Genomic DNA, 70,416 nt, shown 5'->3' with positions numbered 1-70,416 from the left:
ATTTGACGTTATTTCAGCAGTTTTTCAGCCATGATTTGTCTGATTAGGCTTTTTCACTCTAAAATAGGTGTTGTTGTTTTGATACAGATTCCTTTATACAACTGGCACCGTCCTTGTGGCCACCTCTAGTGCTGGTAAGTGTATAATGCTGTGTCAAATACATTTAAATAGTTAATCATCTATTTGACCTCAAAGTAAATGTAAGATATAAAGAAAATGGTTGTTTTCCTCTTTTCATGAAGCATTTTCAGAGATGCTTTTCCCGGCCATGGCCTGCATCGGTGTGGGAGGGATTCTACTTCTTATAACAAACATGCAGGTGAAAACTCTTTTTAGTAAAGCACAATTCCAAAGCTTGAACTAGGCCACGTGACAGTATTAAATATGACCTTGTGATTATCGTTCAATTTGGAGTGACAATTACATGTTTTTATGTTGGGAGGTGCGAGTTTAATGGTAATCCGTGTGATATTCCAGGCAAAATATCTCCATGAAGAATAGAAAAAACTTGCACTGTTCACCCTTAATGTAGATCTCAGGACAGGGAATATGAAGTGTACCAAGTTCTTGCACAAGTGTGCTTTCTAATGTCACCATTTTATATTCATTAATAGCTTCATGTCATTTTGATAGGCACTTAAGACGTGTTTGTATGATAGTTTGCTGTGCTTGTAGGTGGGTAACCTGTTTGCTGGTCATCGCTCCACTGTCATCACTTTGTACAACGGGGCCTTCGACTCCTCATCTGCTGTTTTTCTTATATTTAAGGTAACATTACACAGAGCTGACATTGCATCATGACCACTCTTTATAGACGTTACTTAAATCAGGATCCACTTTTGTAATTTGGGTTTCCACAAGACACAAGAGCAAATACAAAACATGTGATATGTTGTGTGTGATATTTTTGATCCACTAACGGGTGAAATAATGAAGGTATAATCTGTGACTAGGTTGTGGCCCAAGGTTCTGTAACTGAGCCTGAGCCTGAGCCATTCTGGTTCCACTGGTTCCCAGTGCTTCTAATTAGCTTTTAAATAGTGGGAGCGTTCCATCCACACTGAGCTACAATGCCACATAGTGGTAGGGGGTGTATATGGCGACTACAGTAGGTATGTTACAAAACCAAACTCACAATCCTTTGAATTATTATTCACAATTATTGTCTATTAAATCACCATTCTTCTAATCTGTGACAAGCCTAATTAAATCAAACCTTCTGAAAGATAAAATAAGGTTGACATAAACAGCCAGATAGAAAATAACTTGACTTTGTTGTTATATTTTTGTTTAGATCATACTGTGATTTGAGTAAGGTTTATCAATGATAGCTAGAGGTGTACTGTCATGGTACAACATACAATAAAACTTCAACAGAGCAAAACAGCAGCAACATCTAAAATAGAACAAAGTTATAATGATCCACACATTCTGGCAAAACAATGATTGCATCTCCATCTGTGATGTATCTTACAAAACCAGTTGCTGGTCTTAATATTACGTGTCCTTCATGGAAGGTGCTCATTACTAATGTGCTGTCCAATATGTTTTCCCCCCACAGATATTACATGAACAAGGAGTCTCTTTACGCTCCTCCTTTATCGCTTTGTCTCTGTGTGGCATCATTCACCTCACAAGGACATTTTTACTGATGCCCAGATCTCGTATTCCCTACCCTCTACCAGAGAAGTACAACTATGGGTAAGTCAAAAAGGCTTTTAGTATTTCAATTTCATTATGAACTACTGAATCAAGCTATAATGACGTCTAGAAATGATGTCATTATAGCTTCATCTTAACGGCATTGCATCATTTTTAGGAACTTATCTTGTGGAAAGGCAAATTCTTACAATGTGGAAAAGTTTGAAATTACAGAAGCCGTATCTATAAAGGAATATGAAGATAGCACGTCCCCACAAAAAGGTATTTGAGATTTCAACATAACGTTAACGCTTTCTGCTTTTGAATCTTGAATTTATTTATCACTCTTTTGCAATTTAATTCCAGCTCAGAGTTTCCGAAGCTGCGTTTTATCCTGGGTTTTCGTCTGGCACCTGATGTGGTTATCAGTCATGCAGCTCAGACACTATCTCTTCAGCGGAACTCTTAACCCCACAATAAGCCGACTGGCAAACGATAACCCAGATTTAGGTAACTCATAAAAATCCCCTCATCCTCTCACAAGAACTAATGACATGCAGTTGCCCTACACTTGTCTGTTGGTCCCTTTCAGTGAGTAAATACACCAATGCGTTTGCCATGACGCAGCTCTGTGGCGTGCTCTGTGCTCCTGGAACGGCCTCATCATGGACAGACACAAGGGGAAGCCTCTCGCCTCTGGTAAAACACTGAGAATATCAGAGTGCCCGATGTGTTTGTTTGGAGATTTGATTTGTCTGGTCAAACTGTTGGAACACTGGGTGACTTATGCATCTCACATGTTAACTCATTCATTACCATTGAATGTTCAATGCCGTGTTTAATAATCGTCACTGTGGCTTGTGTTTAACTCTAAAGGCCCTTTTGGCGGACTGGCAGAAACGACTGCTTTTCAGACTGCACCCCATCATCACCATTCAACCTAAAAAAAATAGAAAAATCCTCCTGATATGTAGTCCTGACTGATTGTGCTCAAGATCTGGAGATGGGTCCCCCAGTGTTGGAAAAAGGATAAAATGCAGAGAATAAATTGACAATAACTTCAAGTGTCTTATAAGACAACTTACCATTCAAGCTGCTTTTACTAGACACTTCCATGTATAAATTCTTCCCTGGCTAAACAAAGGTCAAATGGAAAACAATGACATGTACAGATATGTAATAAAAACAGTATATAATTGCTGATAAACTACAACATGGCATACTTCATTTCCCCTTCTAACTTGTGTTGTCCCAGGTGAGACTGAACAGGAGGCGGACCTGCGCTCCTCTGTACTGTCCCTGCTCCTCACGGCTCTTCAGTGTTTCTGTTTCTCGGTGTGCGCCTCGGTCCCCGTCCTCCCACTGCAGTATCTCACCTTCATTCTGCAAGTCATCAACCGCTCCTTCCTCTACGGGGGAAACGCAGCCTTCATCAGTCTGGCGTAAGTAGTCTGCATTAACCTGAGGCATCAGCCATTGTTGGAAAAATGTTCTCCTCATTTTAGAACTCTGTTGTGGGTTAATGCCACATGTCTTGGTAAGCAAGTATCGCTGCCAGTTTCCAGATTATATGCACCATGTCTAACTTCACATCTCTCTGAAACTCAGAAATAGAAGGAAATTAGTATTGTAGTTTCTTATTGTATTTTAAAACTATCGCCATCTTGAAGCTAATTTCTTTCTAGACTAGGCACAGTTCAGCTACATGTAAGTTATTAATTATTTTTAAATTGGTTATGTTGTTTCTTCCTCAAAAACATACCTGCAGTTGTGTTTTGTTCCATTCACACATTCAACACAAGTCCTGCACATTTAGGCAGTGTTCTTCTCTCAAACTGATAACACTGTTCCACTTTGTGGTTAAGTGGTAATGCAGGAAGTGCGTTTTTAAACTCCATATACTTTTGATGGAATCATTTAGATAATTTTTGCCAAGGAATTACAAACCTTTTAAATAATAAACAATCTAGGGTTATTCTAGTGTATGGTAAAGCAGTTCAATTGAGGCAACAGATAAACATCGCAAGGTGAACAGAGTATTTTCAACTCACAGGACTTAATCTTTCATAATATAGGACCTTTAAGAAACAAACTGCACCTATGGTTAGGTTGCTGAGCTAGTTAGTGTTTACTCAAATAACAAATACTTAGTACTCTACTTTGCCAAATTGACCCTAAGTTTTTTAACGCCCTGAGTCAAGGCAAAAACGTTCACACAATTAGAAAGAAATTACAGGAAAATAATGTATTTTGTATGAGTTTTTATTAATACTACAAGTTTAATTTTACTGTATATAAAAGTGGTTAAGAGCAGGTAATGGTTAAGAGCAGGACATTTTCAGTACTAGAACATTGTACACGGTTACTAAACATATAAAACATTGTATATTTAATGGTAGCTATTATAGTGGTTAAGGATAATTGTTAGCATGATTTGATCTATATATAAGTTTGCAATTGTGTTTTTAACAGCATGTTTTTTCCTCTCCAGATTTCCCGCCTGCCACTTTGGGAAGCTGTACGGGCTGATCATGTCTTTGTCCGGAGTCGTGTCCTTACTGCAGTATCCATGTTTCGCTTTGATCAAAGGGGTTTTAGGTGGAGATCCACTTTATGTGAGTGAATGACATAGAATACTATAGATATTCTGGGATATGTTACCTAATACATTTGTTATTTGCAGGTCAACATTGCTCTGACCGTCCTCACTCTACTGGCCTTCATTCACCCAATCAATATCTACATCCATTGCAGAAAGTTGGCACAAAAGAAGGCAGACCAAGCTGTTGTTTCTTAAGACGCATCGTTTTGGATTTTATTGCATTTAGAATTTAATTTAATATTTTTTTATTTTTAACTTATATTTTACATTGTGTTACAACATGTCCCTGGGCAATTTGAACATAAAATGTCTTTGTTACAATATTTTGATATTGATAAATAAAATAGGATAAAAAGAAAGCAAAGACATTTGAAATATCAAATCCAATTTTGTATTATGTGTGACTAATACAAAGTGGCCATCGATCATTGCTTGTCTGATTAATGGAATATACATTCAATCGGATAAAAATCAGAATCTACCATCTAAAAAACAGTTAAAAGAACTTTTAAATACAACATAAAGTGATATAAATCATGAGTAAAAAGATACACGATTGAGGCTATATACAGTAGAAATCTGTGTATAAAGACAAGTACAGACACAGACTAGTACAGTTTGAGTTTAGTTTTGTGTATGTTGTTGTGGTGCAAGAACAAAATTGCATCCAAATTCTCCGGGGGGATGTTGGACCTTTTCCCTCTCGAAGTTCCCGTTCCTTCTTGCAAATATCCTAGTGTCCCGTTCCCGGCCACTGCTGGAGCTGCCAGATAGGTCTTTGCCACCGCAGCCAGTAGGGGGAGCTGCATCGTTTTGCTCCTCCACCACTGCAGAGGTTCTACCCCCGGCAATGCCCCATTATCAGACTGAAACACATTTATTTCCAAATCCACAGACTCCTCCACAGATCTCTGCTGGCTCCTGTTTCCAGTGCTATACAAGTCGCCCAGTAAAAACTCCATCCCTGACAGCCCATCTTCAGGCGGAGGCTCCACCCATTCGCTGTCGTTGGGATCAATATCGCTCCCCTCAGAGTCCTCAAGATCACGGAAGTTGATTGGCAGGCAGTCTTTGAGTCGCTTGCTCCTTCGCTTGGACTCCTCCCCTGTTGAAGGGGAGGGGCTTCTTTTATGCACTTGGTGTGGTTTCTTCACGCGCTTTTTTGTTTGGTTCTCGTTCGAAATCCTGACCGCCTCGTTTTTGAGCCACTGAAATGTGTCTGTCTGTTCCTAAACATAACCAGTACAATAATGTTAACATATGATACATTACATGGATTTCAAATGCCCAGTAGATGGCATTGAACTACAACCAACTATATAAAATGTCAATTATTTTTTTCGTTTCGACTCCATGAGTCCTTCTCAATCTGATTTTTTTTTTCAACAATGGAACACTCCTGGACAAATGTGAGATTACACCGACTTTACATAAAAAGCAGAACCCATTTTGACCAATAAGAAAAAAAATCAAATAATAAACCAAAAAATAGAAAATAGACATTTAACAGTAAAAAAGCTTGAGCTTCATATGGCATTGGGTTGTCCTATGGTTAGAAGTGTCCATTTACTGTTAACTGTAAATCTTTCACTAATTTTAACAAGCAACATATCACCAAATGTAATATTGTACCCATAATATGCAACTAATTGACCTCACCCATTACATTTATTTAGTTTGAGTAATATTTAAATACTACTTTAACCCAACACATTCCTATAGTTATAATAAATCCATAAGTCAAACTAGACCAAAGCATTGGTAATCTAAAACTGTATACACTCACCTTTTCAGACATGAAGCAAAGTCCATGAAACTGTGGGTCCAACGCACAGGCCACATTCAGGACTCTGATGACAGCGGGCGTGTCGTACCAGTGGCTCAGGTTGTACCTCATCATGGTCTTGGCCTCTTTTAGGATTGGCGAATCTCCGGGACGGGTTACGAGATGGCGGCTGAGCAGGCCAGTGAGTATGGGTTTGATCAGCGACAGGCGCGGGAACTCCTCTTTGGCCAAAGTCTGACACGCGACATCTAGAGGTTTTAGGACGAGACACAAATCTTCAACAACTTTCCATTCGGTGCGTAGCGATTGGCTGTTTGCTGTTGTAGTTGAATTGTCAGATGATGATTCAGAACCGGTGTCTTCTTTTAGCTTATTTAAAATATCCCTCAGTAGGGCTTTATGTTTTAGTAACGTGTTGAGCAGTAGATAGAGCTTATTCCATGTTGGTCGGCTGTGGACCCAAATTTTCACCTCCACTTGCTCTTCGCTGGTCATACCTTGCAAAAAATGGTCAGCAAAAGTTTCACTGTTGGCTCCAGTTTGAATTGGCTCCGTAAAAAGTTCCACCAGAATGTTTTGAAATTTGCTCAGGACCTTGGAGACAGCATTCATTGAAATCAAGTCGTCGACACAGCTTTGCACCGCGGTGAAAAAGCATGGGACGGATGGTAGGCCTTCAAATGTTTGGTTTTCCACCCTGTTTTCTTGTTCCACGGGTGAAGTTGAATCATCTCTTTCCAAAAACGTCGTTGAATTGGGATGCGTGGTGCTCCCGGTTGCTTCCCCCACATTATCGCTCATCATTGGGACGGCTCTGATGTCGTTCCACCCTTCTCCCCCCAACACGGTCAAATTCGCTTGGGATATGCCCCAAACTTCTGCCATGGCACGTACTTGGGACTCCACTGCTTTCAGATTCAATCCGGATTTGGAGAGTTTTTGAGACGCCAAGGCCCGATTGTGACACGTGAAGTTTGCATCTATGTAGTGGACCCAGAGAGAGAGGTACATCTCAGTGTTGCCTTGCCACGTATGAAACCACACATCTACGCTGAAGTTGACTAAATGCGGGACGTCTTTCTTGCGCCTGTTCCGTTCGCCCTCTAAAGGAGCTCTGTAGTCTGTGGCATCTTCCTTGGTTCGGAGCATCCGTGCTATGTTAGTTTTTCCTTTTGCGTGCAAGTCATTGAGCAAGTAGTCCAGCTTGGTTTTTGAAGGCAGATCCAGTTTGTGGGGAAGAAGGGTGTTGATTAAATGTTGAAAACCTTTTCCTCGTACTAAAGAAGGGGGGTGAAGATCCATAATCAGGAAGTACAGAATGTTGTCCGTCAAATTGACAGATGTTGCTGTTGTGACTGGTAGGACAGCACGGTGAACTGTAAAACACACAAAAACAACAGTAATTTTTGGGGCTGCAGTATTTAAAAGGTGTACGGTGTAACTTTTCTAGGGGGAGGGCGGTTTTATTTGAACCGCAAGACATTTGTAGGCACTACGGTCCCTCATCTGCCTGAAGAGTGGGTCCAGTTCGCCTCAGTCGGTCCCTCTTCTGCCTGAAGAGTGGGTCCAGCTCCAGTCTCCTTGTGTCCGTCTGTCCGTCTGTGAGAGTCGGATCTCTCCTTCACTGGAACTCCTCCAGGTTTCTACGGTTTTTTCCCAAAGAGGTTTTTTTTTGTAGTTTTTCCTGGCCGAGAAGGAGAGTCTAAGGACAGAGGACCCTGGGACATCGTCCCTCGCCACCACAGACATTGTCTGACTCCATCGCCACCACAGACATTGTTGATTCATTTCTCCCTGTGGCCCTCAGAGGCAACTGTTGTTGTGATTTTGGGCCTTACAAAAATAAATTGATTTGATTTGATTTGACTAAATATTGTTGAATACCGGTATCAAAATAATAATCCCCAAAAATATTGAGATTATATTTTTTGTCAATATTGTCCATCCCTCTGTCCAAACCACTCTTTGATGCTAAAGGCTACAGCAATGAATATATATATATTTTTTTTTATTACAGTGTATTTATATAGTGCTTTTCCACCTTCAAGGCATTCACAGTGTTATAGCAATTGTATAAAACCGCTGATAACTCAGGCATGTATTTTTTCTGTGTTCAGAAGGCCTTTTGCGTTACCGGCCAGTTTCTTTCCCCGAGCTGAAGAATGATTTGAGTCCCCGAATGATTTGAAGTGGCGACGGCGGTACGGTTTATAGCGACAGGGTTTAATATAATACATCAAACCATGTCCGGCAGCCGTGGGGAGTGGCACGACTTAAGATTTATACTGCATTTTCAGCTCAAATGCGCCTTAGGATTGGCTGTGCTGCTGAAATAGTACTTCAGTGGCTTGATACAAACGACAGACTGTGTAAGTCTTGTCCCGTTGCACATCGCCGCTCACTTAAAAACCTGAAGTATTTCCAAACTTTCGGACGATGAGGCTCATCTTTTGGCTCATCTTTCGGCTCAACCTTCGCCATGTTTCTCCCGCAGGATGGACCCCAACAACCTCAAATAAGTAAGGGGGAAAAATCGACTGTGTGCTAAAAGTGTGTTTGTATGTACAACGTGAATGCCTCTGTAGCGACCTTGAGCTCCCTAATATGAAGCAAATTATAATGAGCAAATGTATTTTTATTTATGGTGTTTTATTTATGTTATATTTAAGTGGACATTGTCATACTGTGTTACTGAATATCCCTGCAGGTGACACTTAAAATCTATATGACTGGTTAGACTACACATTTCACTGAAACGTAGTGAACACAATTATATTTCAGATTGGACTAAACATTTTGGCTACTTGTCCCCAGTTTGACGATTTTTGTAAAGTTTATAATGTTACTTCCTTGGACGTATGGTAAATTGTCTGGTTTTCAAAGGCATGTCACATTTTGATGACATCAGAGAAGGATTCAGTTTTAGAACTAAGCTCTTCCTGTAATTTAAAGGTTTCATTTTTCACATTTCTTCACAAACTGCAACTTAACAGAGGTAAATATATGAAAAAATATTCATCACAGGTTCTATACTATCAAACAAAGTAATAATTATAAAAGCAGGAGAACTTGTCATATAGACTTTAAATAAGCGGGATCTACGTTCGCTTGAGTGGAGAGTGAGAGAAAAGTCTCACCGTTAAAATATGCTATAAAGTAAATTGATTTGTGTAAAATGCCCTATGTTCATGTGACCAACAAGTTAACAATGCACCAATTCCTGACGGCCTGAAAACAACTTTTTAGTCTGTGTAGAACTTATTTTCTCACAAGGTCGGCAGCCCTATGTTAACTAATACAACTGGAAGGATTACGACAGATGGCGGCGCCCAGACGGGCTTCCAGAATAAAGTGAAATAAGGTGTAAACATACCCTAGCCAACAGTAGAAAATCTATCAATAGCTGCTACAGTGCATGAGTATTTGTTTGTTTTAAAAATGATTCTGCATTCAACACATCATACTAATCTTGTATCATGGACAAATCCTAATCTGACTCTTGAGGTAAGAAACATGTCCGTACCTGAACTTAGCCGCAGACTGCCTGTACTGGTGCTCTCTCGTGGTTTGATATTATGTTTGATCATCATGTGACTCCTTATTTCATGGACTCCTCCGCTGCCACAGCCAACGAGATCACCACAGAGTTTACATATGGCTGTCGTTCTGTCCAGTGGGCGCCCCGTGTGGTCGGGCTCAAACCCAAAGAAGTACCATAAGCTACCGTCACCAGAGGTGGGTGGGTGGGGATGATCAGGGCTGGCCACTAGTCTTTCTGTACCAGGCAAAAAGTGGTACTTGTTTTCGTAAGGATGTGGAATGGGGCAGAACCCAAGAGAGGATGATGGTACTGCAGGGGAGCTATGGTCAATACTTCCACCAGTATTGATGCTCGTCACTTCACTGATTATTGGCATTGGACTTTGAGATTGGCTGTGATCAGACCAATGAGAGGAGCTGGTGGGTTCGGGGAGTGTAGAGAACTGGATGTCCTGTAGGGGGCGCAAGAAGGACTCCTTGTCTCCAACTTGACACTTCATATTCTCGCCTGTGTGTTCAAGACCCAGCAGAGAGGCGTAATCTCTACCAACCCACACTTTGAGCTCATCCCCTTCTGAGACTGGCTGGGACACTTTATAATAGATTTTACGGTAAAACTGGAAGACTGTAAGATTTTGTTCATCCTCAAAGCTGGTGAATGTTACAAACCTGCAAAATAAGAAAAGTAAGAAGTAATCAAACATAATAAAGCAAATATGATGCTGTAAATGACAATCCCACCTCATCCAGTTGGATTTGTTTGGATCTGAGCCATCTACGTAAGTGAAAGAAGATTCATCCCTGATCTAGAAATGGGAGCAAAAACAATGTGTTCATTATAATGATTACTGGGTCTTGGATTAGCTATGGAAGGTGCGGCAATACATTATCACAATTTTCACAGAGCCTGGCTCACAATTCAGATTCCCATATCTTAGTAGCTTTACCTTATTTTAAGAGATAATTTAATCTTCTTCTGCTAGTTCACACAGTGATTGGTTAAATCTGCCTGTCACTCATTCAAAGTATGATGAAAGTTGGCCAATTGGAGAAATGGTCGGGGAAAAGTAGACAGCATGCATCTGTGTTTGAGCATAGAGCTGCATTCAAAGAAAAGGGTTGAATCATAAATAAGAAGATCTCCAAATTTGCAGCAGATCATCACAGGGTCAAATCACAAAATGTTATATTGGAATATTGCCTACCCCTTTATTGGTTATTATATTATATACTTACAGCCCATGCATATGTGAGATTGTCAGGAACATGCCCTTTGCTCATTTCCCCCACATACGGTCCAAACATTGTTCCAAGTTGTAGCTGGCACCTGGCGTACACCTTCTTGTCTCTGGTGTAGCTTTCAGACGAGGGGCTGGACATGTGAGGTCTCGAGTATTCAGAGAGGCACAGGCAGGACGGCAGGGACAGAACAGCGCGAGGCGGTCCACCGTGGATCCAGGGGTCTCCAGGCGGCAGCACGGCGTCTGGCACATAATTCTGACTTGTATCGGCCTGTGCACTTAAAGACTGAAGTTCGTGGATCAGCTCATCGTGGCTTTGGTCAAGACCTAAAAAAGAATAATAAAAAAAAGTAATAATTATGCTTTATATCAAGTGATTGACATAATGGATCTTACAACTCAAGCCTTTTACAGGAATAATATTGTCACTATTTCTTTATAACCTTTTTTTCTCCCCTATTTCATACAAATACATTTCAAGGGTAAAAAACCTCTTTGCTTTGAGCATGTAATTCTGACTATCTTCTATTGATCCTTTATTATTGATCCAACTCTGCACCCACTGCCTCCATCTTTGTTCCCATTAAATTGCATTACTGAGGCAGCCAATCAGTTGTGTATAAAACAAAATTGGGCACAGACTAACAAGGCTATGGTTGATTTGGGATCCTGTGCATGTTGCCTAATAAATAATTGAAGAGCATGTTGACAAAAGCTTTGAGATATTCATTGAAATACCCTGTGTCTCCGGTCCAATTCCCAGCGAGGCAGAGAAAGGTGTATTGGCGACTTCTGCACGATGGCGACGTTTCAGATGACTTCTCAGGTTAGTTGTGTTTCCCCCTTTTGCGAGCACAATCTTGCGACATAAACGACAAATGACTTCGTCTGATCTGAGAGGAAACCCGTTTTCGTCTGCCCTGAAGCCGAAGTACATCCACACGACGGATTTGCTCCTCGGTTTTCCAATTAGGTCCATCTTTCTGTTTTTGTCGCGAAACTCAAAGCTATGGCTATGCAGAACATGTACATGAACAAGGCTGCAGACTCGCTCTGTCGGGAGCAGAGAGCCCTCGACAGATTGAAAAACGACGATTTTCTTGTTCAATTAGAGTTTAATCCTCACTATGGCCCGTTTAGATGAATTTCATCTACGTTATTGATTGTTAGATTGATTTTGCAACGCATTTCTGTGGGGGCATTGTCGTCATTACACTGCGACCTGATGGTTGCCAGGTTCTAATAATTAAAGTAATTGAATGGAGATTACAGTATAATAAAACGCTGTTTATACGACGGTATTTTCGGACCTTTTCTTGATTACAACATACAGTCAATAGTTACAACACGTTTATAACATGTTGTTGGCTTGTGTAGCTGTACATATGATGTGAGTCAGTTGATGGCCCCGTGGACCCCGGTGGAGGATGTGTCACTACTGTCTGGTGCCTTCCAGATAGATACATTATTATTTCTTAGCAACACACCCATGCGGGCCGACCAGATTTTCTGAGATTTATCCTAGAAGGTTTGGAAAATGGTCATTGAACCCATAAAAGTATGCATATGATATAATGTATGTACTATAGTATCTTGCCGAAACATGTCTATTTTTGCATGCCAATTTAGTCCTCTTTACCCATAACTGTCCAGTTTTGCGGTTATATTGTACTATCTGGCAACCCGGACAACCTTCAGCTCTTGACGCTGCCGCAGCTCGTTTCATGCCTCGTGTTTATGGAGCTCAACTGTATCGGCCCAGCTCAAGCCCTACGACCCCCAAGGGTGAAGACAACCGCGAACAGTCCACAATTCTGGTGGGGAATGTTAAAACTGTTTGCTTTAAAACGTTTTTAACCGTTTCAGAAATGCGTTTTGTAATCTGTTAAGTAACTTGGACACAATGATAGCGTAGGTTTTTGTCGGTTTACAGTTTGTCTTCATGTATGTTCTCATTTCAGCTATACTTTTTTTTTAATTTATGCCTAAATTCACACATATTATATTGCTTTATACATTGTTGCCCTGCGACTTTCCGTAGAACATAACGTGGATGTTGTTGCCATGGTGACAGAACTCCCAAAGTTTACGTTAGCCTGTATGCTACTTTTTGAGCGTTAAAAGTGGCACACTTTGCCCTCGATGCGCGGCACAGATGGCGTCGCGCCTCGTCCCCGACTTCCCCGCGGTGTCGGTCGCGTTGGAGCACGTCCAGGAGCTCGACAAGGAGCTCGCGTTTTCCCCGGACGCCAGCGCTCACCTGGCCGAGATAACGCGCGCCGTCACGGGCCTGGAGGCGGAGAGACACGCGGCCCACGAACACTTGGAGGTGGCCACGATAGAGAACGGCAAGCTCCGGCATGAGATGAACAACACCAGGGACCACATGAGCCAGGTTATTGTGACGGATGTGGCCGCAGCGAGGGCGTCCAACGCGGAGGAGATCGAGCAACTGCGTCAAGACCTCCACAACGTGACCGAGATACAAGAAACCACTGTGAAGAAACACGAAATGGTCAAATCTGAAAGTGAATCGCTGTCTGTGGAAGGAGAGACCGTTAGAGCCCAACACGACAAGGTCATTGCGGCTTTGAACGGTGAAATAATGCAAAAGTACACGTTGCAATCACAGCTGGATACGACAAGAGAAAACGTAGAAGATCTCAAAGCGTCCATAGCGTCGAGCGAGCGCAATACTTTGACATTACAGCGAGATTTGGCTGTGGAGAGAGAGGCTTTTGTCCATTTCAGAGACGACCTATCGAAGGAGTTTGAGGAGAATGAGGAGAGGATTGAACGCCAGAAACGAGCGATATTAAGGAGCAGAAGAGAGCTGGAGCTGCTCAATGAAAGCACAAGAGCTGGCAGTGATGGCCTGGATGAGCTACGATTTCAAACCATACAACTGGAGAGCAGCGTACAACGATTGCAAGCGTCCAAGAGTCAATGTGAGAAGTTTGTTGAAACTGAAAAAGAAAAATACCAAAAACTTGCAGCCCAAAAGGAAGCTCTTGAAAAACAACTGGATGAGATGATCAAAGCGTTCAGTACAGCTTTAGCAGCTTTAAGAGAGAAGCTTGCTACTATTGAAGAACAAATGGTGGGTGCAAGAGCAACCAAGTCTTATTTACAAGACGCCTTTGCTAAAGTTTATGAAGTATTCAAAGTTCACGACGAGGAGGAGACAGAATTGAGGACAGAGTATGACTATGTGTCGGATTTAATGGAAAAATCCAGGAAGCAGCTGCAACAACGCGTCGCCTCCATAGTTCGACATGAGAAGGAGATGAACGAGATGGAAAGACAAACTGAAGAACTTAAAGAAACTGGTTTGATGAACAAGAGAGTGTTTGAGAGGGCTCAAGAGGAGCTGTGTGACAATATTAACATGCAAACACAGACCACATACAGTTTGGAAGATGAGAAAAAGCAGTTGCAGAAGAATTTAAAGGAGATGAATGCAACACAGGAAGAATACGTTAAGAAAATGACTGCTAATATCAAGGCGATTTGGAGAAAAGTGAAGGATCTGCGAACCGAAGAGGCTACGCTGAAGCAAAAACAGCCGTTGGCCCCACATGAAATTAAACAATATATAGAGAAGACTAAGGCAGAATATGTACTAATTGAGTCACTTTGTCGCGACAAAATCACGCAATGCACTACTGAAATTGAAATTGTGATGAAAAAGTGTGAAGATAAGCAAAAAGAACTGACGGAAAAAGAGCAGATTTTGGAAGACGTTGAAGCTGAGTGGAAAGAAGAAGAATCTAGGTTTGAGCAGCTGAAACAACAGGAAGCGGACTTTAAGAAGAAAAGGTGTGATTTGGGGGAGTCCATTGAGATGCTGAGGGATGAAACCGCCAAACTGCTTGAACCTATAGATGAGAAGAAAGCTGAACTTGAGAGTATTCGTGCAGAACATATGAATCAGCTCAGACAACGGGTGACGGAGATGAAGTCTGTGGAAATGTGCATTTACCACAGGAGCATCAAACTCAATAAAGTGCAAGTGGAGAACAGCCGGCTTCACCTGCGCATCAGGCAAATGACAGAAGACACGAACAACGCGAAAGAAGACGAGGGCAGATACAAAGAGCAGACTGAGCGGCTTCAGAAGGAGAGTAAGCTGTTGTTTAGAAGTCTTTGGCAAGTATGGAGCGAGGAGCTGGTGTTGACCCAGGAGAGGCACCGTGTAGACGAAGCGCTGGCGGTGCCGATGGACGCGCTGCAGAGTCACCTCAGGACCAGAGGGCGACAGTTGGGCCACATTCAGGCTCTGCTGCACAAACAGATGCTGGACTTCAGCAGGAGACTGGGAGACAAGATCACTGTGGAGCCCCAGTCTTAAATACAGTACAATAAAATGCTACCAATCAGAGAGTTAAGAGCTGTGTGTTTATAAAAGCTGAAATAAATGATTTTGGATGTAATTTGCTTTATTAATGTCCAACAACTAACATACTTGCCTGAAATGCTGGTTAGTTACATTGTCAATTCTCTACAGCCCAAATATTTTCCTATTACAAAAAAAACAACTAAAAATTCCCCACTGCAAAGAGTCCAAAAAATGCAGTGCCATCTGTCTGTTTTTGAACGATTTCCTGCTAAACTGTATTCATTAACAGTTTCTTAATTGCTTTTTAGACCTTACAAAATGTGTGTACACCGAGTAGACTCGCCTCTCCAAAGATCGGACCTGTAACTTGGACCTGTGCTGTTTCCATAGAGGTAGATGAGCTTAATGCCATACTGTGAAACATTCCAGGTAACGCAATAACATAACAAGCGGACCGTCGATCAGAAAAGTTACATAGTGCACCTTTTAAAATTGTTATTCACAGAAGGTGAATGCATTTTAATGAAAAGACTACGTCCTGCACAAATGACTGTTATGGCCACTATTCTGTTCATGAGTAGTGGAGTAACTCTCAGTAAAAGGCTTGGTTTATTTTTAGTTACCCGTAGTCCTGGGTGATAGTGTTGATTTAGTTTTGTATCACTGATGCGCTCTCATGTGTCACCAGCAGATGGCGGTAGAACACTGTTCCTGTGACCTTGACCCGCAGTGAAGGGTCACAGCAAAAGCAGCTGCTGTCCCTCTGTCCAAACCACAGAAGAAGCACTGGTCCTGTCCTGTTCTTCGCTCTATCAGCACTAACACACAGGAAGCTGAGACAGAAGGACAACTCAGGACAAACAGTGACTGAATGAGGTAAGCCACTTAACACTGTATCGTTTAACCAAAGGCTTGCTTTTTGCTTTAATTAAAGTTCAGTGTGTGATCAGATTATATGTTCATTAGTCGACATATTTGTGGATAACGCATTAGCTGGTTAGAGTACTCAAATTACTTGTTTAGAGACACGAGGAATGTAATGCGTTAGTTTTGTGCACCCATGTAATCTAATACTAGTTACTTTTTCAAATCTGAAACGCTTTAGTTTTGGTTAGGTCATCATCTCTTTGGCCTCTCATCTCCTCACTGCAGTTCCAGAGCCAGGTTTGTGTCCCAGCTGCAGAGTCGAGCGAGAGCACTTGTTTCCACGTGTTGTGAACATGCGCATTGTGCCACTAGTGACTCTTGTCCTCCCGCCAAAGAGAAAGAAACTTCCAGATACACGTTTTGAAAAACTCCTTCTCCATTATAACCACTATTTTGCAGCTGAGGAGTAAGTGTAGGATAACAGCGATGTGGTGAGTTTGATTTGAATAAATTACAGTTTAAAACAAGCGTGTTCTGTTGTTGTGCGTTGCTGCTCTTGATGTTGATGATGTTTTTCATTGCTCGAGGACAGGCCTACACGAGCTTATTGTGTTATGGTAATCTATCAACATAAAATATATATATAAACCTCAGTCGAACGCATTTACTTTGATATTTTAATGATTATGTTACTGTGTTCAGCAGCAATGCAAAGGGATTGTCGGCAAACGATATAGGTTATATAATGATTATTTTAACGCAAGAGTACCCTAACGCGTTACTTTTATAACAAAGTAGCGCAGTGATGTCACAAGTCGGCTTTCCAGGGCAGTAACGAGGTAACTTAATGAGTAACTTTTAAAATGAACCCTACCCAACATTGTTAGTCAATAATAAATTACTTTTGCAATCCCAGTCACACACCTTTTTACAACTCACAAGTGCAAATTACAGATTAGACTACACATTTCACCAAAATGTAGTGAACCTGATTATATTTAAAATTTTACCTTTTCACATTTTGCCTATTATTCCCCAGTTTGACCATTTTTGTCAAGTTTATATTGTTACTTCCTGGTTGGACATGGGCAGCAATCATAGTAGAGATAATTCCACAAATGTTTCCTAGCAACCATACAGAAAACAAACGCCAAAATCTATATAAATTACACTGACAATAAATATTACCTGACGACGCCTCTATTTAGTCGAATTAATGTTTAAACTGTTGTAAAGTTGCGTGCAAATTGTTTCTGCTTTTTGATGACATCACAGAGGGATTCCGTATTAGAATTCAGCAATACTTCCCGTAAACTGCAACTTCAGACTATGAGGCAAGGCAAGTTTATTTGTAGAGCACATTTCATACACAAGGCAATTCAAAGTGCTTCACACAGCAGGAAAAATGCATTCAAATCACAAAGAAATTACAGAAATACAATAAAATTAACTAAATTAAAAATTATCAATCCAACTGATTTTCTAAACTAATAAAATCACAAACAAAAGAGAAGAGTGCAACGATAAAAATTAACTACAATAAAATTAACTAAATTAAAAATTATCAATCCAACTGATTTTCTAAACTAATAAAATCACAAACAAAAGAGAAGAGTGCAAAGAAAAAATCCCTTCAGTCATATGCGCAGCTAAACAAAACTGTTTTTAGCTTAGATTTGAACATTGTCAGAGTAGAAGCCTGTCTCACATCTTCAGGAAGACTGTTCCAGATTTTAGCTGCATAAAACTGAAACGCAGATTCCCCATGTTTTGTCCTGACTCTGGGCACCAGCAGGAGGCCGGTCCCTGAGGTCCTCAGAGTCCGAGATGGTTCATATGGCACTAACATATCCAAGATGTACTTTGGTGCTAGGCCATGGAGAGACTTGTACACAAGCAGAGCTGCTTTAAAGTCTATTCTCTGAGCCACAGGAGCCAGTGCAGAGACCTGAGAACAGGACTAATGTGATCATACTTCCTGGTTCTAGTCAGGACCCGAGCAGCAGCGTTCTGGATGTACTGCAGCTGTTTTACAGCTCGTTTGGAGAGGCCAGTGAGCAGGCCGTTACAGTAGTCTAATCTACTGGAGACAAACGCGTGGATAAGTCTCTCTAAATCTGGTTTTGACACTATATTTTTGATTTTGGCAATGTTTTTTAGATGGTAAAAAGCTGCTGATGTTATTGATTTGACGTGGCTATTAAAGTTCAAGTCTGAGTCCATTATTACCCCCAGATTTCTAATTTGGTTTGTAGGTTTTAGAGCGAGACTCTGGAGGTGACCGCTAACACTTTCTCTTTGTTTCTGTGGGCCAAAAACGATTATTTCAGTCTTGTCTGAGTTCAGCTGGAGAAAGTTGTTTTGCATCCACAAACTGATCTGTTGGATGCAGTGACAGAGTGAATCTACTGGTCCATAGTCACCTGCCGATAGTGAAACATAGATCTTAGTGTCGTCTGCATAATTGTGATAGGACACATTTTCACTGGGTATCAACTGACCTAACGGCAGCATGTAGAGGTTGAACAGAAGGGGACCCAGGACTGACCCTTGGGGCCCTCCACATTGTGGGATTTATAGCATTTTTAATGCCCTGAACTTTGTCATTAAAGAATAATGCAAACTCATTACACTTGGATGTGGAAATGAGTTCAAACGGCAGCTGAGCTGGAGGGTTTGTTAATCTGTTTACTGTGGCAAACAGGACACGCGAGTTGTTACTGCAGCTTCCAATTATTTCAGAAAAATATCTTTCCCTAGTTCTACATAAGATTAGGTTGTACATGTTCAGCTTTTCTTTGTAAATCTCTTTTTGAACCTGGAGCTTTGACTTGCGCCATTTCCGTTCGGCCCTGCGGCACTCCCTTTTCTGTACCCTGACCGAATCATCATTTCTCCACGGCGCCTTCTGCTTATTTTTAACCATTTTAGCCTTTATAGGGGCGATGGTGTCCAGAACATTCAAAACACTAGATGTAACAGAGTTCAACAAATCATTTACATTAGAACATGAGACATTTTCAAAGTTTATCATTTCCATAAACAGTGCACCTGTGCCATCACTTATGTGTCTCCTGCAGTGAACAACTGCAGGACCAACCGGAGGTTTGGGAGAAACAGACAGGTCAAAGAAGACACAGAAATGATCAGACAGAGCAACATCGATCACATTAACATTTGAAATATTTACCCCCTTTGTAATTATGAGATCTAGAGTGTCTCCTTTGCTGTGGGTGGGGCCTCTCACATGCTGAGTAAGACTGAAGGTTTCAAGGACAGCATCAAGCTCTTTAGCGTTTCTGTCACAAATATTATCAACATGCACATTGAAATCACCTGTAATGACCAAACCATCAAAGTCTGTGCATATGACTGAAAGCATCTCAGTAAAATCATCAATAAAACTTTGGCAGTGCTGGGGAGGCTTGTATAAAACAATGAAGAGAATGGATGGAGACCGTTTTAGCTCCATTTTAAAGGATACATACTCAAATGATGAAAACACCCCAAAAGACAACCTGCGGGTAATTATTTCATCTCTAAAGACAGCACAGACTCCACCCCCTTTTTTGTTTTCTCGTGTTTCAGATTCAAACTTAAAGTTGGGTGGAGCAGATTCTATCAGAACTACATTTCCTGTGTTTTTGTCAAGCCATGTTTCAGTTAAAAACATAAAATCAAGATTATAAGAAGAAATAAAATTATTAATTAAGAGAGATTTGTTACATAAGGATCTGACATTTAGCACAGCAAGTTTCAGACTAGTTTCAGTGAGACTGGGCTTTATCTTTTCACAGGGAATATGAATCACATTTCTCAGATTGGGCCTGACTCGCATTTTGTTTTTCCATCTGTGTGACGATGTGGCTACAGAAATAGCACTAGGGGGGGCTCTTTTTACATAGGGCCCCGGGTTGGTTTGATTTTTAATGTGACAATAAGTCCCGGCAACGCTGAGACCCAGTGCATCCTAGCTATGGGAGATACCAGGTGAAAGGCGAGGTTGGATGGGTGGTGGGGCTTTTGTAGCCAAGGAGAGTTTGGGACCAGGTGAGAGGCGAGGGGGGATGGGTGGTGGGGCTTTTGTTGGTGTAGTCGGCATAGCCCTTGCTATATTGGGCGTGAGTGGAGCCATCTTAATGCCTGATTTGATCAGACTTTCAAAATGGCTGGGAAGGCCCATGGGTGAGAGTGGAGATGAGAAGGAGAATGATGAATCTTTAGTGGGAGTAGATGTTGCAGGGGGAACCCAGGGCTGGTGTGAAGGCAGGGGCGATGACAGGGATGTTGTTGGGCTTGTCACAGATGGGTCCAAGGCCTTTGAAGATTGTTCCTTTGCTGGAGGCGGTGGAGGTGAATGTGGAGCAGCTGGAGCTGAATCCTTTGCTGGTGGTGGTGGAGCAGCTGCTGATGAATCCTTTGGTGGAGGCTGAGGTTGTGGTGCTTTTGATGTTGAAACATTGGCTCGGTCTCTGGCTGATGGAGCAGGAATTCTTCTCTCATTCCTCTCTTCTCTAACTATCTGCTCAGGACCCTGTCCAGGCCCAGTCCAATGCCTCAGAGCGTGGAGCAGGTTCTCTGTCAGCACCCTCACTCCACCTCTACATAGGTGGGGGCCATTTCTCTTAAACAGGTCCTCTCGTTTCCAGAATAGATAGAAGTTCTCAATATAGTGTAGTCCTCTCGGGGAGCACTCTTTGGACAGCCATGTGTTCAGCTGAAGAAGCCGGCTAAACTTGTTTATCCTCCTGTCGATGTTTGGAAGAGGTCCACTTATGAATGTTTTGATTTCCATTTTATCAAGCACGTCGAATAACTTCAAGAAGTCTTTTTTCAAAACTTCAGTCTGTTCCCGCCGCATGTCCACTGCACCCACGTGCACAATCAGCTGTTTAGCTCCTCCATGCTTAGCCATAATATTTGGAAGGAGTGACGTTATCTCAGAAACAGTGGCGCTTGGAAGAGAATGTGTGTTTATCTTTTCATGCGTCACGTGACTTATCGCGCCGTCCCCAACTAAAACAATCTCCGTGACCTTGGCTTGTGGCACAGTTCCTCCTTGCTGTATTTTGGCCACGTCATCTTTCCTTTTTTCATTTAATTCCATCTCTGAAAGTGGTAAAAATCTGTTGGTGAGCTGTATTTTAGGTGACTTCACGTTATCTTTGTATCGTTTAGGCTTTGCTCCAAGTTTGTTCCAAGAAACAGCCTGGTCTTTCTGGTTTTTAGACAGTTTTGGAAACGACACAGAGTCACTGCGGTTTAGGTTGAAAGTAGCAGTTTTTCTTGTAAAAAGTGTGCTCTTCTTACCATCGGTTGACACAGGAATGGTATCGTGAAGAACTTTTTCAGATTCCAAAACAAATATCCGTGTTTTCAGCTCATTAATTTCTTGTTGATATTTCCGACAGCGTTCACAGTCTTTCTCCCTTCTTCTCACGGACATGTCGCTGGCGTCAGATATGTCGTTAAAACTGGAAAAATGTTCTTAAAATCCTTGGTTTACTTGAAAAAGTCTAAAGCAAAAATGTTTGGAAGACAAAAACTGATTTAAAAAGCAAAATAAATAAGGAAAGCAGCGATAGCAAGCGGAGCGAGCAAAAAAAGCGTGTGCACTCTTCGGAAGCTGTAATTCTTGAGAAATGTTTACCACAGGCTCTATAACATCAAGCTAAGTAATTATTGGGAAAAAATTAGAACTTGTCATAGACTTACAGCAGATATTCAGCCTAAAGCCTTTTTTGGCCACAGGTTCACATTAATGTCATGTCACAGCACAACAAGTTAGGACTGATCAATGATTCTGATCCTGACCTGCTCGAGACAGGAAATGCGATACCGGTACAATAAAAACTATTTACCTTCTTCATAAAATAAATATGTTTTTGATGATTGAACAAACTACATCCTTTTCCTAACCTAATGACATTGAGGATGAGTACAACAGTTCATAGAGACGATGACTACTTCTTCAAATGCTTTTAGAGACCTGAGGTTTCTGTGTCATGTGGAAGATTTATTTTTTCTATCCTTATGCTACCGTCATTTTTACCATTTAATTTTCACATGCAAACAAAAATATCAAACTTAAAACAAACGCAGGAAAAAATGCTGTGGTTGATCCAGACCCAAAGATAACACGAGGGGTAAACAACAAGAGTTTTCCTGAAAATGTGAGTCATGTTTGCCTGAGATTGTGATTAGTTTTGGACAGTTACTACAACACTGTCTGTTATAGTGAAATCACAGGAAAGTTTGTGAGGATGATGTTAGTTTCAGAGAAGGTGCTAATTGCTCTTAAGTGTAAAGGTGAAGTCATCTGGGTCATTCATCGAGTGTGATAAAGTAGGTCAGTGGTACTCAAACACTTCACTTCAAGGACCATCTAAGTAAATATTTGTCTCTCTGCGTTCCATCAGGTCTAAAAGAGGATAAAACCAGGTCTAATCGAGGACTAAACTAGGTCCTGGATTAGATTAAACCTTGGCTAAAGTAGTTCTAACAACGACTTAGCCCAAAAGAGAACGTAAATGGACATACATTTAAATGAATACTAGAAGTACAGAAGAACCAAAGTACCACCAGAAGCAGTCTACGCAAGAAATGCTGATGTAGGACACAAAAACAGAAAGTGGCTTTATCTTGTGCCCCATTTATCGTTGTCTGAACAGATAGGAGCGTAGTTCAGGTTAAGGGCCGTTCAGACTTTGAGTTTGTTTGTGTTTGGACCGGTTTTTTCTTGTTTTAAAAGTGGGTTAACAGCTTTGAAGACTTGTATCTGCTGATTATGGTGGCGTTTTTATGCTTCTCGTGTTTCTTGCCATGACCAATAGATTGAAAATGTCTTTTATCCCCAAAGCTTTAACGCCCATCGCTTCATCTGTATTAACGCACTCTAGGGCTGGGTTCAGTTCATTAGTATTACTGTGGTGTATTAGAAGAGGGACGGAACACATTTCCCAACAAGATTTGGTCATAATAAATCACAATTTTGTATTTATTTAATTTCATATGTTTGCTGTCGCTGTAACACTGCCTTTTCAAACTGCGGCGTCTCAAAATGTAGTTCACCCGTGCTTGATCTTGCTTTTGTCCTACAAACATGTGTAAAACAAAATCTACAATGTTGCAATGGGGCACGAGGCACGTATACAAATATGAGCCCATGACGCGTGACACAAGTGTTCTGAGCAACAGAAAAACGTCTAGTGCCAACAAAGGATTAGTCTCTAAATACAGAAAGCAACAGAGGAGTCAGCCTGCCTCTGTGCGCCTCACACACGCCTGCCTCTGTCTCTTCTCTGTCTCTTCTCTCTCTCCTCTGTCTCTCCTGTCTCTCCTCTGTCCCTCCTGTCTCTCCTCTGTCCTTCCTCTGTCTCTTCTCTGTCCCTCCTCTGTCCCTCCTCTGTCCCTCCTCTGTCTCTCCTGTGTCCTTCCTCTGTCTCTCCTGTGTCCTTCCTCTTTCTCTCCTCTGTCCTTCCTCTGTCCCTCATCTGTCCCTCCTGTCTCCCCTTCTTTGTCCCTCCTGTCTCTCCTCTGTCCCTCCTATGTCTCTCCTGTGTCCTTCCTCTGTCTCTCCTGTGTCCTTCCTCTTTCTCTCCTCTGTCCCTCATCTGTCCCTCATCTGTCCCTCCTGTCTCTCCTCTGTCCCTCCTCTGTCCCTCCTCTGTCTCTCCTGTGTCCTTCCTCTGTCTCTCCTGTGTCCTTCCTCTGTCTCTCCTGTGTCCTTCCTCTTTCTCTCCTCTGTCCTTCCTCTGTCCCTCATCTGTCCCTCCTCTGTCCCTCCTGTCTCCCCTTCTCTGTCCCTCCTGTCTCTCCTGTGTCCCTCCTATGTCTCTCCTGTGTCCTTCCTCTGTCTCTCCTGTGTCCGTCCTCTTTCTCTCCTCTGTCCCTCATCTGTCCCTCATCTGTCCCTCCTGTCTCTCCTCTGTCCCTCCTGTCTCTCCTCTGTCCCTGTTACTGTGTTGAGCAACGCAAAGGGATTGTGGGCAAACGATGTAGGTCATAATGTTGATTATTGGTAACATAAGAGAACCCTAACGTGTTACTTTTAGAAGTAGCGCAGCAATACTTATACTTCCACGATATATTTTGCAGCCCTAAAATCGGGTACAAAAAACTGAATGGTACCAAACCCAATCACATTTCTCCCTTTTGTGCAGTTTGATGTGTAATTACACTTCACGAGCGGAGTTTGTGATTGTGACCTCATTGACCATCGCTGAAGAACACCTCGCTCATTGAGCTTCTGATTAAATTCAAATGTCAAAAGCCTCCTGAAGTGACAGCCTGCGCGGTCTCCTCTCGTTCATGTCACCGGAATAATTGTGCTTTGAGGACAGGATGTGACTCACACTGTACGCTGCCTCTTCACGGTTCATATAAGCCCATGTTCTTGTTCTGTGATTATTGTACTTGAATACTGCACAAATCTCAATTTCTGAAAACGACACCAAATACACAAGTAAAACCAAAAACTAAACCAGGACTGCGCGAGGACTAAACCAGGACTGCGCGAGGACTAAACCAGGACTGCGCGAGGACTAAACCAGGACTGCGCGAGGACTAAACCAGGACTGCGCGAGGACTAAACCAGGACTGCGCGAGGACTAAACCAGGACTGCGCGAGGACTAAACCAGGACTGCGCGAGGACTAAACCAGGACTGCGCGAGGACTAAACCAGGACTGCGCGAGGACTAAACCAGGACTAAACCAGGACTGCGCCAGGACTGCGCCAGGACTGCGCCAGGACTGCGCCAGGACTGCGCCAGGACTGCGCCAGGACTGCGCCAGGACTAACTTGATCAAAGTAATTCTAATAAACAGTAGTTGTTTTATAATGATTTACCCATTTAAAACTTGGTATTGCTTGTTGTTTGTGGTGTGAGTGACGTCTTTAGTGATGCACTGACATGTTCCTCAGAATGCGCTCTGCGAGAGCCTCGTCGTACGTGAGTCATCCGTCTGAAGGTAGTCAGATCCTAATCCGAGCACGCCGGTGACGTCTGTGAGACTCAAGGGGAAATCAGAGGAAATATCCACAGGGTTTGGGTGGGAAAAGGTCAGATTGTAATTCTTGATTTAACTTTGTTAAATGGCCGTGGCTGCAGAGCCGCGGCGCGGTCAAATGGCCCAGCAGTTTCAGGAACCACGACACTGCCATATAGCCTCATGGCTAACCCTAACCCTGACCCTAACCTTAACCCGGCGCGGTCTAAAACGGTGAGGTCAAATAGCGCAGCAGTTTCAGGACCCGTGGCACAAAATAACATGGCAGGTTCGGCCGCACGCCGCGGCTCTGTAGACACTCCCTTGTTAAATATTTGTCTAATTTCAGCATTTAGTAATAAGAAAAGCATGTCAACATATAACTGAACTCTCAATATCTGATAAATATATGTTCTGTTCCCATCTCCTCGTGGACCTTCACATTTGATGGCTGGGACATTATGGTAACAATTTTAGGTTGTACATAGTCTCATGCTGCAAAAAACGGCATAGTGGATGTAGTAATGGGAAGTTGTGCAATTATGTTTGATCACAGAAGTGAAAAGTGACCAAACTAAAATATGGGTATTTGCTAAAGTAACAATAGTGTAATGCATTTGATCTTGCGGCTAAACTCTTTAGACCGCTGAGGGATGTAGATCCAGAGAGTTGTAAGTGACTCGCTTTTCTTATTTCTGGCATTTAAGTAGACATTTCCAAGGGAGATGATAATTTTCTTAAAATATTTTCTTTATTTCCAACAAACTTAAAAGTTCATCTTGGTATCAAAAGATTAAAATCATACAAAGACGGCAATGATGTCAGTCAACAAACTATGTGCTTTACCGGGATCACAAACACCTGAGGGGCCCAGCAGGGAACCTCTCAAATATAGCCACCCCCCACAGTGGACACAATGGCTCCAACAATCGTAGTGGCATGTTGTAATGATTCAGAAAACGTGAACAAACCCTAAAGCTAACCACAAACGTGTAAAAAATCACTTTATATTCTTGTTTGTAAGACGAGACATTTTTATTTATAACCTGCTCTTTTTGCTGTCATTTTTCATTGTTTTAACTTAAAAACAACACACTTGATATTCCAATTTTCTCTGCGATATTAAACATTTTCAATACATCTTTCACCTCTAATTCACCATCTCCCGGTTGTATGTTTAACTATTCTTTTCTTTATCTTATGGTTTGAACTTGCGTGGTAAATCCCATCACTGTTATCATTCAGCACATGCCTTATCCGCTCAATGCCAGTATTGCTTTGCCCCAGTCCCCGGCCGACGGCACATGACTTGTCCTGATGACGTGTGGACTCTCTCTTCCTCCCTCCCCTCGTTGGTTCACAGGCAGTACACGGAGCAGTAACGTCTCCGATTTCCTCACACTTCTCTCGCCGTCTCTTACAGCAGTAGCAACAAACAGAGCTAATCCACTTATTAGTAGCACACACGACTCAAAACTGCAACGCCGAAAGGAAAGACTGTTTAGACTGGGACACAAGATGGAGACTATGGGTAAGAGACTGCTTTTCTGTCTGTGTGTGTCTTCTTGCAGGGATTTGTGAAGTGTAAGTAAAGGAGAGGATTAGTATCAGTTTACTTTGTCATACCCAAAACATTAAGCTGACATTTACAAGCTGAACATTCCCATTTGTGGCTGACTGAAAGACATTTTAGACACGCAAGACCACAATTTTACCCTGATAGATAGTGTACGGTTGTATTATTTTATTGACCTTTTATTGTTTTGAATTACAATTTTACTGCTACTGTAAGTGTTGTCAGTCCAAGTCGCCCCACGCTGCAGTGTTTTTACAAACCGCACTGACATCGCACTTGCGCCTTTCCATCTGTCGAGGCTGGAGGATCATGTGTAGACCTGAAGGCTTTATATGGTCACAACCATATAAAGCAGACATGATACAGGCTTATCTCTTTCCTTTCTTACTGTGCGGTTGCTTTGTGGGGACTGATAAATATAGTATGGTGATGGCTTGTTTGTCCCTGTGGCTGGACTGTAGCAAAATACACAACCGCAGCTATTTTGAAATGCTTAAACAACATTTACAGCTGGATATAGACTACAATACTACTATTTTTTTTTTTTTTTTTATCAGATTGATAGATGAATTTGTCCTCTTTGAATGGTGGGGTCATATATTCTGGGGAAATGGGATTTTGTTCAGACCACTCAACTAGCAACATTTGTTTAAAAGAATGTGTACACCTGGAACAAAGAAGAACAAAACATTTACGAATTACCCAATTTCAACAAGTATAATCAATATTACGGTATTCTAAGCCAAAAGGACAGAATATACTTTTAGTTTGGTGGAAAACGTGACCCTCTTCATTGCAGTTAAAGACATAGACGGTCAGATAAAGGCAGTTTGCGCCTGGCAGAGGACTGTCAACAAGGTGTGACCTGTGCAAACTCGGCTGTGTTTTTATAAATCAGGGTTATCTGGTGTCAAGAGCATAAGCATCCGGTATGACATGCCAGACTTTGGGCCATATTTTTGGTGAGGTGAAATCAGTAAAAGCTGTTGTGGTGTGCTGGTATAGATTTTAGCAGTAATAATAGAAATAACTGTGGTAGTTTTTGCTGTGCATGTTGACTTAACCTGACGACATTTTTCAATCTAAAAAATATACAATCTAGTGTTTTTGAAATATGGCCGTGCATTTTGTCAAATTAAGATCCGGTTGTTTCAAATAATCGATGATCAGCTTGAGAAGTCTTCAACAAATCCTCCGTCAGTACAAGCCTGAGGTTAGAACTCTGTCTTGTTTATGTTCATGAAGTTTGTTACCTACCGCCTACCGCCCAGTCCTATTCACAAATACTTTTTCAGTGGCAGTTGACTTAGTGACACTTCTTTATAGGTGTAGCTGTTGCTGGAGTGAGGCTGTTATCATTTGGTATTGTTCATAGTATTTACTTAAACATAGTCGTAATAGTTGTTGTTTGTTTGTCATAGTTACCTATTGATTATTTGATTTATGGTAATTTTAACTCCAATAGTAGTGGTGGTGGTGGTGGTAGTAGTGGTAGTAGTAGGTAGGTAGGTAGTAGTAACCAGTAGTAGTAGTTACTAGTAATTACTAGTATTGGTGGTGGTGGTAGTGACCTTATTCTCTCACTGTGGCTCTCTCTGCATTGACAGGACGAGGGCGAAGGAAGGTTAAACGTGTGCTTTAGGTGCTAATACCTCACACTTGTGTCTTTGTTCCCAGTGTGTCCGATGGGTGGAGGAGCGACCAGGCTCTACAGCGCCCTCAACCGCCCCCAGGCCCTGCCAGCGCCACAGAGCAGCACAGCCCTGGACCCTGCCTTCTGCAAGGTGACCACCAGCGGAGAAGCAGTATACGTGTAACCATAGCATCGGCACATAAATATCACCTTTCCAAATCTGGATCTACTCTGGGTTTGCACAAAAACCTGCAAAATGTAATTTCCCTGTGCTAAACGGAGGCGTGGCACTAGCAAAATATTGCAAACCTGTCTCTATGATTCAGCAATTTATTTGGGCCAAAGTGCACTAACAAAAACAAAACAAAAAATTACTTGTAAATTGCACATTTCTGTGTAAAAAAAGGTAGAATAAATGTCCAGCTGATTCTCTCCATGCCGTCTCCTTTCCACTCTTGTCCATATAAATCCTGTATAATCCCAATCCAATTATGTATTGACTAATAATAAAATGGATCAATCACTATTGACCGATCATCGACTGATCAATCTACAGCCCAAGTGAAATTGCATGGTTTCCCTTCATTTGTGTGTCGGTTAAATGTAGTTTCTTCATTCATAAAAACACACTAGAGTATTGGCCATGATGGGGTTTACCGCTGTAAAGGAAGTGGCAGAATCAGAAGATTACATAATAAATACCATGTGCTTCTACGCCAAAGGAAATCAGGATTAAATGAGAACTAAACCAGGGCTAAGTGTCAGTCGCACCACCAAGGTTCAACTCAATCAGGAATCAACAAGGATTAGACTAACAATTAAGTGATTTAATTTTGTATTACTATATTTTCAACTTTCATGGGTTTCAGTGATGAAAAATTAGCAACTCATAACAAAATATTCTGTGTTTTTGATATATTCTGTGTTACCAATATCCAATATTTATTTAGCCACTAAGGCCAATAATCAGTATTTGCGGAAACAATATAAAGATTTTTAAATCGTAGCAAGGGCAACAAATTTATGTTACTATAAGTTGAAATAAAGTTCACAAATTAAATGTTCAGTTTTGTAAAAAACGATTTACACGATTGTGTAAATATACTGCCATACTTTTTAACCAAATTCCTTTTTTATTTAAATGTTTACTCATTGTCTGTTTAAAAAGACTGATGCACTGAGGACAAACTAGGAAGGAATTTTAGAAAATATCTGCAAATAAAATGTACTGAAATCGCCGGTACCGATATTGGAACTGATATATCGCGCATCCCTAAAACAGGAAGCTGAAATCTGTGAATAAATAGGCTTTTCCTTTTGGCATGATTTACTTATCACACAATCAACCATAATGTTATTGCAGGACCATCACTTCTTTGATAGAGTGGAGGCTGGTAAATGCGCTTGTGCTATTAAAATGCTACTAAGCTAAATGCTAACACGTCTTTGCCCGTGGCAGGAGCACAAAGGGGCCGTGGTGAGGAGCTCTGATCCCGACGAGCTGCTGCGACAGTGTGAAGACGCTCTCCGCGACAGACCGCCCAGATTTCACAGGAAACTCATCCACATTAACAAAGATGGAGACAGCGCCTCCAGTGGCCACTTCAGGGTGATGCAGTGGAATATACTGGCACAAGGTAGAGACGCTTGACAAGCATGAAGCTGCATTGAGGGACTGTCTGCAGTGTTTGGGATGTGCTGTGATTTGTTCATATTTAAAGGGCCTGTAGCTAATTTTGAACCATGAGTTTGAACAGTTAGCCCCGCCCACTCAGGTATTGCACCAAGAAGACACAAAATGTGTTTCCCCATGATTCTTGAGCAAACGGTGCCTGATCGGACAAATCGTGCTGTCCCTCTCAGTAGCTTCTATTTACAGATGCATAATTTTGATGCTTGATTACGATTTCTTTCCCTCAATTAAGTGCATTTACTTACTTGCCTTGCAAAAATGTCAAATTTAATTCACACATGGATTGGATTGAATCGTTTACCATTTTGTAGGGTTTTGACACCGACAATATCCAAACGTATGATCCACAAATGTTGAACCTTCATTATCTGTTTGGTATTGGCACCACAAACTTGTCATATTAATTTGATGTCTTAAAAACCTGACAACAATCACATATTTGGAGTTTTTTAGGAAATTGTTTCACTTAAGTTTATTTCTGCTGACAGGAGACGTTGAACTGTGTGCTCAGTAACTACAGCGATATGAACTATAAACCAGGTCGACAAAGCTGCAATCTGACAGTTAAACAGTAAATTTCATCATAGAATTCTGAACTCCAGCTCAACTTTAAACTATGGAGATTGTAAAGCGTTGTGAAGTATATTTCTCTTAAAGTGAAATCTACTAGTTAAACGAATTTCCCCATGTGGGACAATAAAGGATTATCTTATCTTATCTTATCTTAAACCAAAGCTCAGGTGAACACAGTCATTTTAAAAGCCTGAATAACGCCATGAAAACACCAGAACAGTCTCTAATCCCTTTCTCTCGTCTGCTGCAGCACTGGGTGAAGGCATGGACAGTTTCGTACAGTGCCCACTAGAGGCGCTGAGCTGGTCCCAGAGGAAATACTTGATCCTGGAGGAGATCTTGACCCACAGACCTCACATCCTGTGTCTACAAGAGGTAGACCACTACTTCGACACCTTCCAGCCCGTGCTCGCCGGCCTGGGCTACTGCAGCCACTTCTGCCCCAAGCCCTGGTCGCCCTGTTTGGACGTGGAGGGCAACAACGGACCCGACGGCTGCGCGCTTTTCTACGATCAGGCCGAGTTTGAGCTCCTCGACAACGTGAACCTTCGTCTGTCTGCGATGAGGATACCCACCAATCAGGTCAGTCTGCGTCATTGATGTGTGGCTCATGAAAGTCCTTATCAGCAGCTAGCAAATGTACTTTAGTGAGGTGAATTAGTCCAGCCCCAAAGGAGGACTTATAGTTACAGTTTAACTCCTCTTTTTGGGCTGGACTAATTTAGTTCAGGCATGTATAAAATCTAACTCATCAAAGTGATCAAACCATTTCCTTCTGAAACGTTTTGATTTCTAAAACGGTGACGACTGCCTTTGAAACCTTTTCTATGATATATTATAAAAGAGTTACACCTGTGTACCACATACAGCTAATACATTTTGCGGGGGGGGTTGGGAAGTCTTGCAATATAATTATATCCCTTGCCACTGAAAGACTACTTTATTAAAATGGTTGTGTTCATGAACATGGCTTAGAATGAGTTTGACTTTGACACGTGCACATTTTGAGTCTGAACGTGACTGTTTTGAGGCAAACATAATTCAGTGTTGTGTAAACTTCACAGGTGAATGCCCAGTCAGCAGTATCTTGGTCGTATTATTTATACTCAATGCATCAGGCTTGTACAGGCTTCTAAAAACAAAAGGCACAAAGCAACAAAGATTTCTACTTTCTTTATTTCTGTGATTGAGCTGTGTAAATGCAGCTGTAGCAAAGGTTCCTGCGTGAGCTTCTCTTCTGGGCCTAAACTACCTGCTCCGTCTGTCACCGCTCAACCGACACGTTTTAAACTCTGCTGTTCAGCACCCGCAGCACCAGAATTAATCAGTTTTCACCTTTTCAGACCTTTATTTGAACCATCATCAGTGTCCAGACCGCAAGGGGAGGGGCCTTCAGCGTATCGTTTGTCATTCTTTGTCACAATAATTATAGCAGAAGATATGGCTGCTCTCAATATATCGATATCATGTTCTATCGTGATGGACGTCTTGGCAACACGATTATCGATACAGATGTGCTTCTTTGTGATACTTATAAACAACGTAAAGTCATTATAAATTGCAGAGGTCGACAGTTCTGAACCTACAGACTCGAGGCTGAATCTGAGCTGTAAATGTGACTTAATCACAGGGCGGCAGTTTTTTGGTATTGAGGAACAAGAAATTCCAATGCATGTATATTTATTGTTCTACTTAATGAAAACTATGTTTTAAGGAATATCCATGTATCAAGACGCGTATCATTGTGTGCGTGTGCGCGCGCGCGTGCATAGTATATGTGTGTGTGTGTTAAGGTGTCGGCTCCTTGAACCGACACCTTAACGTGGTGGAGGGGTTTGAGTGCCCGAATGATCCCGGGAGCTATGTTGTCGGGGGCTTCATGCCCCTGGTAGGGTCTCCCAAGGCAAACAGGTCCTAGGTGACGGGTCAGACAAAGATCGGTTCAGAAGCCTCTTATGACGACGACACAATCAAGGCAGTTCACGTCGCCCGGATCGGCGTCACCGGGGCCCCATCCTGGAGCCAGGCCTGGGATGGGTGCTCCATGGCGAGCGCCTGGTGGCCGGGTCTTACCCCACGGGGCCCGGCCGGGCACAGCCCGAAAGAGCGACGTGGGGCCGCCCTCCCGTGGGCCCACCACCCGCAGGAGGATCCATAGGGGGCCGGTGCAGAGAGATCTGGGCGGCAGTCGACGGCAGGGGCCTCGGCGACCAGATCTCCGGACACAGAGACTAACTCTGGGGACATGGAATGTCACCCCGCTGGGGGGGAAAGAGCCTGAGCTTGTGCGGGAGGTTGAGCGATACCGACTAGATATAGTCGGCCTCACCTCCACGCACAGTTTGGGCTCTGGAACCCATCTCCTCGAGAGGGGCTGGACGCTCCACTTCTCTGGTGTTGCCCGCGGGGAGAGGCGGCGGGCTGGTGTGGGCTTGCTGATAGCCCCTCAGCTCAGCCGCCACGTGTTGGAGTTTACCCCGGTGAACGAGAGGGTCGCGTCCCTCCGCCTTCGGGTGGGGGACAGGTCTCTCACTGTTGTGGCGGCCTACGGGCCGAACAGCAGTGCAGAGTACCCGGCCTTCTTGGAGTCCTTGGGAGGGGTACTGGACAGTGCACCGACCGGGGACTCCGTTGTTCTACTGGGGGACTTCAACGCCCACGTGGGCAATGACAGTGACACCTGGAGAGGGGTGATCGGGAAGAACGGCTTCCCCGATCTGAACCCGAGCGGTGTTCAGTTATTGGACTTCTGTGCTAGCCACGGATTGTCCATAACGAACACCATGTTCAAGCACAAGGGTGTCCATCAGTGCACGTGGCACCAGGACACCCTAGGCCGGAGGTCAATGATCGACTTAGTTGTCGTGTCATCAGACCTCCGGCCGCGTGTCTTGGACACTCGGGTGAAGAGAGGGGCAGAGTTGTCAACCGATCACCACCTGGTGGTGAGTTGGATCCGCTGGCGGAGGAGGAAGCCGGACAGACTTGGCAGACCCAAGCGCATTGTGAGGGTCTGTTGGGAACGTCTAGTGGAGCCCTCTGTCAGTAGGGTATTCAACTCGCACCTCCGGGAGAGCTTCTCCCATGTCCCGGGGGAGGCTGGGGACATTGAGTCCGAGTGGACCATGTTCTCCGCCTCCATTGTTGATGCGGCTGCTCGGAGCTGTGGTCGCAAGGTCTCCGGTGCCTGTCGTGGCGGCAACCCCCGAACCCGGTGGTGGACACCGGAAGTAAGGGATGCCGTCAGACTAAAGAAGGAGGCCTATCAGGCCACTCTGGCTTGTAGGTCTCCGGAGGTCATCGACGGGTATCGGCAGGCCAAGCGAGCTGCGGCTCGTGCTGTCGCAGAGGCAAAAACCCGGGCCTGGGAGGAGTTCGGGGAGGCCATGGAGGAGGACTATCGGTCGGCACCAAAGAAATTCTGGCAAACCGTCCGGCGCCTCAGGAAGGGGAAGCAGTGTCTCACAAACACCGTTTACGGTGCGGGTGGAGGCCTGCTGACCTCGACTGGGGATGTCGTCGGACGGTGGAAGGAATACTTTGAGGATCTCCTTAATCCCTCAGTCACGTCTTCTGAAGAGGAAGTAGAGACCGGGGACTCGGAGGCTGGCTCATCCATCACCCAAGCTGAAGTCACTGAGGTTGTTCGCAAACTCCTCGGTGGCAGGGCTCCGGGGGTGGATGAGATCCGCCCTGAGTACCTAAAGTATCTGGATGTTGTAGGACTGTCTTGGTTGACACGTCTCTGCAACATCGCGTGGCGTTCGGGGACCGTGCCTCTGGACTGGCAGACCGGGGTGGTGGTCCCTCTATTTAAGAAGGGGGACCGGAGGGTGTGTTCCAACTACAGAGGGATCACACTCCTCAGCCTCCCGGGTAAGGTCTATTCCAAGGTACTGGAGAGGAGAATCCGACCGATAGTCGAACCTCGGATTCAGGAGGAGCAGAGTGGTTTTCGTCCCGGTCGTGGAACACTGGACCAGCTCTATACCCTCCATCGGGTGCTCGAGGGTTCATGGGAGTTTGCCCAACCAGTCCACATGTGCTTTGTGGATCTGGAGAAGGCTTTTGACCGTGTCCCTCGGGGTGTCCTTTGGGGGGTGCTCCGGGAGTACGGGGTCCGGGGCCCTTTGCTCAGGGCTGTCCGGTCCCTGTATGACCGGAGCAGGAGCTGTGTTCGCATTGCCGGCAGTAAGTCAGACCTGTTCCCAGTGCATGTTGGACTCCGCCAGGGCTGCCCTGTGTCACCGGTTCTGTTCATAATTTTTATGGACAGAATTTCTAGGCGCAGTCAGGGGTCGGAGGGGGTCCGGTTTGGGGACCACAGGATCTCATCTCTGCTGTTTGCAGACGATGTTGTCCTGATGGCTCCATCAAACCCGGACCTGCAACATGCACTGGGACGGTTTGCAGCCGAGTGTGAAGCGGCTGGGATGAGAATCAGCACCTCCAAATCCGAGGCCATGGTTCTCGACCGGAAAAAGGTGGCTTGCCCTCTCCAGGTGGGTGGGGTGTCCTTGCCCCAAGTGGAGGAGTTCAAGTATCTCGGGGTCTTGTTCACGAGTGAGGGAAGGATGGAGCGTGAGATCGACAGGCGGATCGGTGCAGCGGCTGCAGTGATGCAGTCGCTGCATCGGACCGTTGTGGTAAAGAGGGAGCTGAGCCGAAAGGCAAAGCTCTCTATTTACCGGTCGGTCTACGTTCCTACCCTCACCTATGGTCATGAGCTTTGGGTAGTGACCGAAAGAACAAGATCGCGGATACAAGCGGTCGAAATGAGTTGCCTCCGCCGGGTGGCTGGGCGCTCCCTTAGAGATAAGGTGAGGAGCTCGGCCACACGGGGGGAGCTCGGAGTAGAGCCGCTGCTCCTCCACGTCGAGAGGAGCCAGCTGAGGTGGCTCGGGCATCTGTTCCGGATGCCTCCTGGGCGCCTCCCTCGGGAGGTGTTTCAGGCATGTCCCACCGGGAAGAGGCCCCGGGGAAGACCCAGGACACGCTGGAGAGACTATGTCTCTCGGCTGGCCTGGGAACGCCTCGGGATCCCCCCGGAGGAGTTAGAGGAAGTGTCTGGGGAGAAGGAAGTCTGGGAGTCCCTGCTCAGACTGCTGCCCCCGCGACCCGGCCCCGGATAAAGCGGCAGAAGATGGATGGATGGATGGATGTGTGTGTGTGTGTGTGTGTGTGTATGTATGTATATAGTGTATGTATATAGTGTGTATATAGATTGTGTGTGTGTGTGTGTGTGTGTGTGTGTGTGTACACACACACACTATATACAGATAGTATGTATATAGTGTGTGTATGTATGTATACACACACACTATATACAGATAGTATGTATATAGTGTGTGTGTGTGTATATGTGTATATATATATATATATATGTATGTATATGTGTGTATATATTTGTATATATATATTTGTATGGTGAGGTACAAGGCAATACTCGCCCTAGAAGAGTCCAAGGTTTACGATGTACTCTTTTTCTTGCGTTTTTTTTTTCAAAAGTCGAATATATTTTAGTGCAATAAAAGTATTATTCTATCCCTTTTTGAGCAAATCTCCTCAAATATACTGTGACTAATAGTATTTGTAAGTTGGAATCAAAAAGAAAAAAAAACTGCAACTGAACTCCTATAATAACAGGTCATGTCACAAAGGCTTTTCAAAGTGTTTTTATTTGTTTTTCCCCCTCTATTCAGGGGTTTCAGCAGTTAACAAAATATGATATCTCAAATGTTTAAAAGTCCTCACCTAAATATCACCTACAAACAGGAAGCAGAAACTGAAACTGTCATTTTCTTCCTGTGCCAGGTTGCCGTGGTGACCATGCTGCGCAGTCGTCGTAACAACAGGTGCGTGTGCGTTGCCGCGACGCACCTGAAGGCCCGGGCCGGTTGGGAGTGGCTGCGCAGCGCTCAGGGTTCAGACCTCCTCCGACACCTCCAGAGCCTGGTGCAGAGACATGGCACCGACCCGAGCCAGGCCCAGGACGTTACGCTGCTCGTGTGCGGAGACTTCAACGCCGTCCCGTCGGAGGAAGTGTACCGACGCTTCAACGATTCGCCGCTCGGTTTGGACTCCGCCTACAAAAAACTGAGCCAGGACGGAACATCGGAGCCGCAGTACACCACGTGGAAGATCAGGCCGAGCGGCGAGTGTTGCAGCACGCTGGACTACATCTGGTACACCAAAGACTCGCTCCGGGTAGAGGCGGTTCTGGACTTGCCCACCGAGGAGCAGATTGGCCCCAACAGGCTTCCGTCCTTCAACTATCCGTCAGATCACCTCTCTTTGGTTTGTGACTTTAGCTTCAAGGAAACGGAGCAGTGACGTGGCCTGAATGCAGCGTCAGAGAATCGTCTCAAACGTGTTTTCAGAGCGAGGACTTTCTGTCCTTAAAGGTGCACGAGGCAACCTTTCTGGTAGAGGGTCCGCAACGTGCTCGTCGCCATGGTGATGTTATAGGTTTGCGAGGAATGTTCCACAGTATGACATTTTAGAAGTGGTAGAGCAGCCAAAAATTGTGTTCAAGTAAGAGAAACTTTACTACAAAATAAAAGTGGTGGAAGAAAAAAACAAAGTGTTTCCAGTAGTACAAAGGACTACTGGAAACAAATACTCAAGTCAGAGTAACTGGAGGACGTAAGAGCTGATTTATAATTTGAAGTTAGTATAAACAAAGGGAAAAAAATTAGATCTAAAAAATTATGACAGCTTTTTTTTTTTTAGGAGTCACAATTGAAAGAAAAATCCTTTCATATCGTCAGAGCTCTTATCACTTGTTTTTTTCTTCCCACTGTGTAAAACTACAAGAGTACCATTACTTCAAACTAAATATTACTCAAGTGAAAATATTCCATGTGAAAAGTACTGTAATAAGTTAAAGTAAATTGTAGAAAAAGGTTCAGTTATCATCTGGACTCAGTTTTAGAAAAAACAAGAAGTTTTGACTTTCATCCAACACCGAGTCCAGATGACAACTGAACCTTTTTCTACAATGTAACACTCCTGGACGACAGACATGTTACTCAAGTAAATGTAACTGCATACTGCCCACCTCCGATTGGTCTTTTCTTATTCCGAGCTGAAACTTGGCCTGGTGTCGCCGCTTGCTTGTTTTCATGGAGATTGCTACGTCTAATGCCCTACTGTGAAACATTCCGGAGAAAGCAATAGGGGACCCTCAAACTGACATTACTGGTGGTACAAACCTTTTTGTGCTCCACGAGGCTGCTCAGAGTTAAGCTTTTCTCAAATGAAAAGCCTGGTTTGAGATCATGAAATTTTGTTCTGGTTGAATCAGACTTGACCTTTGACCTTTTTTACCACAAGAAATAACATTGTGAGAAAGGGTAGTCAGAGTAGTCCCGCTCGACAAAACAAAATGCATTTTTGCACCAGAAGTGTGGTTCAAAATAAAAGGCACAGACTGTAATGTGTTGACAATTTGCACAAGTGTTTTTGTAAATCATGCTCTATAAATTAATCCTTGATAAAGGATTTGTTCAAAAGAATAATTCTGTCTTCAGATGGTTGTGTTCCTGAAAACTGACATTGGAGACATTTCTACTCATCTCTACCATATTCCTCATTACAAAACGACAACTCTGAATCATGTTTCAGTAAAATCTACTTTAATACACTTTGAAACAAAGTACAACAAAATAGAATATACTTCAAATGTTGAATATACAGTTCAGTCTGAACACAAATCTCTTCCCTCGGTAAAAACTGAAATATCTGGGCTGAAATGGCAAGAGCATTTCAGCATTTGACCCTTTGAAAACGTCCGATATTCGATCGTGAGCTCATTTACAGCAGAAATCGTGACATGCACTGGCCTTTTTAATGCATTCACAAAAGTAGCTGCAGCGTCCACTGGGAAAACAAAATAAAAAATACCAAGATAAATTTGACGAGTCAACTCAGAGTTAAAGTGCCAATAACCTGGTTTCTGACCTACACATAGCTGCTGTTACTAATGATCAACAGCATGAAGAGACTAAAATACATGTATTAGCTCCATTAGTTTAGGTAATACTGTGCTTGGTTCAAAATATGAAAAGAATAAAAAGTTAATCTTACGGTTCAAAGTATACATTAAACAAAAGAGTTCAAATGTAACCTACTGCTGTGTACGTGCTCTGTAAATATACGTCATATTTACACCATGATCGACGTCTCCCTCAGAGCTCCAGCTGCACTTCTGCACAGTGATGACAGAAAAGTGATGCTGGTTTCATCATCCACAAGTCAACATTTGAAACGTGCCCTCCACCAAAGCGTCATTACATCCACGTCACATTTTGGTTGTAATAGTTTGCCTGAATGTGTAGTGTTGTCGAAAGGGTGAGCGCATTTCTCCAAAGTCAGTTTCCTTTGTCGTGATTAGTGTTGGTCCCTTTAGTTTCACCGAGAGTCTGTGTTAAACGCTACAGTCTGGACTGTACAGAAGCTGCTTCAAGGGTTGAGGTCGACAAACGTCTTGCGCAGCAGAAGGGGAAGTGTAAAAGTCTCAAACTGCTGCTGGTTATAACGAGAGTAAAAATGACTTCTGTACAAACTAAGCTCTGCTCCGAGACACAGCGGAAAGAACGGCCTCAACACTCAGGCTCCTCTGTTTTGGACACCTCCGCGCTCACCGCCTCAGACGCCGCGGCGTGGACTTTTCTGGGACTCGTTTGAACCCCGATGGACACGGGCAGCGCTTCCACTTTCACCTTCTCCAGAGTGACTCCTGCTCCTCCGATGAGCAGCTCGGAGCTGTTCAGGACGCCGCTGATCACTTGCGGCTGATTGGCTGCGGATAACGTGACGACGCCGGCTCCGCCCCCGCCCTGCGACACCACCACGGTCTGCTGCTGCTGAGGGACCGTGAGCCGCATCACCTGCGCTCCCGGGCCCATGTTCACGGGGGCCAGAGTGCGCACCGTGAGGGGGCTGCCCATCAGGCTGATGCTCCCCGCTGTGGAGCCCACGCCGTGTTTGGACCCCGAGGTCTGGAGCTGGCACTGGGCCAACTGGTGCGCCGGGATCGTGATGATCTTGGCCAGTTGGACCGTGATTTTGTCTCCGTTTTCAGCTGTGGCCGGAACCATCGTCGGCAGAGTCTGGATCACCACCTGCAGCATTTGGGACAATTTTAGCTCCAAAAATCAGCTTCAGCTTTAGAGACATTTAAGACTTTTCTCATTTTTATGTAGGTTTTAGGAGGATCTTGCCTTTCTCGATCTATATCAGGACTAGTTTAAGATCACATAATAATTACATTCCATTTGCAAAAATCACTCATGTTTTGTCGCTAAGGTAAAATGTAATGTCAGGCAAAATAACATTGTTTAAATTTAAAAAGAAACACTAATACTGAAAGTGTGTGTTGGGTACAAAATATATGCATTGATAAAGACACTATATATTATAATATAAACTTAATACCAATTAAAATAGTCACGGGATATTTTATGCAAATATTAGTTTTTTCTAAATATGTTAACGCAAAATCATGAAGTCTAGTCTATAATAATCCATTGTAATAGCAAATCCAAGACACACATTTAACTTATATTTAAATCATAAAACATGAAAACATTCTGACAAAACAATATGACTACGACTAAATCAAGGACCAAGAATATTACACTTGAAATGTAATACTTGTATTATTTGGCCCCATCAAATGTAATAATGTTTTAAATCTTTAAAGACTCCGCAGCCAGAGTATGACTATGGTATAAAAGCATGAAACAAAATCCTACGATGCAGATACCTTCTGTTGTGAGTTGGCGTTGGACATGGCGTTGATGGGGGCGGAGTTTGTGAGGAGCGTGGTGTGTCCGGCGCTTGTCCCCACAGGGGAGATCTTCTGTCCCAGAGACGTCGTCATCATCAGTGGGACCTGCATGGCCACCCTCACCGCCCTGAAACCACAAACGATGAGCTTTAAAACACGCTTTACAGAACCTTAAATGCTCCGTCATCAGAACGTAAAGAAACACTGGAAATCAGAAGTGACTGGAGGAAAAGTGAAGTCGACCGTCACAATATTCATTAAGAGACGATATAGACAGTAAGTGTGTTCAAACGAGTCTTTAAATGTGTTAGTTGTGGTTTCATCATCAGACAAATGTGAAATGTCTCAGATTTATCACTAAGTGGGAAGTTTACATGACATTTTTTTTTTATCAGCTCTATAACATTTTGCGTATCTTCAAAACAACATGGACAATTGTATCTAAATTTAAAAACACTGCCCAGCTCCACTGATCAACGCTCATGAATTTAAGTATTTTGAATTGAAAGGTAGAAAAGTCAAGTTAGTTTGCTTTTCTATTACAAGGAAAGGAAAGGAAATTACACTTTCTAACCTCAAAATTGGGTTTGAGCTTCACAAAAAGTATAATTTGTGGTCAAGTATGTGATATATCTGCAGACAAAATGAGAAACTATTGAGGAAAGAACCAAGAAATCTGAATTTTGCCTTAAACAAAAATGTTAAGCACCTTTTATAATCTCCAATGAAACACGCAAAGAATACAAACTACAGTAAAAGTCTTTAAACTCGCTGATTGGTGGTTTTCATTGCCCACACTGACCTGGGGCCTGTGGCGGTGTTGATGATGGCGGCGTGAGACTGTGGCGTTTTGCTGGAATCCGCCGTGACTCCCGTTTGAAGGGCGGGCGTGACGGGAGCGCTGCCCCCTGCTGGCTTGTTGACGGCGGTGACGGTGATGCTGGACCTGCTGCCTCTCAGGATGTTGGGTTTGGTCGGTGTCTGGGGGTCGCTCTTCAGCAGGAGGTTCGGCGGAGGCGGCACGCGCTCGTACGACACCGCCGACTTGGACCGGATCAGATCCTCCGTCATGTCCGCCTTGTTGTCGTCGATAATCACAATGTTTTTGGGCATTTCCTTGAATTGATAAACCAAGCGCTGCCCCTCCACTTTGGCAAGAATTCCTCGCTGGTAATAATATCTGCAAACAACAAAACATTATAAGTTATGTCATTTAGCCAAAGGTTAACCATGTTTTTAAAATGCGTCTGCCTCTCAAGTAGTGAAGGCAATTATACATTCAGAGAGTTCAGTTTCATAAGCCCAATTGCATAATATCCTTTTCTTTAATTTACATAGTACATTAGATGGTACAGCCCATTTAATGTGTAATAAAAGAGAAGGAACAAAACTGAATCCTTTCCTAAAACTCTGAGCTTCCTGATAATTATTCACTGAGCCGAGTTTATACATGTCCATGACTTTCAAGAGACCGCAACAGAGTTTTAGTGCTAACAACAATTAGCATCCGTTCCTGGTTCTCGGACGATGAAACGGTTTGGGATTTGATACAGACAGCAAAGAGCGGTCTCATTTTGACCTCAGGGGCCACTTTTACAATATATCTGCACATTTTACTTACTTACACAAAACTTGATTAAAAAGTCCAAAATGAAGGACTAAACGATGGTGTAAAACTGCTGAATAATGGTAATATAGTTCAGTTTCATCTCACCGCAGCGCTCGGCCCATGGTCTCATAGTTCATGTCGGGCTTGTTCTTGTGTTTGCCCCAAAGTCTGGACACGGCTTTAGAGTCCACCAGTTTGAAGATGCCCTTCTCCCTCTGCGTCCACTTGATGTATCTGGGACACGTGTTTCTGTCCTGGAGCAGGTCCAGTAAAAACTCCCAGAGGTAAGTGGTGGTTCCTGTCGGACGTCGACAAGTTAAGCTTTCGGACAGAGAAAACAGAGAAGCACATTTGGAATTGTAATGGCTGAATACCTCGGCCCTCTCGGGATTTCTTCTTGATGCCGAGGTCGGGGGAATCGGGTGAAAACTGCTTTGGCTTTCGTCCAACTACAAAAAGAGAAAATGTTAATTTACTTTATTAGAAGCATAGCAAAAAAATCAGTTCCCTGGTGTCACCACTAGATGGAGTACAAAACTTCTATTTATGAATTTGTCAACGTTTTTACACAGAAAAGAGTGAAAATTGCAGGGCAAACGTTTCACTTAAGAACAGTGTGTGCCGGAGAGCAGCTTTTGAACATGCATTATATCATCTCTACCTCTCTTCTTCCTGATTGGCTCGTGGTCCGGCTCAGGCTCCTCCATCAAAGTGACCATGTCCTCGTCCTCGTCCTCGTCATCGCAGCAATCCTCGGTCGAGATCTCCACTTCTGTCTCGGCGTACATGTCCGGGCGCATGGCGGCGTGAAGGAAATCTGCAATAAAAGAATAAAAACAACACGTCAGATTTTGACTTCTCAATAAAAGTTTATATGTTTTATTTATTGTCTGAAACAAATAATAATGAAACCCTGCAGACACAATTATATTAACAATTTCATTGAGCAATACTTAAATACTAAATATTCGGTAGTTAAAATATGATCAAAGTCAGTATTTCGACACTAAAATGACCATTAAAAAAAACTAATAAATTGAATGTCATTATTAACACAGATGTAGGTTAAGGGTCTTAAATGTCTCACAATTCTAATTCAGGACAGGTCTATCTTATCTTATCTTATTCCTTTTTAAGTCGTTATTTCACTGTCAATATCAGCTTTAGAATTGATACTAATTTCAGTGTCAATTATCTGGGTATACATATTTTTTAAATCCTTGTTTAAAAAGCTGCCTCCTTAATTATTGAACACAAAAGGGTCCAACATGATGTATAATTATGTAGATTCCATTTAATCTTAAGATTTACAACATGTTTATACAAACTAATCTGGTGTGTTTTTCACATTACCTGGACTGCGATCCTCCCTGAGGCTGGAGGGAGAGTCCATGTGCAGCAGAGCCTCTGCCGCCTCGATGGTTTTGTCTGAGCAGTGGATACTGGTGCCGTGGACAGACGCCTCCACTGGAAAGGAACAAATCAGTCAACTCTCTGGGTCAGACAGATTAACATGTGATAGACAAACATGTAAACAATATTAGATTTTAACAAAGTACATTGAGCCTCATGGGAAATGGCTTAAATTATGATTTCTATTGTGTTTTTGTCAGACGCGTGACAAGACCACCACCTGTTGGTTGTAGTTGTTGGTGTAACAGTATTAAATCAGTTCTAGGTGATTGAGCTTTCAGTTGTCTCTTCCCATTGTGGAAATGTCATGGAAAAGTTATTTTGATAGATCCACTGTCTTGCGTGACAATATTAGGGGAGGGAATAATGATTTTACATATTGAATAATAAACACAATTATTCAAAAGTAAAGTGATGCATCTTGAAGAACTGAATGAAAAATGCACCAACCCGACAATTTACTGCATGTCCTCCTTCACTCTCATCCCCATTTCACACTGAGCTATCCTGTCTAATAAAAGCCTATGGGGTCAAAATAAAAAAAACACTGACTACAATACTTTGCCAATTAACAAAGTTTATCTAGCCTCAAACTGAGAACACAGATTTCTGTGATCGTTGCTTTGCCAAGTAATCATGACATTGTCAGTAATTACATATCACACAATAGTAAATAATACACATTCTTGTCAGATGTGTGAGCATAATTTATTTATTACATGATGAAGACCCCAGGGACAAACAGACTACAGCGCATTGTGCCTGTGCTGAGGTGATCGGCCGCAGACTTCCATCACTGGAGAGCGTGTACGTCTCCAGGACTCTGGACAGTTTCTTTAATAACAATAATACTATTCATTTTATGTTGCACCGTGGTTTCGAAGCAAGTTACCAGTTTGTGTATTGTTCACCGACAATGTCACTACAATTTTTTTCTGATTCTATGGTGGCCCTCCAGAGTCTAGAAATCAGCTGAACAAAAAAAAAAATTGGTAACCAAAATTATACTTTGCTTGTGGTTTTATTGATGGTACTTTATTTACTAAATTGAATCTATAAGCAGTGCCTTCAGCAGTGTTTTTTTTTTTTTTTTGCCCTTTGATATACTGTAATTATTATAATTACTGTAATAAGTGTGTGACCGTCTGTGTAATTCTGCTTGTGGATCAAGAACTTTAGTTTCTGTGACATTATGCTCAAAAATGTTATTAATATAATGATTCAAATATAAATTGCTTCTGGTAGAAAAACAATGTTGGAAACACTGGCTCGGCTTAAACAAAAAGTGCAGAGCCAAAGGGTTCCCCGAGAAGAGAACCTGCTGTCGCCGTCAGTCACCAGTGGGAAACTTGAGCGTGAGTGCCACCCCGCTCGGCCCATGTTTGGATATGGCACTGAGGCAACAGGCAGAGGCACGTAAAGGTCTATCTTTAGATTGTAAGAGAGGAAAAAAAAAAAAAGGGACAGCAAGTGGGGGACAACAAACGTGTACAATAGGGCTACACCAATATTTACACCGAGGGTCCTGCTCTTAGGGGAAAAAAAAACAGGTTCAATGAAAGAAGGCATTCACACAAAGGAGTACCCCAGCCAACAGCATTATAATTTTGGGTAATAATGCAGTGAAAATAAGCATATTTTGACTAATTCGTCCCACATTTGATACGTTTATCTTTTTATAAGGGTTATTCAAGTTGTATTAATGTAAAAAAAAAGTGTAGCGGGGCCAAGAATAGCAGCGAGTCCGACAGAAAGTAGTGCAGCCGCTGATGACTTCCGTGTTTACACTCGATCTTTTTCCCTCCAGTTCTCTTCGAAGTATCGCACCAGTCTTCCTGTCAATCAACACCCCCCTAGCCTCTGATTAGCTGCTTCAGAGTCTGTGAACCCGCCCCGCCTGGGATACGATTGGACAGAAGACTACGTCAAACTGCGCCATGAGCCAATTGGACAAACGTAGCCGTCAATCAAAGCTTTAACCCGCCTTCGCACGGTAACAATGCTTCCGCCATAGAAAAGAGACACAATTACCTTTAAAATAGCAATTTAAAGCACGTACAATTGACGCAATACAACAAATATGTGTGCAAATCGGTCAAAGTTGTAAGAATTTGTGAAACGAGTGGAAATCTAGTGTTTATTTAATGAAATAGTCGACGTATTTAAATGAAGAAAGGCAGTGTGCCGAGGCCCACGCTGTAGGAAAGGGAGCACAACAGTAGAGCGGAAGTGATATTGGATAAATACAACAAATCTAAATCAAGCGTCCAAGTTTAAACCATTAACGTCAAATCTAGAATGTTTAAATATAATTAATATAATCACCACTAATATTTCATGATATTTAATTATGTACATGTAATCAACAGCTTCCGTACTTTTTCTTTTTACACAAGCGCTACACCAACGCCGAGCAGCCTCGACCAATTTAACATTATGTATGCATCGTTTTGCTTGAATCGCAGTTAAAATAACCCCACATGTCCTTCCGACCCCAGACAGCGTGGCAAAGACGCAGGAAAGACAACATCCTCGCACTTCCTGGTTTTGCAGAGCCCGTTATTCCGCATGGGCCACGCTGCACAATAAATCTGGTCTAACAACATGCAAAAGTCCGTCCGCTGAAGGCTACATACATTTCGCAATCAAATTCAATTGCATTTATTGCTTTTTCCGTCTACTAAAACAAACAAGATTTTTTAAAAACGGTCTAGCAACACCATGCAGGTTGCTACCCAAGGTGATCACTTCCTGATTGCCCTCCATTGCTTCTCTACGGTGCGGAGCGGAGCGGCACAGCGGAGACTTACAAAAACACGCAGCGCTTCAATATTAATCCGCACGCGCTGCATTTTAATCTGTTGCGCTACATTACCGGCTCTGATGAGTAGATCGAGTTGATTCGCGTGCCCCTCATACTGTGAAGTCGCCATGTTTCTCCCGTGCTGCAGATTCACATTGACTTCTCACTGAATTGTATGGGAAAGCTACGAGCGCGTATCCCTCCGCCGCTAATGGGAATCTCCAGTGACTTCGGCGAGCCGCGTCACGGAGAGACACGGCTATCCCTCCGCCGCCGACACAGGAAGTAACCCTCCTTCTGTGAGGGTTACGTGCACAGAACTCCAATTGCGTAACAATGCACGCTCACGCTTTTCACTTTTTGGTGAAACGAGGGTGATGAACCTAAAGAAACGCTTTCCAGTTATTGAGAATATAGACAGTGTAAAAGCACGCAGAACGTAAGATGCATTTTAACTATAACCAGATGCCGTAACAAGTCATTTCTAACATTATTATAAACATGTAATGGATGTATATTCAAACTATTTGCCTTTGTGCTTCTATTTCTAACCAAACGCAGCCCAGACTAGACGAATGTCATAATTAGGAGATTAATCCACGATTAGAGGCCGATAAAGCCACTGAATCCATCTGTAATCGAGATTCAGAAACTAGCCACGAGGGGGCAGTATGTGCTCAGAGCATGGGTGTGTAAACTATGGTCCGGGGGCCAAATGCGGCCCTCAGACTATTTTTTTTCCTGCCATCATAACCTCAACAACAAAATGTTTATGTTGTATAGACCTAAAATTAATGTTCCACCTAAAAATGTGGTGGCTCATCAAAACTACATGTGATATTTTGATTGATTCACTTCCTTGTCATGTAGTGGCTCAGCTCTGTAAGGATTTCAAAGTGCAGCCCTCAGACTATTTTTTTCCTGCCATCATAATGCGGCCCTCAGAGAAGAAAGTTTGGACACCCCTGGCTAAGAGAGTCCGCAATTGTTTATATGATTGATCCAAATCTAAAGTTTATAATATAGTTAAGAAGACAAATTGCTTTCCTAATAAAAAAAACAGATTTTGTTAGCTTGAGTACCCCAAAGTTTGTTTTGCCCCATAAACTAACACACACACTCACACTCACACTCACACACACACACACACACACACTCTCACACTCTCACACACACTCTCTCACTCTCTCACACACACACACACACACACACACACACACACACACACACACACACACACACACACACACACACACACACACACACACACACACACACACACACACACACACACACACACACACACACACACACACACACACACACACACACACACACACACACACACACACACACACACACACACACACACACACACACACACACACACACACACACACACACACACACACACACACACACACACACACACACACACACACACACACACACACACACACACGGGTTGCTGGATATATCGCTATCAAATCAAAATTGCAATTTTAATGGTCACAATTACACAATCATAATTACTGCAAACAACAAACTATCCTGTTTAAAACCGTGAGATTCTTGTCTTGGTTTAGAAGTTCAAATTAGCCTTTCTCACAAAAGTTAATGAATCTTGAATATGTTGAAAATAGGAACTCTGAATAGAAATCTACAATAAAACTAGAGATGCAACACACTTTTGTTACGATTCAAAACGCATCTTGACACATGGGTCATGATATCCATTTGATTTAGTTAAATATAATAAATATCAAACACCTGTGATATTAACTTGAAAGATAACATTTCAATAAACAGCAGCGAGACGGATGAATCATGAGTGATTTACAGCTCTTTAACCTGTGGAACAATTTAAAATGTACTTATTATGGACTGCTAGAGAAATACACTTTCAAACCTTTCCATTTTGTGCATTTCATGATTTCCTTCTTAATCTTATGTCTTTTCCTCCTGTGTGTGTTGCTCTCACTCGTCATCAGCAGCAGCCACAGACAGAAGCTCCTCCCACAGTCTCTTAACACACACAACTCTATATTACAACTACATTTCTGAGTATAAAACCCATTTCTGTTTAAATATGGCAGCTGTAAGTCTCTGGGGAAACGCTCACTTCAGGACAGCGCCCATATCGAACGATTCTATATTATATTAAATATCGTTGCATCCCTAATTAAAAGTGAATTGTAATATCCTTATCACAATGTCAGAAATATGGTAATTAGAAGAGCTTTTCTATTAAGAGTGTTTTTTAAAGTTTTTTTTACAAGTTCTTTATTATTTACTTCTGTATCTACTTTGAGTTGCAACACTGTAATTTCCCCTTTGCGAGACAAATAAAAGGCGTATCTTATCTTAGATACATTTCCTAAATTGTTCAGCCCTAATGTAAATCCTGTTGTTGTTGTTGTTGTTGTTGTTGCTGTTGTTTTATGGCGGTTGGCAATGTAAATCCTATGGGTGGTAAGAGCTGGAGTGAAACGGTTATACTTTGAAATATACTTTGAAGCTTTAATCTTTTGAGCTTTGAAATTGGGTATGCCCGTTTAAACCCCAGTTAGTATTTGAATGTTTTTTATTACTTAAAAGAGCCGTGTTTATTTGCCCAATACTAGTACAAGTGTAATCCAAAGTACAAGACCACTAAATAATAGTAATAACCAAATATGTTGCGTCTCACCCGTCTCTTCTTGTGGCTGCACAAACTGCTCCTCCGACACCTCCTGGATCATGTAGGTCTGTCCATCGCACACGTAGAGCTGACCGGACTGTGCCAGGCCCCCCACCCCAGGATCGTCCTCCACCACAATGACTTCTGGGTAGTTGTCCTCATCCTCGCACGCCCCCTCTTCCTCCTCCAGCTCGATCTCCACCTCACATTCTCCATCCTGCACAAACCACAAGAAGAAACATGGGCTATAACTGCCAATTTTCCCCTTAAAGAGTCTCAACCACTTAACTTTCTGTTCAAAACATTAATTTGACCAGCTATCCCATTAATGAATCGTACATGGTGGCATTTCATGTAGTGTATTATTCACATATTTGAGTTACAAAAGGCACAATGATTTTCAATTTGTTCCCATTTCAGCCTTTTCTTAAACATTTCAGTTCATGTACTATCCTGATATAATGAACTAAATCTAATCTTCATTAAAGACCTTGTTAGGGGGAGGAATAAAGACGCAATCAGCCGTGTGTTCCAGAATTGTAGGGGCCTAAAGGTCGTGTGTGGTGGGAGCGGGTAAACACCTGCTGAGGGTCTTCTTCTGCGGTCACGTACTCCACCACAGTCCCTCCAGACTCCACCAGCACCACGGAGCTCATCACTCACGAGCTGAGCATCTGCCAAGAGCACCGCGCCCTCCGAGCACCAAGGCCCTGCAGGAAAACACGACATCAGAGAAAAAGCGCGTACAAAGACAAAGGCATTTGAGCGTTTTCATAAGACACATTTCAATTCATCTTTGCTCATTATTAAAAGTACCGGTATACATTGTGTTTGCTCGGGAATTTGTAATCCCAAATTTATTTTAAAATCTCCCCCTTGGTCTCGGCCAACAGGAAATCTGCTGTTACAGGAAGCACTGGTCGCAACAGGAAAACAATTCATTCCATGAACTACAATCACACACGGCGGCTTGATGCGAGACACAAATGAGTAAATGTGCTGCAAATGCTTATATTGCAATGAAATTTAGACCAAGATTGAGAAAATTGCTACGGTGTGATTTATTATCATTTATCATAATTTGTAATGTTTTCAGAACATTTAAGTCATCATTAGGATGTAACAATATCCAGATCTCTGTACGATATTCACTATTTTGAAGAGGCTAACAGTGCAGTAGCTTTCTCCATCGACAAACCTTTCGAAAAATATAATTACTGCTGTATTTCAAAGACAAGAAAAGAACAAAATGTTGTTTGTGCTGAAATGGAGCAAAGGATCATGGTCCATGTCAAGGCTATTCAACTTGAGGCCCGGGGACCAAATCAGGCCCGCCAAGCAATTTAATCTTTCAAATATAAAAACAAAAATGACTGGTTTAATTCTGGGTTAGCACTAGTTTGGTTTTGGTTTAGTCCTCGTTTTTCTGCTTTAAACCCGTTTTGATTGGTTCAGACCTGGTTGGTACTAGTCTAGTCCTAGTTTATTCTGGTTCAGTACTGGATGGGCCATTTAGCTGGCCATGTTGACATTTTGTTTGTTATTTCTCACAAAAATCTAATACTAATACTAATTTATTAAAATAATGCTGGGGATATTTTGTGCGACCCAGAGTCCTTGGCCCGCCGAAAAATCTGGAAGTGAAGTTGAAGAAATTGAATAGCCCTGGTCTATGTAGTTCCCGCCGTATCTTAAGCTGTGGCTGTAACACAAGGATACATTAAAGAAAACGAGCTTGTAATTCTATATGAGCTTCTCTTTATGAGCTTTTGACAATACAAAAATAATTGTTATTCAGTTATTTTTACATCTTTAGTCCTAGTACATAATTAATCTTTCATGGTTATGCATCTGGCAATTGTGTAGTAATTATATATATTTATATATATATATAGTGTGAAGTATAAACAGCATGTTCCACTCAAACTCTGAGTCAAATGGCAAGAGGCAAAAGATAAGAACATAATTTGGCACACTAGTTAATCAGTCACCAATGAATACTAATACATGGTAAATGAAATAATGGATGACAAATGCTTTTGTCCGTTCAGCAGAGGGCTGGGTAACTATTTAAATTGTCTATCAATATTAATTTCCTGAACATTAACAAGTCATTTAACACAAAAATACTAACATAACAAATGCTGACATTTCTTCTTACAAAGTCTGTCACGTGTCCGATTCAGATTTTTAAATACCGTTGATATTTTGAAGCTGAACATTTTTCCATAAATTAATTACCATGTGAAGTACACTGCTATACAAGAAAAATATACATTTATGTAAACATATAATCATCAGCAATTATATTTATTGATCCACTGCATCATTTGGAGCAATGAGACTCCCTCTTATGGCCGATAACAGGAAAAAAGAAAATATCTATCTGTAGATTTGGACAATAGTCTAAAGACATTTAGAGCAACAAAACATTTAGGCCTCGTTACTGCCAACGTCCCCGACTTCTCCTAACCTCCCCCACCTCACGCGTTACAGCATATTATGTAAAGCAGTGACACTAGATACACATAAAAGTGACTGCTGCACCTTCACTACAAATGCTCAAGACCAGAAGGCAAATTATACAAAAGAACATAATGTAAATAATAAATATACACGGGAAAATAGAATACACTAAAAAGTAATGAATGAAATAGAAAAATAACCTGGATGATTACATTATTCTAAATAGAAAACACGATTTATCCAATGAAATGTGCAGCTGCTCTTTGTTACAAGGAGAAATCCATATCACATGACCAGTCAAAGGAACAGAAAATAAAATCAACAAATATTCAAATCAAATTCAAACAAGCTCACATTGTGACATTTTTGTTCTATAATAAAAGGGGGATCAAAGTAAAATGTGGTGGTTCAAGTTATATGTATTTATTTATTCATTAATCATTATTTCACAATACTTTACTACACCAGGTAAGAACCCAATGTATGTAACAAAGTATGTAAGATTCTCACTCTGTGTGTTTTAAAACCGAGAGAAACCCCCTGAGCCAGACCAACTCCCCCGCAACCTCAGATCTGACTGAAAGGAGCCGTTTAGATTTCACTTGAAATAAGACATGTTTGTGGAAAAACCCGTTCATCACAGAGAGCTGGACTATTTGGCAAAGGTTTTGTTCGCTGGAAAACCAACAGCGTTCACTGGGTTGGAGTTGCCACAAACAGGTAAGACAGGACTCGCCAGTATCTGCCATCATGTGCTCTAAGCCACGATATAATACCAGCGGTGCACTCAGTTTGGTGTTCTGTGTACTTCTAAATCTGAGCATTACCTTACAACCTTTATCTTCCTTATGATAAATGTTAAAAAATATGTGCAAATCAAATATTAACAAAACAAATGAAAAAAGAAAATCAGTTTTCTCTCATGAATATTGTTAATGGACAGCAACACCAGTTCATTTAGATTTCAGCAGGAGAAGTAAATGCTGCTGCTGATCTTCTACTGTTTCTTTAAGTGGACACATTAGTCATGTCTTGAGGGCCGGCGCTCTTGGTTTTTGGCAACTATAAACGCGCTATGAATCGGCAGAAATCATAGACCAGACAATAATCTGCCATAATACGAGAAAAGAGGGGAAAAAAGTTTGCCTTGTGATTATCTACTTACCACTTGTAACATCATGGAGGAACATCTTCACTTGTTGACTTTTTAAATCCACAAAATGAGAGAGATTACAGTTTCCTTGTCCATTTTAAGTCTTTTTCTCCGCTTTAAACACATTTCCATCTTGCCATCTGCTCTCTTGTCTTGTCTTTGCATCTTCAGCCCTCATGTGTCTCTGTCTGCCTCTGCTCTTGGTTGCCTGCTCACAGCGACTCAGCACATCCAGCCTCCTGCCCTGGTTTGTGGTCACATGACAAGGGTGGAACACAAACGGTCACATGATCGCTCTTTCAACAACAAGGCTTTTGTCCCGAGTAACTGGCACCAACACTCCTGCTGCTGCGAGAGAAAGACACAACGCCCTGCCTTGTGCCGCCTCCATGCCCACCTCAGAGAGCGAGAGAGAGGGAGGGAGACAGAGAGAGGGGAAGAGAGAAGGGGAGAGGGAGGGAGGGGAAGAGAGAAGGGGAGAGAGAGGGAGACAGAGAGAGAGAGAAGGTGAGAAAAAGGGGGGAGAGAGGGGGGTGAGAAAGAGACAGAAAAAGAGAGAAAGAGGGAGACGGAAAGAAACAAAGAAAGAGAGATAAGATAAGACGTGTGTGGGAGAGGCAGTGAGGAAGAGAGGGTGAGAGGAGTGTGATAGAGGGGGAGGGAGGGGAGAGAGAGTGTGATAGAGGGGGAGGGAGGGGAGAGAGAGTGTGATAGAGGAGGGGAGAGAGAGAGAGAGGGGGAGGAGTGGGAGGGAGAGGAGGGCTTTGCACAATGGCCTTGGGTTGTAAAAACAGCAGTGACTGATACGGGTTCTTCTACGGCTGATTTAGACTAAACTCTGCAGATATTTTGAGGCTGATATTATCTCAAAAGAAAGAATTCATCATGTGATGTTCCCGACTGATCCATTCCAAGTCCAAACAACTTTTGGTGCCGTGCATATATTGTGTAGATTTTTTGATAAAAACAATGTATTACTTGCTAACAAGGTATGGTAAAAAACAGAGTATGCTACACGTTCAGTTAACCCCAAAATTTGGCTATAACTGCACTGAAAGTCCCTCCTCTTCCCAAATTTCAATGGGATCCATTTGATAGAGAGCTACAATATCAATCTGCCTTTTGTCAGGTTTATATAATATGGAATCATTCAGTTATTGTCTGTTCCATAAACAACTCTAAAGAAGAAAATAATATCTGTGGTAATCATTTTCAGTCGGCCAATGCTGATGCTTTTGGGTTGTATTGATCCATCTGATCCATTTTAGCATTGCTTGGTAGGACATTACAATATTATTGAAGACGAGATGAAAACGGTTATGCTGAAGATAAAGACTACAGCAGAAGAATGACAGCAGAGGCATTTGGACAATAATCATTATCATATTTTCTTTGCAACTAGATCACATTTCATGTACACTTACATATATATTCCCTTTAAGAGATAGCTAAAGCTATTTGCTGCTTCTGAAAGTCCACACTTCACTGTGTTGATTAAATGCTCCTGTCACTCACTCAGTGACCAATAGTGGAAGTGACTTGCCCTTCAGATTTAGAAAGTCCAGATGACAACCCTAAAATCCTCCAAATTGTTTCTAGATAAAGATACTTAAGTCGATGGTTGATAAAGATACTTAAGTCGATGGTTGATAAAGATACTTAAGTCGATGGTTGATTCGTTTTACAGAAAATATAAACTTATGACATAGCTTTGATGTCTGTGTAACATTACATGCAGTCCAGTAAAAACAATAAACCACACATTCACAGTGGGGAGACTTTACAGGAAATACTGTAGGAACTACAGATCTCATCAGGAGGCAGAAGTTCAATCATTAACCACAACAAAGCACAACCCACACCCTGCCAACCACCCCCATGTTCATTTTGTATCAAAGACAAACCGTTCACCTCTATCTCAAGTAGTAGTTTGTATGACGTTTGTGTTTGCTTTTTATGATGTATCAGTATGACTAATATCAGTTTGAATACTGATATTAGTTAATACCTCTTGTGCATTCAATTACCATTAACAGCTAAAAGCATAAATAGCTTAGAGCAAAGTTGTGTTTTTTGGGTCTACAGTGCATCAGTTTTCCGTTTCCAAAAATGTATTAAATTAATTATTTGACTCAAAATTAAGCAATACAGTAAAACAATACACCATAATAATTACAATACAAAACCAGAAAAAAGCAAAAAACATGTACATAAGTATTCACAGCCTTTGCTCAATACTTGAAGTATTTTGTGAGTTTAATGCTACAAGCTTGCTACATCTATTTATGAGCAGTTTCTCCCATTCTTCTTCTCAGAACCTCATCATCACTCATCATCCATCAGGTTGGATGATGAGTGACGGTTCAGCCATTTTCAGATCCCTCCAGAAATGTTCAAGTCAAGGCTCTGGCTGGGCCACTCAAGGACAGTCACAGAGTCGTCCTGGAGCCACTCCTTTGTTATCCTGGCTCTGTGCTTAGGGTCATTGTCCTGTTGGAAGATTAATCTTTGCCAGAGCGCCAGGGATGTCTCTGTACACTGCTCTATTCATCTTTCCATTCATCATGACTACTCTCATAGTTCTACCATGATGCTGCCATCACCAGGCTTCACTGTAGGGATGGTGACCAGGTGATGAGAGGAGCCTGGTTTCCTCCAGACGTGACACTTGCTTTTCAACCCAAAGACATTTTTGTCTCTCATGGTCCTTCAGGGGCCTTTTTGCAAACTCCAGGCGGCTGTCATGTACCTTTTACTGAGGCGTGGCTTCTGTCTGGTCCCTCTACCACACAGGCCTGATTAGTGGTGTGCTGCAGAGATGGTTGTTCTTCTGGAAGGTTCTCCTCTCTCCACAGACACACGCTGGAGCCCAGCTCGAGGAAGAGTCTTCGTGGTTCAAAACTTTATCCATTTACGGATGATGGAGGCCACTGTGCTCATAGGAACCATCAATGCTGCAGAAGTTTTTCTGTACCGTTCCCCAGATCTGTGCCTTGATGGTTTACACACAATTTCTTGGACTTCATGGCTTGGTTTGTGCTCTGACAACACTCTTAACTCTGAGACCTTATATGGACAGGCGAGTGGTTTTCTAAATCATGTCCAATCAACTGAAGCAAGAGTATCATGGCAATTATGTACAGGTGCTTTTTCTGTTTTTGTAATACATTTACAGAAAATTCCAATAACCTTTTTTCAAGTTGACATTATGGGGTATTGTTTATAGAATTTTGAGGCATATAATTAATTTAATACATTTTGGAATAAGGCTGTAACATAACAAAATGGGGGAAAAGTGAAGCGTTGTGAATACATCCCAATTCTAAATGTCAATGATCAGCTTGTCTTTTAAATAATCTGTCAGTAAATGTATGTGGTTTAGAACACAGATTAGAAAAAAGCGGCTGTTTTATTTCTATTGAATATTTGTTTTTTTAAAGGGACACATACACACTCCGGCCTTCTGCAAAATATTGATATGGTAATATATTGAAACAGACTTCTTTGCCATACAAATTTGAATAGACGCTTTTTGCAATATATTTGAACAACATAAATCCATTATAAATTGCAGAATTCTACACTGAGCTTCCTGCTTACTTCTGAGCTGAATAAAATAAGTCAACTTAAAACATTTATGGGGATATGCATGTATTGGGATATACATTGTATCATGAACTCTACTATTTTACTGTAAGGTTCTTGGCAATACCCAGCTTTAACACACACACACACATTAAGTATAAGTCAACAATAGTTTTCAGCCATTTGGACAAAAAGCTATTGCCAAAAGGCTTTAATAAAAAGTCCACAGAATCAGTGACCTACTTGTCACCACCTGTTGCCCTTTTACCGAAGCAGGAGCTTATTATTATTACCTGTATTGTATTCTGACATAAACATATCCCTCTGTGTTTTAACCTGAAAATCACATTAGAGGTGTGTCTTTATTCCCAGTAGATCCAGTCTGTTTACAAAGAGCTTCATATAATGATTCATATCATGTCAGACATTTAGCGTGGGGAGTGTTCATGTTCAATGATACCTTTGCTTTGCTCTCCCGAGCAGCTAACCTTATCAATGAATGATTAGTCTGCTATATCATTTACACAGGATTAAACTATGTGAGGAAAATATGGCTAGAAACGGACAAATCCTAACAATCATACCATGCGATAAGAGGCCACTATCAGTTGTTTGAACAGAAAGCAATGACATGAACTTGGCTAACAACATTAGCATAAGGCTAGCATTCAAACTAATGCAACACACGCACGGCTAATGCGTCCTAGCTTCGAGTCACTTACCGTTTCTTTGTTTTGCTTTTCCTTTGGATTAAAAACTTGGACGGAAACTTATGGTTAGCTCGTCTGCGAATAAAGTGTCAGTGTTTATGCGAGTCCCTCCTCCTCCTTCCTTTGCTCTGGAGAAGCTGCTGTAGCTCCGTGTCGCCCCCACCGCTGCCGCTGCCGCTCCGCCGCACCGCTCCGCCGCTGCTCTCAGGCTCCAGACGCCGCTACTACAACCCCGAGTCTACGGGGTTCACACGCTACACCTGCCGATCCGGGCCCGGGAACGAGAACGAGGACATCCAGGCATCCGATTTAGTGTTACGGGTCAAGTATTGGAGCCCGAGCGCCGACGGACGGAGACTGTTGTGTTGTCAGTTGTTTTTTTTACGTCGCGCTTGTTCGGCAAATTACACCCGTGACGTCAGCGCGTACAATAAACACAAGACCTGCAATTTACAAAAACATAAAATGGGTCAAATGTAAGAATTACTGACAAAAATAAATAAACATACATATAGAATTATGACAACTTGAATATTAGAATGTATATGCCTACTTTTGTTAAAGGTGCACTATTTCTGGTGAGGAGCGCCACCTGCTGTCTCCATGGAGATGTTATTGCTTTGCCTGGAACGTTCCACACAATGGAATCCAACAAATCCAGGTTATCTTGAATTATTTTGTTCATTTACAGGCGTTTTCTTGCTCAAAACTGCTGTGGAGAAAGATGAGTGGACTCACCTCTCCACAGATCTGACTTATTTGTCACCTGAATGTTTCCATAGAGAATAAGAATCCGAAAGGGATTTATTACCATTGTCAGTGAACAGAATTCACAAATTAGGAACTTGCTTCGACATTATGGTGCAACATGCAACAGTTAATAATAATAGTAGCAACATATATCTAAAAGGGCATGCATAAAATGTAGAACTTACACATAGGACTGTTAGTCCTACTGTGCAATTACTGTCGTGATTCATGTGCAATTACTGTGCAATTCATGTGCAATTCATGTGCAATTACTGTCGTGACACATATTCGTGTGCAATTACTGTCGTGATCACATGCAATGGTATTTATTTATTTATTTATTTTTATCTTTATTATTTTTCCCCTCCATCCCTTGTTGGGTAATGGGAGGTTTTGTCTATAGGAGTTTTTGTTTATAAGAGATCTTCTACTGAGAGTGTTTTTCAGACTTCCTATAAGTGATCTGTTCTTTTCTTCTGTATCTACCTCTGTATCTACCTGCGTTGCAACAATGAAATTTCCCCATGTGGGACAACAAAGGATTATCTTATCTTATCTTAAAATAAAATTGAGTTGGTCTGAATATATATAACATTTACAGTTGGTCAGAATAGTGCAAAAATGAGCAGTGCCGTGGGAGAGATAAGCTTAAAATTCTAGACAAAGCAATAAAATCTCCATCTAGATAAGGCATGTAGACCCTCTCAGTCTAAAATTAAAACAAATACACAGTGCACCATTGATATACAAAAAGGTGGGAAATGTCAATGAACAATAATAAAACAACTTATATTAAAGTCATAAAGAGAAACAATTCAAATCTGCTTTGACATTGAATCTAGTACAAATATTCATTGTATATGAATACGATTACATTTTTCGATGTCAAATTCAATGTCAAAAAATAAATAAATTCGATGTAAAAAAAAAAATCAATGTAAAAAAAAATTATTCGATGTCAAAAAAAATATACCATGTCAAAAAAAAAAATTGATGTAAAAAAATCTTAATGATAACACAAAAAAGTAGAAAGTAGAAAGAAGTGGCGCCAGAGGCAACAGAGCATGCCAATTCAGATTTAAAAAGCACATACAGCCAAAAGTAAAGGAACATTTGTGTGACAGTCCAATTTAATATATTGTTTAAAAAAAGAAAATATAAATAATTTTACACAACGTCAATTTCCTCAACTGTTGAAAATGATAACACCAGTGCCACCTGAAGGTACAGTATATGGTCCTGTTTTATTGACTACACCTCTGGCTGGTTTGGTCCTTATAAACTTGTTTGTTTTATTTGAGGAAGTTTTATGGGAGACACTTTACGACCACTGTCCACACACAAGACATGACCCCGGATATGACACAAGTGATGTTTATTTTGTGAACTACTGCCTTTATGCACACACTTTATGACTTGCCATTCATCATATTATATCAAACACGGTATATTTTGCTGGCTTTACACATCTGTCTGACCTTGTTCCCTCAGTGGGACAGGAGTGACAGCACAAAGTGTCCTCTACTGTGGACAGTTGGACATCTGCGTCTAAATCATATTCAGCAGAGGCTGATATGTAATGTCCCATTACATGTCCCATGTAAATCTGTGTTCAGCGCTTCAGTGGTGATAAGCGCCACCTCTGCTGCTTCAACTGGATGAAGAGAAGAAATTAGTCCTTAGCACTTAAATCTTGCTTTTATAGCATATATTTTTCACGTCACTCCAAATTGCTGAACCATGTCTATTGGACTGTTTCTGAAACAACTCATTCATACAGACAAATTGAGTGTATTTCCCATAGACACATACAATATGCAGTTTTGAAAGAAGAGACAGAACATTTAGGGGGAATGACTTGTTTAGGGACTGGTCTGGGGTCTCAGTTATAAAACATGTGTACGTATAAAAATGTTTGTGATCTATAAAAAACATCAAAACCTTTTATTTGAACTTAGTCAAAAAAGGAGAAATTGGAAGTTAGCAACTTTGAAGAAGTTTGTAGAATTGTGCTTTTTTTGTGCATAGATTTTCAGTGAGAATAAAGTAGACCCTGGTGTTATGGATTGGCCCAGGCTATAAACACTGTGATATCAGCATAATTACCACATTTTATTTTGTGTTTGTTGTATCTGTCCCTATCAAATAAATAATACATCACTGAACACTTGAAAACAACAATTTATTCAATTAAATTGTATTATACCCTCATTGTTGATTAAGACACATTCTTTTTCTTTGCCTTTGTCCTCTGTTTCTCCATCAGCAGCAGTCTTCTTGTCTTCCAGGATATTTACCTCTTCTAAGACTTTAACCTGACTTTAATCTTCATTGGTCGGGTTATTTTATTTTATTTTATTTACTTTTCCCCATAATCAGAATCAGATTACATTTTCAAATAAACAGTTCCACATATTTGAAATTTGAAATAATTATTATATTATTAATTATGATCATATTTGAATTATAATTGAAATTGTTATTTAGGGGTTGACTATGAGTTAGTTGGCGCTTTAGTCAACAAGATGTGTGAGAAGTGTTGAACATCTGCATGAAAGCAGTAACAATACAATGACATTTGTTTCCTTTGTTTCCACTTGTCCAAGTCAGAAACAACATTTAAGAAACTGTAAAGAGTAAACCTCTCAAATTTCCTACTACATTATTACTGCTCAACCAACACAACAGGACAAACTACGGTAGATGGCTGTAAATTCATGGTAGCATTGCTCCCTCTGCTGGTGTCACCTGGTATGGAAATGTATAACTATTTATGTTCCTAAGAAATGCATGTGATTTTGCCAGAGCAGCCAGACCGTATATTTACATATTAGCAGATTAGCAGGCACAGTCTCCACCCAGAAAATCCTTTGTTTGTCTGTGAATGTCTTCATGTGTAAAAGTTGATCAACACATGGCTGTGAACAAAAGTCACTCTGCTTTTATATGTATGACGTTTTGTACTTCAGGTATAAAATATTCAGACTTTGGTGGGAAACCGGGAGGCTTCTGGTCTATGGCCAGGCCTGGTCCAATCCATATCCCTTTATACATTCACAGAAGCATGGACTTAGAGAATAAGGAGTAGGAGATTTTCTGTTTTTAAAATTTGAATTATTTTTGCCTTACATTTATATGTACCATACTGTGTATGTAAAATGACATATTACAAGTTCCTCATCCAGTGATTTTATTGTTATTTAAAGCAGAGACATGATTCATCATCATGACAGACTGAGATGCCCAGTCATCAATGTGATTCAATCGTACTTAAGTGTGACAAGAAATGAACGTCTGTAGAATAGAAGTGAATAGTGAGCATACATTTGGATGTGTCTCAAGCTTGAAGACCGAAAACAACTGATTTAGTCAATTATGTAATAACCATTATACAACTGAAAATAAGACCCTTACAGTCGAAACAAAACAGATTGAAAAAACTCAATTGAACACATTTCCACACCACACATTCCTATGTTGAATTATTATTATTGAACGGTCTGATGGACTTTGTTCAAGGGCACTTAAAACATGTTTAAAACATTACAGAGTCCTTCAAACAGCTCTTTCTCTCCCTTGCAGGAGCACAATCCTTCAACTGTACATTAGATCAGAATGACAATGATAAGGGTTCATGAAATCACTTAATGCCAACGCAATGATTTTAAAAGGAGGGGAAAGGAGGGAAAGCATACGAAATATGGACTCATGAACGACTATAATTTACAGCTGGTAGCCATTTTGATTCCCTGTTAGTGTCTCAAAGTAATTTTTTGACTCTTTTAGGCAAGGACCACATCTCTCCACCTCTATGGTACATAAAGACACCAGGGTAAGCCCACACAGAACGAGAAACAAAGGAACAAGACCAGAAGCTATTTATAGCATTTGACAGCAGAAAGAGGTGGTTTTGAGGTGTGGTCCTGCTCTCCAAACTTCAGACAACTAACGTTTCACTCCACTACAGGGAGAACATTCAAGCCATCTCAGATCTATGCAGCCACATCTGTGGCTGGAGCAGCTTCAAGGGCAGGGACCTCTTCTACTGGGGCCGTAATATTAGCGCTCTCTGGGGCCGGGGTCTCTACTAGGATCACTGCTGCTGCCTCTACCACAGCCTCTGCAGCTGGAGCTGGGACTTCAACCTCGGAAACAGGAACAGTTTCAGCGGGCGCCTCGACGACAGGTTCAGCCACTGCTTCTGCCACGACTTCTGCTGCAGCGGCTGGTTCTGCTGCAGGTTCTGCTGCAGGTTCTGCTGCAGGTTCTGCTGCTGCCTCTGCCACCGGCTCAGGGACAGGCTCTGCTGCTGGGGCCTCTAGGGCTGGTTCTGTTGGGGCAGGTTCTGGTGTGGGTTCTGGCTCGGCTGCGGCGGGTTCAGGCTCAGCGGGTGCAGGCTCCGGCACTGCCTCGACCACTGGGGCAGGTTCAGCCGCAGGGGCCACAGCTTCTGGTGCCGCTTCTGGTGCTGCACAAATAAATTGAAATGTTTTCTGGTTCTAAAATGTGGTGACGTCACTCACAAATGAGAGACAATATAGCTATGTTGATCATATAATTTTCCTAGAGTGTCAGAATGCCGACTTGTTTCATAATGTGAAGGTTATATTGAGAGTTGGTGTAATCCTTCATCCATCCAGGAGTTATTGTAGTCGTTCTCATCTGACACGGATTGAGAATGACTTTTGGATGAGAGTAGACAGGGTATTTCTGCCATTTTAACTAACCTTTACCAAGACAAAACAAAAATACATCAAACCCAACTTGTATTGAAAGCACTAATCAGCTTTATTGTGGATTAAAACTTCTTGACAGGTTGCAGCGTCGCTTACGGCATGTTGGAAACTAATGTTCACTGGAACAAGTTTCTTTCTTTGTGAAGCCAGGGCTCAGTCTGACTGAATAGACTAATCATTCAGTCACAGACATCTGAACAGACAGCCCAGACTCAGCTATTGAGAGTGACCACTCGACCATGTTTGATATTTGGATTTGAGGTATTGGGCGTATTATGTACATATCATGCCGTTTTGTATTCAGTGTTCAATGTTTTGTTGTTTGTGTTGCACCGAATCACCAGGACAAGTTCCTATGTTTGTGAATTTTGTTCATTGACAATGGCAATAAACCTTATTCTGATTCTGATAAGTTCAGAATTGCAGCCATTATTGAAAAACAAAGTATTTACTTGACTTTATTTGGAGAAGGACTTGACTTTTATAGAAAGTGTTACATTTTTTGTTTAAAAGAACTTGTGAACTAACCTTTTTCTGGAGCTGCCTTCTCCTCTCCATTCACCGTCTTGTACGCCTGCAAAAGTCATAGATATGCAGTTTAGCATTCTTTCACACATCCAGCGATAGCACAATGAAATGGAGAATACCGTTACAACACTAAAACAAACTTTGTCCTGCACAAACTAGATGATAAACTTTGGACATTTTTATTCAGTGCTCCAATACAAACGGAGTGGAAAACATATAAAGGTTTTAAAGCCAGGTTTTCAAAATAAGGTTTACTGACATAGACGGCTGCTGCGGTGAGGCCTCCTCCACACAGGACAAAGTACGCCAGATTACTGGACACACCGGGAATCCCGAAGGCCATGTGTCGCACAGGAGCTGCAGAGAAACACATCTATTAATCATTTGAAGGGCTGAGACTAGAGTTCGGTAATATGACAAAAAAATGTATTCCTCCAAAGTTAAAACTCTACCACACTTTATTAAAAGACCCAATCTGATCATTGACATTTGAAATGATTGGAACTCTATCGTTTAACATTTAGCTGTATAATCTCAGGCACAGTATGTTGTTATGTAGTATGTTACAGTAGTATGTCACTCATCTAAGTCTTGCTGAGTGCGGCGAGACTCATGGATTGCCAGTTGTTCTCGCAGCCGAGCCAATAAATAAAATCAGATCCCCCCCAAATCCTCAATGTAATCTCTTTTATGCCTCACACACGACCAGATTAGGCCTAGACGCTGTCAACAGTCATATCTTTAGCATGATTTACCCGAGAGAGCATGTGGTCTATGACATTTGTGATAAAGTTATCTAAAGGTGTAAACTCCCCCGTTTCCCTTCCATGGTTACAGGTTGTTTTACATAACAGAATAACTATAAAATATCTACATACAGTTTTAAAACATACAGTATTGGAAAAGATTGGATCCGGACCAAATTTGAAAATGGGAAAAAAAAATTAACGTTTGACTATCGTAAAATACACTAGACTATAATTTAGGACTACAATGTATAAATGGCAACTCTCTGTGTCTTGTTCTTTTGTGTTGTTTTGTACAATAAATAAGTAAGCAAACAAACAAATAAATAAATTGTATTTTTTTTCTCATCCGTAATCAAGTGGAGCAGTACTTTGGGGAGTTGTATATTTACTATATTGTATACAATTATACAATCCTTTTAAAGACTGTGTAGCAAAGTAACTGAATGAAATCTTCAGATTTGAAATACTAATACATTGTTTTATGTAATCCTTTAGTGAATAATGTTATTGAATACATATTTTTTAAAGTAAATATGTCACTTATTGCCTCTACTAATCAAAACAAACTTATTAAAGATGAGATAAAGTCACTTATATACATTTATGATAATACATCAAGCAAAATGTATGCTTTCAGAAGCATTTGATTTGATTTCTTAGCTGGTTATATACCGTGGGGACACAAATTAGTCATTTTAGGAAACACTGAGTAATAATCTCATAATTTGCCGTTTATTAAGCCTTTATTTATTTTCTGGACAGCACCTTTTTGTCCTGGAGCCACACCTGAGTCTCTTATACCCATGACACAGCAGCATGAGCAGGAGACTAGTACAAATCCAGTTTATTCATATTGTAAAGAGTTAATGTTCAAAATCAGACTACTACATGGCTGCTGCAAAGGACAGTGTACTGTGGCTGTTGTGTACGTGTGTTACTGCATGTTACTGTGTGTTACTGCATGATAATGTGTGTTACTGCATGTTACTGTGTGTTACTGCATGTTAATGTGTGTTACTGCATGTTACTGTGTTACTGTGTGCCTCTGCTACTATCTGTCAGCTGTCGACCCCTTCAGAGTCCAAGGCAGAATACATACTGAACAGGTTATGGAGGAGTCACGTGTAGCTGTACAATGTACTTGAGTTGTCAGAAGGGGGTGGGGATTCTACTTGCACATGTCTGGACCTATAGGTGGAAAGTTGACCAAAAAAGACTCTTAACTGCGCTTAATGTGAACACGTTTGTCAAAAGTATCACAAATAAGACACCAGTTGATACTAAAACTACTATTTGAAAAAGTATTAATAATAAGATTAAAAGGACAACATTTGACCTTATCTGAGCAGATTTAGAATGTTCTTGAGCTTTATCAGAACTAGTATCAGATCACATGATAATACAAATAAAGTACCTACAGCCTATTGTCTTATAAATAGCATTTTATTATTGTGGTATAGAAATCGAGTCAATTCCTTAATATTGAAATAGAAATACATTTTTTATATTATATAACAACACATCTCGCACTTTTGTAGTATTAATGTCACTCATCATTTGGCTATATTGAAGTTTCTTATCAAATAGTGTGCAGATGCTCTTATTGAAAACTAGTTCAGCCTGACTTTCAAAGAGGACTGTGCCCTCCAGCTGAATACCACATGCTCACAAATCTAAAAGGAAATTGAAAAAGTGTTTAGACTAATGCAAGCGTGCAAAGCGTAACAAATATTTGAATAATACCCAATGCATGGTGCATTTTAACCATGTATTCTACACCTTGATGGACGTATAAAGCAAAAAGCATTCAGAAGACAAGCAATACTATAAAACAACTTTTGTATAAGCGTTCGTAAATCTTTCCAAAACGCGCACATTGCCTTGAAAACGAATTAAAGTCTAGGCCGTCTGCTTTCTCTGGCTGTAGAGGACTCTGTGTGCAGAACTGGATGTTCCCAAAGACGGACACGCCCCCTGTCATCCTCGTGTCATTCCCCTCTGCACAATTAAACTATTAAGAAGATACACTGCTCATAAAAGACCAGATTAGACCAGATGGGTTAATTTAACAATAGAAAAGTATGTGCATTTATTCAAATACACGTAAATCGATGTTTAAGAGTCTTTGGAAACGAATTGTCAACGTCAAAACCCGTCAAAACGCACAAACTCGTATCGAAACGAGTACATTTGAATACAAAGGCTTTTAATAAGGTCAGAATCTGCAACGGTCAGTGCAGAATCTCACAATAGCACTGAAGTGTTGTTGTTCTGGAGAAAACTCACTAGTGGTGGTCGTGGGTTGGAGGGCGCCTCGTGCCAGCGGCCCCACTCTCTGCCAAGCCCGTCTGCAGAACATCTTTCTCGTGTTTCGACAGCGGTGGTGATCGGTGTGCGTCCTGCAGCTTTCTGGGATAAAGGCACACTCTGCTCCACGGACTTTAAATGCTCCTGATTAACATGGGAACGGCCCCCTTTGTCGTGATCGCCCTCTAGCGGTGACAGTGTGGAACAACAGTATCCAGTGTTTTATTGTAGGGAGTGTCTACAGAGCCGCGGCGCGCGGCCGAAACTGCTATGTTATTTTGTGCCGCGGCTCCTGAAACTGCTGGGCTATTTGACCGCGTCGGGTTAGGGTTAGGGTTAGGGTTAAGGTTAAGGTTAAGGTTAGGGTTAAGGTTAGGGTTAGGGTTAGGGTTAGGGTTAAGGTTAAGGTTAAGGTTAGGGTTAGGGTTAGGGTTAAGGTTAGGGTTAGGGTTAGGGTAAGGGTTAAGGTTAGGGTTAGGGTTTCGGGTTAGGGTTAGGGTTAAGGTTAAGGTTAGGGTTAAGGTTAGGGTTAGGTTTAGGGTTAAGGTTAGGGTCAGGGTTATGGTTAAGGTTAGGGTAAGGGTAAGGGTTAATGTTAGGGTTAAGGTTAGGGTTAGGGTTAAGGTTAAGGTTAAGGTTAAGGTTAGGGTTAGGGTTAGGGTTAGGGTTAGGGTTAGGGTTAGGGTTAGGGTTAGGGTCAGGGTTATGGTTAAGGTTAGGGTAAGGGTAAGGGTTAATGTTAGGGTTAAGGTTAGGGTTAGGGTTAAGGTTAAGGTTAAGGTTAAGGTTAGGGTTAGGTTTAGGATTAAAGTTAGGGTTAGGGTTAAGGTTAAGGTTAAGGTTAGGGTCAGGGTTATGGTTAAGGTTAGGGTAAGGGTTAAGGTTAGGGTTAGGGTTAGGGTTAGGGTTAGGGTTAGGGTTAAGGTTAAGGTTAAGGTTAGGGTTAAGGTTAGGGTTAGGTTTAGGGTTAAGGTTAGGGTCAGGGTCAGGGTTATGGTTAAGGTTAGGGTAAGGGTAAGGGTTAATGTTAGGGTTAAGGTTAGGGTTAAGGTTAAGGTTAAGGTTAGGTTTAGGATTAAAGTTAGGGTTAGGGTTAAGGTTAGGGTTAAGGTTAGGGTCAGGGTTATGGTTAAGGTTAGGGTAAGGGTTAAGGTTAGGGTTAGGGTTAGGGTTAGGGTTAGGGTTAGGGTTAGGGTTAAGGTTAAGGTTAAGGTTAGGGTTAAGGTTAGGGTTAGGGTTAAGGTTAGGGTCAGGGTCAGGGTTATGGTTAAGGTTAGGGTAAGGGTAAGGGTTAATGTTAGGGTTAAGGTTAGGGTTAAGGTTAAGGTTAGGGTTAGGTTTAGGATTAAAGTTAGGGTTAGGGTTAAGGTTAGGGTTAAGGTTAGGGTCAGGGTTATGGTTAAGGTTAGGGTAAGGGTTAAGGTTAGGGTTAGGGTTAGGGTTAGGGTTAGGGTTAAGGTTAAGGTTAAGGTTAGGGTTAAGGTTAGGGTTAGGTTTAGGGTTAAGGTTAGGCTCAGGGTTATGGTTAAGGTTAGGGTAAGGGTTAAGGTTAGGGTTAAGGTTAGGGTTAGCCATGAGGCTATATGGCCGTGCCGCTGCTCCTGAAACTGCTGGGCTCTGCAGCCACGGACAAGGGTTAATTCAAGTTTTACATTTTACACATAAAAGGTTGCAAACTTACATTATTATTTGTTGTACTTCCAAACATGTTATTACGGTACCATGAATAATTTCCACCAAAGTTGAGAATTTTGGTTGTAAATGTTGCATTTGTTGCCTGTGGTGGATATTTGTACTCAAGTAAAAGTAGTGACATGGAAAAAAAAGGTTCTCTGTTATACAACAATTACAGGTACAAGTACTGATGCGAAATCTGTAAGGCAAGGCAAGTTTATTTGTAGAGCACAATTCACATAAAAGGCAATTCAAAGTGCTTCACACAACAGGAAAAAAAATCATTAAAATCACAAAGACATGACAGAAATCACAAAACAGTTTAAGAAATAAAAGAGAAGAGTGCAGAGAAAATCCTTTCAGTCACATGCACAAAACAGTTTTTAGCTTAGATTTGAACATTGTCAGAGTAGAAGCCTGTCTCACATCTTCAGGAAGACTGTTCCAGATTTTAGCTGCATAAAACTGAAACGCAGATTCCCCATGTTTTGTCCTGACTCTGGCACCAGCAGGAGGCCGGTCCTTGAGGTCCTCAGAGTCCGAGATGGTTCATATGGCACTAACATATCCAAGATGTACTTTGGTGCTAGGCCATGGAGAGCTGAGCTGCTTTAAAGTCTATTCTCTGAGCCACAGGGAGCCAGTGCAGAGACCTGAGAACAGGACTAATGTGATCATACTTCCTGGTTCTAGTCAGGACCCGAGCAGCAGCGTTCTGGATGTACTGCAGCTGTTTTACAGCTCGTTTGGAGAGGCCAGTGAGCAGGCCGTTACAGTAGTCTAATCTACTGGAGACAAACGCGTGGATAAGTCTCTCCAAGTCTGGTTTAGACACTATATTTTTGATTTTGGTAATGTTTTTAGATGGTAAAAAGCTGCTGATGTTATTGATTTGACGTGCTTATTAAAGTTCAAGTCTGAGTCCATTATTACCCCCAGATTTCTAATTTGGTTTGTAGGTTTTAGAGCGAGACTCTGGAGGTGACCGCTAACACTTTCTCTTTGTTTCTGTGGGTCAAAGACAATGATTTCAGTCTTGTCTGAGTTCAGCTGGAGAAAATTGTTTTGCATCCACAAACTGATCTGTTGGATGCAGTGACAGAGTGAATCTACTGGTCCATAGTCACCTGCCGACAGTGAAACATAGATCTGAGTGTCGTCTGCATAATTGTGATAGGACACATTTTCACTGCGTATCAACTGACCTAACGGCAGCATGTAGAGGTTGAACAGAAAGGGTCCCAGGATTGACCCTTGGGAAACCCCACAGGCCAGAGACATGTACTTCCTGTCTTCCAGATAGGACCTTAACCAGTTTAGGGCAGTGCCAGTGATGCCCACCCAGTCCTCTAGTCTCTGTAAGAGGATCCCATGATCGACAGTGTCAAAAGCAGCACTCAGATCTAACAGAATTAAGATAAACCAGGATTAAGATAAAATACTGTACTTCAGTAAAATATATGCAAGAGAAAAAGTGGTTTCAGCATAATTTTAGATACATATTTTATTAAAGAAACTGATAGAATAAACAGTTTGAAGTAGAATTAAATTGTTTTAAACAGCAATTTACATATTCTTTCTGAGCAGGTGATACAAGTCCCAGTGTATTTGTGACTGTGGTCAGTCACATTCATTTGTGTGATGTTCATTCATACTGTTTAGTCACAGAGCCTCTTATCTGCTGCATTAAGTGAGATTTAGTGTAAAAATCACAGGAATGCTCCCTACCACTGTATTTGTCTTTGATTACAAAACTTCCTCCACCCCTCGAGATTAAACACATGTAACATTTAGCTGCAAAATGTGGCACTACTGTGACCGAAGTCTTGACTAACACTGCCTCACTGGTGATCTCTGGGATTGAGCTTGAACACTAAACTCACAATTTATTTCTCCACTAAGCAATATAAAAAGTTATTTTTTATGAAAACAACAAAACAACAGTCATTTAAATATACATTTGTTTGTTTTAATTTTAATTTAATTTATTTTGTTGACGGCCAAAATCACATCAGCAGTTGCCTCGAGGGGCAACAGTGAAAAAAACGATTGAACAATGTTCATAGGGACTTGGAAATGTCCCAGCATCCCATGTCCTTAGACAAATGTCCCAAGCTCCCCTGTCCTTAGACCCTCCTTCTCGGTCAGGAAAAACTCTTTGGGTAAAAGTAGAAACCTGGAGTAGTTCCACAGTGAAGGAGAGATCCAACTTCCTCAGACGGTCAGACGGACAGTGGAGCTGGGCCCACTCAGGAGGAGAACCAGTTCTTCGAGGCAGATGAAGAACCAAGGGCAGCGTAGCTGAAACTGTAGGTTTTTATTTCTGTTCCTAACTGGCCTGACCACAAGCGATTTCAAAGAGGAACGTTATAACCCTAGTCTAAAATGAAAAGACTGTGTCGGCCTCTTTAACTTGGACAGGAGCTGATTCCATAACACAGGAGCTTGGGAGCTAAACGCTCTACCTCCTACTGTGCTTTTAGAGACTCTTGGGACCACCAGAAGTCCAGCATTTTGAGAGCAGAGAGCACTCTTTGGATGATATAGGTCTATAGCATCTTTGAGGTAGGATGGGGCCATGTCATTTATGGCTTTGTAGGTCGAGAGGAGGATTTTAAATTTGATTCTAAACTCGACAGGGAGCCAGCACCGGCGTAATGTGCTCTTTTCTTTTAGTTCCTGTCAGTTATCTTGCTGTTACATTTTTAACTAATTGGAATCTTTTATGGAGCTTTTAGGACACGCTGCGAGCAGGGAGTTACAGTAGTCTAACTTTGGTACAGTAGTCTATCTTTGTTAGACTACTGTACCAAGTACTGAACCCTGAGGCACACCGTAAGTTACTTTAGAGCAAGGTGAGGAGCTCTGGTTTACATTTACAAATTGGTACCTATCAGATACATTTAAATAATATAGATTTAAACAAGCTGAGGGCTGTTCCTCCAACACCTACATCACATTCTAACCTCTGCAGTAGAAT

At 41.8% G+C, this 70,416-nt stretch overlaps 6 protein-coding genes across 10 annotated transcripts in view; 3 read left to right on the top strand and 3 right to left on the bottom strand.

Moving 5' to 3' along the window:
* slc43a3a (solute carrier family 43 member 3a) overlaps positions 1-4,560 on the top strand; it is a 10,073-nt gene extending 5,513 nt beyond the window's left edge. Inside the window, 11 exon segments of the mRNA XM_072462564.1 lie at positions 88-134; positions 243-319; positions 676-768; positions 1,562-1,701; positions 1,820-1,923; positions 2,008-2,151; positions 2,234-2,287; positions 2,290-2,340; positions 2,897-3,083; positions 4,133-4,256; positions 4,325-4,560. Of these exon segments, the coding sequence (XP_072318665.1) occupies positions 88-134; positions 243-319; positions 676-768; positions 1,562-1,701; positions 1,820-1,923; positions 2,008-2,151; positions 2,234-2,287; positions 2,290-2,340; positions 2,897-3,083; positions 4,133-4,256; positions 4,325-4,438 (1,135 nt within the window). The 3' untranslated portion in view covers positions 4,439-4,560.
* LOC140377214 (uncharacterized) lies at positions 3,886-12,011 on the bottom strand. 2 transcript variants are annotated; one of them, XM_072462557.1, is made up of 6 exons: positions 11,549-12,011; positions 10,806-11,137; positions 10,311-10,375; positions 9,553-10,238; positions 6,030-7,405; positions 3,886-5,472 (listed from the first exon to the last, which is right to left on the bottom strand). In XM_072462557.1, the coding sequence occupies exons 1-6, from the start codon at positions 11,787-11,789 to the stop codon at positions 4,852-4,854; spliced, it is 3,321 nt and encodes a 1,106-aa protein (XP_072318658.1). In that variant the 5' UTR covers positions 11,790-12,011; the 3' UTR covers positions 3,886-4,851. The 2 variants fall into 2 exon arrangements, with proteins under 2 accessions (XP_072318658.1, XP_072318659.1); XM_072462558.1 differs by lacking the exon at positions 11,549-12,011 and adding an exon at positions 10,517-10,669 and having other exon boundaries at positions 10,806-10,984.
* Positions 12,012-12,849: 838 nt separating this feature from the next.
* ccdc175 (coiled-coil domain containing 175) lies at positions 12,850-15,188 on the top strand. The gene has a single exon (XM_072463806.1). It carries the CDS (start codon positions 12,966-12,968, stop codon positions 15,159-15,161), a length of 2,196 nt encoding a protein of 731 aa, XP_072319907.1. The 5' UTR covers positions 12,850-12,965; the 3' UTR covers positions 15,162-15,188.
* An 11,145-nt stretch (positions 15,189-26,333) lies between these two features.
* Positions 26,334-37,912, top strand: noctb (nocturnin b). The gene is made up of 5 exons (XM_072462563.1): positions 26,334-26,536; positions 28,259-28,365; positions 29,674-29,851; positions 30,731-31,062; positions 36,295-37,912. Exons 1-5 carry the CDS (start codon positions 26,524-26,526, stop codon positions 36,811-36,813), a joined length of 1,149 nt encoding a protein of 382 aa, XP_072318664.1. The 5' UTR covers positions 26,334-26,523; the 3' UTR covers positions 36,814-37,912.
* A 183-nt stretch (positions 37,913-38,095) lies between these two features.
* LOC140377215 (ETS-related transcription factor Elf-2-like) lies at positions 38,096-56,973 on the bottom strand. 3 transcript variants are annotated; one of them, XM_072462560.1, is made up of 10 exons: positions 56,705-56,973; positions 49,360-49,488; positions 48,788-48,995; positions 43,236-43,349; positions 42,544-42,699; positions 42,257-42,331; positions 41,988-42,180; positions 41,076-41,453; positions 40,250-40,400; positions 38,096-39,605 (listed from the first exon to the last, which is right to left on the bottom strand). In XM_072462560.1, the coding sequence occupies exons 2-10, from the start codon at positions 49,432-49,434 to the stop codon at positions 39,084-39,086; spliced, it is 1,872 nt and encodes a 623-aa protein (XP_072318661.1). In that variant the 5' UTR covers positions 49,435-49,488; positions 56,705-56,973; the 3' UTR covers positions 38,096-39,083. The 3 variants fall into 3 exon arrangements, with proteins under 3 accessions (XP_072318661.1, XP_072318660.1, XP_072318662.1); XM_072462559.1 differs by lacking the exon at positions 56,705-56,973 and adding an exon at positions 52,410-52,743; XM_072462561.1 differs by lacking the exons at positions 48,788-48,995; positions 49,360-49,488; positions 56,705-56,973 and adding an exon at positions 46,171-46,363.
* A 3,642-nt stretch (positions 56,974-60,615) lies between these two features.
* On the bottom strand, positions 60,616-65,928 carry LOC140377828 (uncharacterized). Of its 2 annotated transcripts, none has more exons than XM_072463431.1 (4): positions 65,742-65,928; positions 62,966-63,063; positions 62,707-62,752; positions 60,616-61,910 (listed from the first exon to the last, which is right to left on the bottom strand). In XM_072463431.1, the coding sequence occupies exons 1-4, from the start codon at positions 65,812-65,814 to the stop codon at positions 61,435-61,437; spliced, it is 693 nt and encodes a 230-aa protein (XP_072319532.1). In that variant the 5' UTR covers positions 65,815-65,928; the 3' UTR covers positions 60,616-61,434. The 2 variants fall into 2 exon arrangements, with proteins under 2 accessions (XP_072319532.1, XP_072319533.1); XM_072463432.1 differs by having other exon boundaries at positions 62,966-63,051; positions 65,733-65,869.
* Between the last annotated feature and the right edge of the window lie 4,488 nt (positions 65,929-70,416).

This window comes from Eucyclogobius newberryi, unplaced genomic scaffold (genome assembly GCF_026437365.1).
Source record: "Eucyclogobius newberryi isolate DKJ021-1_F unplaced genomic scaffold, fEucNew1.0.hap1 SCAF_4, whole genome shotgun sequence".
In the NCBI taxonomy this organism is placed as follows: Eukaryota; Metazoa; Chordata; class Actinopteri; order Gobiiformes; family Gobiidae; genus Eucyclogobius; species Eucyclogobius newberryi.
Note: the sequence above shows the minus strand (reverse complement) of the source record. Positions and strands in the feature narration are given on the sequence as shown.

Coding starts and splice junctions, on each gene's coding strand:
- LOC140377214 (XM_072462557.1), bottom strand. CDS start 11,789: ATGGACCTAATTGGAAAACCGAGGAGCAAATCCGTCGTGTGGATGTAC. Junction 11,138..11,548: donor AATTGGACCGGAGACACAGG/GTATTTCAATGA, acceptor ATTCTTTTTTAG/GTCTTGACCAAAGCCACGAT. Junction 10,239..10,310: donor AACAAATCCAACTGGATGAG/GTGGGATTGTCA, acceptor CTTATTTTGCAG/GTTTGTAACATTCACCAGCT.
- ccdc175 (XM_072463806.1), top strand. CDS start 12,966: ATGGCGTCGCGCCTCGTCCCCGACTTCCCCGCGGTGTCGGTCGCGTTG.
- noctb (XM_072462563.1), top strand. Junction 29,852..30,730: donor GTGGAATATACTGGCACAAG/GTAGAGACGCTT, acceptor CGTCTGCTGCAG/CACTGGGTGAAGGCATGGAC. Junction 31,063..36,294: donor TGAGGATACCCACCAATCAG/GTCAGTCTGCGT, acceptor TTCCTGTGCCAG/GTTGCCGTGGTGACCATGCT.
- LOC140377215 (XM_072462560.1), bottom strand. CDS start 49,434: ATGAGCTCCGTGGTGCTGGTGGAGTCTGGAGGGACTGTGGTGGAGTAC. Junction 42,700..43,235: donor CAGGGAGGATCGCAGTCCAG/GTAATGTGAAAA, acceptor CTTTTATTGCAG/ATTTCCTTCACGCCGCCATG. Junction 40,401..41,075: donor AACACCGCCACAGGCCCCAG/GTCAGTGTGGGC, acceptor TTGTGGTTTCAG/GGCGGTGAGGGTGGCCATGC.
- LOC140377828 (XM_072463431.1), bottom strand. CDS start 65,814: ATGTTCTGCAGACGGGCTTGGCAGAGAGTGGGGCCGCTGGCACGAGGC. Junction 63,064..65,741: donor CCAACCCACGACCACCACTA/GTGAGTTTTCTC, acceptor GTTTCTCTGCAG/CTCCTGTGCGACACATGGCC. Junction 61,911..62,706: donor GAAGGCAGCTCCAGAAAAAG/GTTAGTTCACAA, acceptor TTATTTGTGCAG/CACCAGAAGCGGCACCAGAA.